General features: G+C 37.3%; 3 protein-coding genes across 3 annotated transcripts in view; 1 reads left to right on the forward strand and 2 right to left on the reverse strand.

Annotated features, from left to right (window-relative positions):
- LOC114472230 (galanin receptor type 1-like) overlaps positions 1–5,126 on the reverse strand; it is an 8,150-nt gene extending 3,024 nt beyond the window's left edge. Inside the window, exon 1 of the mRNA XM_028461420.1 lies at positions 4,430–5,126. Within this exon, the coding sequence (XP_028317221.1) occupies positions 4,430–5,098 (669 nt within the window). The 5' untranslated portion in view covers positions 5,099–5,126. The remainder of the gene's footprint in view (positions 1–4,429) is intronic.
- Positions 5,127–42,069: 36,943 nt separating this feature from the next.
- On the reverse strand, positions 42,070–47,732 carry zbtb22a (zinc finger and BTB domain containing 22a). The gene is made up of 4 exons (XM_028461555.1): positions 47,344–47,732; positions 45,855–46,073; positions 44,197–44,965; positions 42,070–43,566 (listed from the first exon to the last, which is right to left on the reverse strand). The coding sequence occupies exons 2-4, from the start codon at positions 46,059–46,061 to the stop codon at positions 42,527–42,529; spliced, it is 2,016 nt and encodes a 671-aa protein (XP_028317356.1). The 5' UTR covers positions 46,062–46,073; positions 47,344–47,732; the 3' UTR covers positions 42,070–42,526.
- Positions 47,733–48,506: 774 nt separating this feature from the next.
- On the forward strand, positions 48,507–60,706 carry scn1bb (sodium channel, voltage-gated, type I, beta b). Its single transcript, XM_028461556.1, has 7 exons — positions 48,507–49,211; positions 49,314–49,545; positions 52,441–52,607; positions 53,792–54,032; positions 55,880–56,021; positions 58,856–58,930; positions 60,171–60,706. Exons 2-6 carry the CDS (start codon positions 49,491–49,493, stop codon positions 58,923–58,925), a joined length of 675 nt encoding a protein of 224 aa, XP_028317357.1. The 5' UTR covers positions 48,507–49,211; positions 49,314–49,490; the 3' UTR covers positions 58,926–58,930; positions 60,171–60,706.
- Positions 60,707–62,328: the final 1,622 nt, after the last annotated feature.

Here is a 62,328-nt window from a genome sequence, read left to right on the forward strand (position 1 = left end):
CCTCAAACACACGTAATACCGTAATATTTTGGAGATTTCAGCCAGTTAGGGTTGATGTGTTTGATCAAGTCAGGATTACTCTCTATATTTCCGCTCTCATAGAGAGTCTAAGGTAAAATATAATTTTTAATCTAATGTTTTAGTGCGTAGCTACATTTGAATTTATTCGTTTAGCACACATTCAAGAAAAAACAACATTAAAGGTGCAAGGAGGGAACAAAGGGCTCATAAGAGCTGCACCATTACAATAAATGCAATGTAATTATGGTGGCATAGAGTACAGTGAGAGAGGGCATGAAGTAATTAGATATAACATAAGAGGACTTATAAATGGATAAGATATTTATTTAAAGTGTGTGTAGGAGGATATTAGGTTACAGTACGTCTCTTCCACTTCCTTTGATGTTAGGTTGTTATTTCTAAGATGAACAGAAACTTGACGGAAAATGGATTTTAATATTGCACTTACAGGAAAGGAGAAAATAGAGCATTTGGACGATCATATTACAACAGATTCATAGATTCAATTAATCAAATTTTAATCGTGATTATGATTTTGGTTGCCACGATGAAATTAACCTGATCGTCAGCAATATTTACATTTAAAACATGGGCTCTTCACTCTGTAATAGTGTTTTTATTAATGTAGCCTTTGGTACATTTTAAATTCTCGGGTTAATTTTTTAATTAATTGATTTATTTTAACTCCATTTCAAAGCTTAATTTTTCACTGTAAACTGTACACACATTGTTTAAAAGTAGTGAAATAAATAACTGGGATTATCATTTTGGTCATAATCGTGCAGCCCTACTACAGATCCACGCATGCCATCAGCCGAATGGGGAGATTTACGTTACCATGGCAACGGACAGATGCCTTTACAGTAACCTCATAAAATCATTGGAAGTTACATGAAGGCTGCACTTGAGTAATGACTGTGTCACAGTTTGTCATACGCCGACCTCCACAAAGTTTAAAGTGTTTTTTAATTATTGCATCTGCAGCTAATACTGTACATCTCCTCTCGTTCCCATAATTCAGCTTACAGTGTTTCAGCTGAGCTTTCTTTGGAGTTTGGGTTGATTATCCTTTATTTATGGTTAGATAAGATGTGATGCTGCCTTCCTGCTCAGTCAATCCACTGTTCCCAGTACGTCTCCACTCTCACTTCCACTTAACGTGTTCTCCGCCACCTTTTATTGTTCCTGTTATGGCCGTCAAATGAATACTGTACATCATAAAATGTATTTGGTGCCACTGTGTTGTGATTAAATCCTACGATGTGCCCAATTATGGACTCAGCGGAGACTCTAGTGGCAAACTGGCACAAGCTCCTCCCACTGCTGACAGAAGATACAACATGTTGACACTAGAGAATCAGTCTGCTTACATTCACATCAACATTAAAGTCACGTTACACAGTGGCTAAAAAAAACAGAACGATCAGAATGAGAGAGAGAGAGAAAAATAAATGCTCAATCTTGTTAGATCATCTGAAGCTAAGCAGGTCTGGGCCTGGTTAGTAGTTGGATGGAGATCACTGAGAATTCCAGGTGCCACAGTGGGGGACAGTCGCTCCATTGGTATCTGTCATTGTGTCCTTGAGCAAGGCACTTCACCCACATTGCCTAGTATGAATGTAGTGTGTGAGTGAGTGTTGGTGGTGGTCAGAGGGGCCGATGGAGCACTATGGAAGCCTCACTTCCATCAGTCTGCCCCAGCTGTGGCTACAATAGTAGTTGACCACCACTAAGTGTGGAGTGAAAGAATAATCCCTTAATTCTGTAAAGTGACTGTGAGGGTCCAAAAAAGCAGTATATACTGTATATTGTATGTATTATTATTATTATTATTAAAATATATCTTGATGAAAGGCGATGGTTTGCTCATAAAGTCAAATATACAGAAGTTGACGAGAACTAATATGACAATAAATCGTGGCCGTCTAAAAAATACCTTGGGTTGGGTTAACGTAACGATTCATTCTTTCAGCTCATAAACATAGTAAGTAAGTCAATTTTATTTCTATCACAGATAAAATCACAAAAAGCTGTACAGGCAAAAATGACACTAAAACAACAGCAGCAACATCACAAAAGGAGAATAAAACAAGATCATTAAAAACAACAGTTGTAACATCTTAAAAGGTTCATAAAAATTAAAAGCAATTTAACCAAAAGCCTTTCTGAAAAGCGCATTTTTTTTTAAAAGAGTCCACACAGACGAGCTGGTGTAGGCTTGGTGATACCGCCTGGAACGCCAGGACACCCCAGGTTTTAAAATGAGCTTTTGGGGTCATGAGGAGACCCTGGCCTGAGGGCCAAAGGGGGCGCCCTGAAGTGTAGGGGCACAACAAGTCAGTGATGTATTGAGGGGCCTGACCATGCATCGCACGGAAAGTCAGGACGAGAATTTTAAACTCAATACGAGAATTGAATCCATTATTGAGCCTTTTACTTATTTACAATCTGGCACTAACAGCAGGAACTTCTCCTGAGAAAATGAAATGAGAAAAAAATAGTAACTAGTTACAAAAATGGAGACAATGGTGATTTTTCAAACTATACCCAGTGTCTTTATTGCCACAATTTTCAAAAATCTTAGAAAAAATATTTTCAACAAGACTGGACAAATTCATACAAAAAGAAAATATTCTGAACAATAGTCAGTATGGTTTTAGGAAAAATAATTCCACAACAATGGCTATAATGGAACTAACTGAAAAAATAGCAAAAGAAATACAGTAAACAATAAAAAAAGTATTTTCATAGACTTACAAAAGGTATTTTGATATAATTAACCACTCAATACTACTTTGGAACCTGGAAAAATATGGAATTAGAGGTATCGCTCAAAATTAGATCAAAAGTTATTTAAAGAATAGAAAGCAATATGATACAAAAGCAGACCAATGTAAATCGGGGAGTACCCCAAGGCTCCATATTTGGACCATTAGTGTTCATATTATACATGAATGACTTTACAAAAGCATCGGAAATATATTTTATTTGCAGATGACACATGGGGGCGTCAGGAGGCCCCATTTTTCAAATGACAACTCTTCCGTAAGTTCTCGTTAGATCAGAATGCAGTTTGGTATGAATGAATGAGACGCACTGAGCCCTTTTTTTTTATTTTAAATGGGGCAGGGGGCCCGGGAGCCCACCCCCCATTTTCGTTCATTTCCAAATTTATGGAAACATAGTCGTCTGATATATCGTTTCAAAGGTAATTCAACGTAGATTATGATTATGCATTGCACAATTTGATTAGGGTCTCAACCCCCTTTTTTAGGCAAATATTATTAAAGTTGTTTTCTCATTTATTTGTGAGTCAAATATTGCGACAGTTTGTGGTACGGAATCATTGACACATACCATTATATGAATGGGCCATTACTGCGTATGTGCCACGGGATCTCCAGGGGGCCCCATTTTTCAAATGACTGCTCCTCCGTTAATGCTCGTTGAATTCGCGCGATAATTTCACATGGATATTCTATGAGTAGATGTCAAGAGCCTCTCGGAGAACTTTTTGAAAGAGGGGGGGACAGGGGCCCACCCCCTTTTCCGCTAATTTCTAAATTTACTGGAACACAGTTGTGTGATATCTCGTTTCAAAGGCAATTCAATGTAGATTACGATTTTACGTTGTACAATTTTGTTTGTTTTACTCAGTGGAGCCGAATCATTTCACTGAATTCTAGGGAACGTGGTACGTGCTATTTGGCCCGTAAACATTCCGCGGGCCCAGCTGTAGTTCATCAGAACTTGTTTCTTCTAGAAATAGTTTTTGATCATGTTTGTTTTACTGTGTTACAAATACAGAGTAGTCAGGTATAGTGACAAGTTGTGTCCGCTCAGATATATTTTGTAGAGCATTTTATTTTAAATAAATCTATATTTGAGAAAGCGATAGTATAAAATACAGTTAACATGTGTGTTATTTTATATTTATAGATATAGATATATTTTTAATTACTTGTTTTTATCAATTACTAGACATTTCATGTGACCCCCACATAAATTCCAGACAACCCCACATGGAGTCACGATCCCAAGGTTGAAAAACACTGATTTAGTGCCTCCAGAATAGATTTACTGTATGTCTATGGTTTTTTTCATTTCCAGTCTACTCCCACCTAGTGTGGGATCAATAGGTTTTTTTCATGTTCTAATCAATATCATTCCCATCACCATTTTAACTAAAAACAAACATTATGAAACCCATATTTTTCATGCTCACATATTTGTTAATTTTCCGCTCTCTCTCAAGTACCGTCTGGAGTGCCATCGCGTATCCCTAGGAGTACACGTACCACCTTTTGAGAAACCCTGCACTTTATTGTATATCGTCCCAGCTCTACATCTCAGTCATGTTTAATGTTAGGAGGTCACTTGTTCTAACATCAGAGGTCAGTGCTCGTACCTTGGTGTAACAGACGGAGATGAGCGTGAGCGGCAGGACGTATCCGATGATGAAGGTGAAGAGCACGTAGACCTTCCTCCGATGATCGGGCCAAACTTCCCAACAGAACGTGTTGTTGTCCTCGCGCTCCACGATGCTCTGGTAGTGCGCAACCGGTGCCGCGGCCACCAGAGACAGGACCCAGATCACCAACACCCCCACCACCGCGTGCCTGCCCACCCGGATCCACGAGGAGCTCCGGGCGTGCACGATGGCCACGTAGCGGTCCACGGACATGGCGGACAGGGTGAAGATGCTGACCAGCATGGACACGGTGAAGAAGTAGTGGATGAACTTGCAGATGAAGGCGCCCAGCACCCAGGTGGGAAACATGTAGACCGTGGACTGGAAAGGGACGCAGAAGAGCAGGTAAGACAGGTCGGCCACGCTCAGGTTGAGGATGAAGATGTTGGTGGTGCTGCGGGGCTGTCCCGCTTTGCTGCGACTGCGAGACAGCACCGTGATCACCAGAGAGTTCCCGAGCACTCCGAGGATGAAGATGATGAGGAAGATGAGCAGAGACACAAAGTTATCCACCCCCATGCCCAGGATCTGCCTGTGCGCGCTCGGACCCTGGCTCTGGCTCTGACTCTGGCTCTGGCTCTGCACCTGTAGCTCCATGATGTTCATCCCAGTATCACATGTTGGAGTGTGGGGATCGTCTGTCCAACCACCGCAGGTTAGAGGACGGGGTGCAACGTCACGTTACTGTGCGTAAAACTTACGCACCAATGCGCACCGAGCTACTGCCTGAGAATAAAGGTGTGCGATGCGCACTTTCCTGCTTCTCATTAACACGTGCCATGAGCTCAAAGTCAGAGTACATGTGTGACGTGATTAAGACACGAAATTACCATTTCCTGAGATATGGACAGCCATTAAATTATGATTAATAAAAAAAAAAAAACCTGATGATTTCTTCACCATAACATGTTTACTAATCATATTCCAGGTGACGCATCTAAAGCACAACTTCTTGGTAAAAAAAAAAAAAAATGCACATATATATATTCTTTTTTTTGTTGTATTGCTGTTATAATGAACGGAAATTGAGTAGTAAATTGGTGTTTGCATCAGCATTATCTATATCTTTAATATACCTTTCAAAAAACGACACTCTTTGAGCGTAGGTATACCAAAACAGTATATGAGAAAAACACAAAATATGCATTTTAAAAATAATAATCACAATTAAAGCCACGAGCGGCGTCGTAGGGTCCTAAGGAGTGGCCGAGGTCGGTAACCTTTATTACTTATTAAGTTACTGCATTAGTTACTTATTGAGTTACTTAGTTACAGTATTAGTTACTTATTGATTTACTTTCTTAGTTACTGCATTGGTTACTTACATATTTAGTTAGTTACTGTATTATTTACTTGAGTTACTATCTTAGTTACTGCATGTTACTCTCAGTGAAGTGGCAAAATGGAACATTTGATATGAAGATATTACAGACTTCAATAGGTCAATAATTGATAGAAACACTGATTTTGAGGCATTATTACTTTTAGATCTATGTGCATTTTTGAAAAAAAAAAAAAAAAAAAAGAGTACCAAAACTCTTCATAAAAGTGTCTGAAAATGTCATATAAATACTTTTTTCACATCAGATCTTTTCAACAACTTCAGACCTAAGCATGGATATAAAGTTTTCAATATATTTCTGGATTTTCTTAATGTTTTTTCCATAATTTATACAATAGGTACAGGAAACGGTTGTCAATTCTTTACATAATCAATCACATTGAGTAGCCATTGTGTCTGTACATATCATCCCATCCATCCCCACACAATGCAGCCAAGGCTTAAGGCCACTCAGAAGTAAGTAAAAAACACTTAAAGAAACTAATAATAAAGAAAGAAAAACAGGAGAAAAGTTTTTCCAATTAAATCACATTAAATAAATGATATAGCATCGCAACACACACACGCCCTCCCTCCCTCCCCATGGCCCAGGTGTCTCTTGACCCTCATATTTTCCAAAATCCTCAAATACATTAGTAAACAAAAAATCCACATCTATCTCCTCCATCACAACGATATCCACAGAGATAGTATGGAAAATAAATAAATATATATGTGTGTGTAACCATATGATAACAATATTGATATAATAAGTGCAGAACCTAGAGAAGATGATTTTTACAACATGTTAGTCATTTTCACTCGTAACTTTGATCAGCAATTGATGTTTGATGTTTTGGCAGTGCAAACAAGCTGTAAAAAGCTCCAACAAGGCAATATCCCTGTAACCATTCCCTCACCAACAGTGTATATGGTGGATTCCAATGACAAACTATCATTCTTTAGTTCAGCTGTCAGACCAGCCAATAACATACGCTTGTTTTTTCCAGATAATTTCAAAGCTGATGATTCATTGAGTAAAAGCAGACCCTGTGAGTGAGGAATGGCCACCCTTATTATATTTGTTACAGTACTTGATACACTGTTCCAAAACCTGTTAACCTCCAGGCACTGCCAAACCATATGATAAAAAGTACCAATAGTATTGTCTAAACAATAGTCACAATATGGATTGTCTCTGACTTATATTTGTTGTAACCTTTGAGGAGTTAGATATGATCTGTGAATACATTTATAATGTATCATTTGGTGATGAAGATTTCTGGAGGACACCATACAGTGTGCCAGTCTAAGTCCAAAGAGATGTGAAAATCCTTCTTCCACATTCTGTTAGGTAATAAATGTTTGTATGAAGCTTTGATTATACATTTGTACAAGTCAGAGACCTATTGTTTTTGCCTTTGGTATCGATTATTATATGAAGAGGGTGACTATCTAGCACAGTTCCCCAAGGAACACCTTGAGCACGCATTGCTGTACGTAGCTGTAAATAAAAATTAAATGTGCCAGGTAGGTTATAAGTAGGGATGTAACGATTAATCGTAGGGCAGTTAAAAATCGATTCATAGGTATCACGGTTGATATCGGTTTTCTGAAAATTGAATCGCAGTACTTTTTAACCAGCAGAGGGCGCTATTCATAAGTGTAGGCGGTGGGCGGAGTCTGCTAATAGTTTCTTTCTGGCCGCCTTCTACTCTTAAATGTGTTAATAAATGATTCATTACCCCTTTAGCACCAAAAGAATATCTGTAATATTACTTGAATATCTGTAAAAGTCACGTTTTTCTATTAGCTCTGTCTGCTAGCATAGCTTCTCTTCTTCACTGCAAGATATCTGCATGCCAACCGACCACTGTATTACCAGCGCCCTCTGCTGGTCCAAACAAATATGACGTAAATCATTGCAATCACGGTTTTTTTTTTTTTTTTAAAGTCCAATTGTTAAGGCACAAAAACATTTTCAGTTGCACTTTTAAAAAGAAAAATAACTATTATGCAGTTTTGCATTGTTTATTATAGAACCAGAATTTAAATTAATCGGCTTCATTTTCATTTGTATTATTCCTTTATTTATTTAATTCAAGATTTATTTTTAGTTAAATTGCATTGTTTTGAATAGTTTATCAAGGAATTCTTTTGACAATGAAAAATAAAAGGAAAATAGTACCGGATTTTCTAGTTTTTTTCCCAAAAAAAAATTGTCTACAGTCCCATTTTGTAAAATAAATCGTGAGAGAATCGTATCGTGAACCCAGTATCGTGAATCGAATCGCATCGGGAGTTGAGTGAATCGTTACATCCCTAGTTATAAGATATATCCAAGTCCTGGAATTCACAAAGGTCTCCTCTCCCTATAACATCTTTGAGGACACAGACTCATTTATTGCTCCATTTTGGAAAAAAAGATTGGCTTTTTTCAAATAAAAGATAATATTTATTAAAGATAGGAGATAAAAAGGACATAAAAGGTGTTTTGAATTTTGGCCAACCATATGACTTTATGCCACATCATGAAAAGATGAGATTATTGGTCCACATTCTCATTTTACTGTCCTCTGGGGTATACCAATATATCATATTATTCAGACTGTGTGGGTATACTGAGTTCTCTTTCATTGGGCGCCATGAATCCGGGCACTCTGAATTCAACCACATAATAAGTGGACGTAAAGCAAAACACCATGAGTACCATTCCAAATTAGGTTGGTTGACATCTCCTGGTGATTCATTTCTTTGTAGAGTAGAGGCTTTGATTCTTGGTTTCTTTTTATTCCGTAAAAATGTTCGAATAATAGAATGCATCTCATTCCAAAAACCACCCGGCGTTGCTATAGGAACCATAGAACTGATGAAATTGTTGTGGGGCAATAAGTTCATCTTGATGACTGAGGTAGGAAGCATATCCCATCTTGCTATCAATATTATTTGAAACTTTGTTATAGTTTTCAGACGTTATTACAGTGAAAGAAGAACGAATGGACACTCCTAAATATTTAAATTTGTTTACAACTGGAATATTATAAAGAGATGTCTGGTCACCCTATACTTCTTGTCCACCTAGTAGCATTAGAGCTGATTTTGTCCAGTTTATTTTTTAACCAAAAATTCTGCTTAAAATTGCAACATAGGAAGTAGTTGAGAAGGAACCTCTGTTAATAGAGAAATTCAACATCTTTATCAACAGAGAACCGAGCTGAGGCCAAAAAGCCTCATTTAATTCTGTAGGTAAACCACCTAAGCCTGAAGATCTCCCTCTGTTCATTCATTTCATAGCGTTCTTCAGTTCGTCTAAAGTAAGACTGACATCTGTCCTACTGGGGCAGCTTAGGTAGTTTTAATGTCTCAAAGAATTCAGAACAGATTTCTTCATTATGGGACACCTCTGATTTGTACAAGTTTTGGTAAAATTGTTGGAATGTACTGTTGATCTTCATGAGATCCGATGTTATATCCCCCTCTTTTGTCCTGATCGCTGATATGTTCACTAGATTATCATTTTCCCGTAGTTAATGAGCGAGCAAACGGCTGGGTCGGGCACTGTTCATGTAAAGATTTTACCTTGTGCGGTGTATGACAAATTCTGCTTTCATTCTTAATAAGCTATTAAGTTCATCCAATGATTTCCCTCGCTTACATATGTTTTCATCAGAAGTATTGTTCAAGTGCTGAAATTCTGCTATGGGAGGCAACCTTTAACTGCCTCCCAATGCACACAGGGATCATCGACTGATGGGCTGTTTATTGTGATTCAGTTCAGCCTTAAGCTCTTGTCTGAAAGTGTCATTCTGGAGCAGAGATGTGTTGAAATGCCAACGAACAGCCCTTGATTGACTTGCTCTGAGCGAAAAAGTGCAAAGAATGGCCCTGTGATCAGAAAGTGAGATTGGAGTCAGAGTTTTTGATGCAAAGGTATAATCAATTCTTGAAAATGTTTGATGCTGGGCAGAGAAAAAGGAAAATTCTTTGGAAGAGAGATTCATCATTCGTCAAATGTCGATTAATCCATTATCAGTAGACAGATTCTGTAATGCAACAGGTGCCAATGGTTGATCTCTAATTTCTGTCACTCCTGTTCTGTCAATGTTATGAAACTGCAATAAAGTCTCTCCCAACCAGAAGCTAATACTCTGAGATCTATTAATATAGAGGCCAATGAATCGTGAAAATTTATTTGGAGCATATACAGAATTAGGGCAATTTTAATACCACTATAAACTATTTTACAGAAAGTGATTGGACCATCCGTGGATCCCCCTGTGCCCAAAATATAGTGTCATTTACATTTTTGCAGATATGAAAACCTCTTTCACTTTTTGGTCTAATAAGAGGAGGCAATCACATGATAGTATTTATTCTTAAATCTATGTAAATCAGCATTCAGAAAGTGTGATTCCTGTATGAAGGAAAAGTGGATATTCTTCCTATAAAGTAGATTCAGAGTACTTCATTATTATCTATATCTTAATGTTGTTATGCCCTTTCTGTCATAAAAACACTTTTTTTTTTCAATGAGAAAAACACAAAACATGCATTTTTTTCAAAATAAGTTGCAAAGTGAAACAATTGATATAAAGATATTACAGACTTGAGTCGGTCAATAATTGATAGAAAGATTGATTTTGCTGGAAGAATAAAGCATGCATACTGTTATTTGGAAACGTGGTCGATGCCTTTGAGGCTTAAAGGCGACCTTTCTTTACTCTGATGAAAAAACAAGGATGGAGTAAAGGGTCGCCATGGAAACCTGTGGCTGCTTCAGGACACAAGCAGAGATCCTTCTTCTAACTGTAATAGCCTCCTCAGACAAAAGGAGCTAATAGCTGCCATTAGCCATTCCACCAAGTGTCGTGGCTCTCAATTAATGACACACATCTGCATCTTTAGCCATGAACTCATCATCATCGTCATCATCACCTCTGAACTACGAACATCTGTAAAAACCAAAACACTCAATCACCTGAGGACACACACAGTGTGAGATAGCATCAGCACCAGCTCTAAGGTTACATAGCATGTGCATCATCTGTTCCCTCATCCTGATGCTCATCTTTTCCCATTTGACCGTCAGTAATTCCGACTGATAACAATCTGTGCCACGCTCACCTGATACCGACACAGCCGATCAATACCCAAAGTAGGCAGCGGATCAATGAGAAATACTAACATACAAGCTCGATTCTGAGAGACTTTCACTCACAGGTTTATATGTTTATTCACAGAAAAGTGAGCTTTTTCCATCTTTTTTCCCCTGCAAATATATATTTATTCTTAGTTTAAGTTTCCTGACAAAAGTTTGATGCATTTTTATTCATATTGTATTTAGTTTAGGTTGAATAAATTCAATATTTTAATGTAAAGTCCGATGTGTAAAAAAGAGTACTGATATATCCTACTCATGTTACTTGATTGTAAGTAAGTAATTTATTTATAAAGCTTTTTTGCAGATAAAATCACAAAGTGCTGTACAGAACAGAGGAGAAATTAACACAACAGGAGCAGCATCATAAAAGGATAGTAATTAAAATCAATTTCACTAAAAGCTGAAGAGCGAAGTCTTCAAATTGTTTCTTAAAAGTGTCCACACAGTTGAGCTCCTGGAGGGACTGGTTCAGGTTATTCCAGAGTCTGGGGGCCACAGCCTGGAACGCCAGGTCTCCTCAGGTTTTAAAATGAGTTTTTAGGATCTTTAGGAGACCCTGGTCTGAAGACCGAAGGATGCACCCTAAAGTGTAGGGGCACAACAAGTCCGTGATATATTGAGGGGCCTGACCATGTAACGCTGGGAAAGTCAGAACTAAAATCTTACACACTATGCAACATTTGACTAGAAGCCAGTGCAGAGTAGAAAGAATGGGGGTAATGTGGGATGTTCTGGCAGCACCAGTCCAAAGTGTGGCAGCAGATTGAATCTGTACTCAAGTACAAGTAAGTAATACATAAAATACTTAACGACAAGTCAAAAGTAGCTCAATTAAATAGTACTTAAAGTAAAGGCTACTAGTTACTTTCACCTACCACGTTTATTCTTGGTAATAAATCTTGCCACGGTTCTCTTGCATACAGTAAACATCTTATGTTTAAACTTCAAAAAGAAGAGACCAAATCTTAGTTTATTTTCCACAAAAGCATCTATGTAAAATAAAAGGTTTTTTAGAAAAATACCAATGAATTCAATTCAAAATAATAATAAAATAAACTCTAAGTATAGAGACATTTATGAACTCTAAAGCATGCCAAATGTGCCATGTGGATAACGACATAATAGGTAAAAACCACAACCTGAACCCAAGAAAGTGGCTTTGATCAGAAATGAAATAACTAAGAAGATACGGATGATGTTTAATGTGCCTTCATAAAGTTTATGAAGGAAAAAAAAGAAATAATCAGCAAAAAAAAAAATAATAATTTACTCAATAACGGTTGTGGGCATAGAAATGTAGTGAGCACTTCTCCTTTGCAGAGATAATCCAAGATGCTAATTAGGCAGCATGATTACTGCACAGGTGTGCCTCAGGGTGGCCACAATAAAAGGCCACTCTAAAAATGATCAGTTTAATCATGCAGCACAATGCCACAGATGCGTACAACTGGCATGCTGACTGCAGGAATGTCCACCAGAGCTGTTGCCCGTGAATCGAGTGTTCATTTCTCTACCATAAACCCTCTCCAAAGGCATTTTCAGAGAATTTGGCAGTACATCCAACCGGCCTCACAACCACAGACCACGTGTACCCACACCAGGCCAGGACCTCCACAACCAGCATGTTCACCTCCATGATGGTCTGAGACCAGCCACCCTGACAGCTGCTGCAACAATCGCTTTGCATAACCAAAGAATTTCTGCACAAATTGTCTCAGGGAAGCTCATCTGCATGCTCGTCGTCCTCATCGGGTCTCGACCTGACTGCAGTTTGTTGTCGTAATTTACTCAAGTGGGCAAATGCTCACATTGGATGGCGTTTGGCACATTGGAGAGGTGTTCACTGTTTTCACCGTTCAGGGCAGATGGCAGATGGTGAGTGGTTTGCTGATGTCGACGTTGTGAATCGAGTGGCCCATGGTGGCGGTGGGGTTATGCATTTTATTGTCATTTTCTGCTGTGCTGCTGATTCATTAGAGGAGTTATGGCCTTATGGGTGTAAAAGTTTGTAAAGTTCTGAAAGTTTAGTGTCCTTTGTGGCTAAATTAGCGGTGACAAAGTGAGAGACAATGGGCTCCATGTCAGGCGATTGTCTGTGCTTCTTTAACGCTGATTCAACATTCTTTTATTAAACCTTTAGGTTCATTGGTTGTTTATGTTCATGTTATATTATTGGCCCACTCAGTTAGCCAAAGGCGCTTTCAAAAAAATGTATTCCGTGACATTTTTGTCCCTTTCTTAGTTCCGGAATAACACCTGGCGTTTGTTGAGGGACCTGATAATATACAAATTAAGCTCTGCGTAAAAGGTAAATACGGAGGAAAATCAAAGAAAAAAAGTAGGAACTAATACAATATGTCCAACCATAGGATTTAAAGGAATAAAATAGTTTTTTCATTTTCGTAATGAAGAAGGATTGATGCCGTTTCTGCACAGTTCCTGGCACCAACAGCAGAGGGAACTATTGGATTTTGCCTCTGGTTTGTCCCTGGACATCAGGAGTCAGAGGTGATGTTTGTGGTTGATAAAGAACAACAGTCAGTCTGCCTAATGCTTTACATGAGCTGGAACTCATCTCCAGCATGAAGCTTAGAAACACCACCAAGATGTAACGCTGGTGTCATGAATGTGTGGAGGGAAGGATCATCTCTCTTCAGTCCTACAGGGAGAAATCAGACCCTTCATCATTCTAGAGACTGAGTGACCTTGTATTTACTGGCCTTTTTTGCCTACCAACAGATTTCAAACTGCTTCTCTCACAGCAGAAAGCATCGATCACGTCTTCTGTGTGAAACACGCATGCACTCGTGTCTTCTCCGCATGAGAACAATGGAGGACATTTTTCTGTCTGATTATTGAAAGCTCAAAAATATCCCTGTGATATTGCACTGCGTGCTTTTAACAAAGGCCAGTGAGTGCATCATGAGCCATTCTCACTAACACCAGGAGACCTCTGAGAGCACACCTGTGTGAGTCTTATGAACATGATGCCTCTGCAACGACTCCAACAAATTTCCCAGCACAACTGCTCAACCCTCTGAAATCCCTTCACATCTATTTGTGCTTTAATGGAGTTTTATAATTGTATTCAGTATATCTACCAGTGTTATGAATGTGTGAACTAGAGCTGGGGGGTTATGAATGATCCAGGTTAAAGAGTTCTTTGACCTGAATCAGGAGTCATGAATCCCTCGTCTCCTTTAACCCTGATACTATGAGTCTTCTGACTGAGAGGACATAAAGTAAGAAAACTCACCATAAACACGGACAGAATGCTAGAAACATCAGTAACCACCGTAAACACTCAAACAAACAAACCAATCTAACTGGAAACAACCAGATTCAAACGATCTGGGTCACAGACCAACCAGAAATACTCAGAACTCAAACGTTCCAGGCTAGAAACCCAGTCAGGACTCAAAATATATGATTATACTCCCTAAAAATACTAACAATCCAGGTTAAGAACCCAAATCACAATTAACCAGCAACAGTGAGATCTGAAATGATCTGATTATTCTCTGCATAAACAGTCAGAACTTAAGGACCCAAGTCACAAATATTCAGGTTTTACAAACTGGAAAGAGTCAAGACTCAAACGATCCGGTATTAGTTCACAAAAACAGTCGGGACTAGAAAGATTCTAGGTTAAGTATCAAAGTCCTAAATAACCAGCAACAGTCAGGACTCAAATTATCTGATTATACTCCCAAATCAGGACTCAAACGATCCAGGATAAAGTTAACCCAAGTCACAGCTCACAGTTGGGACACAAATGATCGGGTTTTACGAACCGAAAAGAGTTTAAACTCAAACAATCTGGTTATAGTTCTCAAAAAGAGTCAGGACTCAAACGATCCAGGTGAAAGACCCAAGAACAACTCACTGTTAAACAATGAGGAAGACTCGAAGGATTCTAGGTTAAAGATCCGAGTCACAATTCACCAGCAACAGTCAGCACCAAAACATGTGGCTATACTCCCAAAAAAAACAGCTGGGACTCAAACATTCTGGGTCAAGGGCTCAAACTCACGATTCACAGAAAACAGTCAGCCCTCAAACAGTCTGCTTTAATGATTCAGGTCATGATTCAATGTCAGGACTCAAAAACTATGAGGGAAATGACTCAAAAGAACTAGATCACTTTAGAGAGTGACTCAGATTAACGCAGATCCATAAGGTGAATTGTATTTACAAGTGCTTTTATGAAACTAGTTTAATTGAAATATAATGAAACTTGCAGTTTATTTTTAAAAGGTCAAAAGTTTGCTGGGTTTTTTTCTGTCGATGGTGAATAAATTAGAGCAACCCTCGGGTTGGAGCTTTAGAGAGCCATGTTGTTCCGATGCTAAACAAACGATGGCATTATGCTGCAGCCTTTGCCAAATGTTGATGCCATCATTGGTGTTCAAACAGCCAACATTTACATGGAGTTGTTCAGCAGCCAGAAGCATCGCTGTGTGGAGAACATCCACACATCCAGCAGATAATCCTGTTAGTTCAAACAATGAGGACTTTAAGACACGCGCTTCATCAGAAGATCAGCGTTTCATGCCTTCATCCAAAAGTAAACCTGATCCATAAGTTCAAAACATCATCTGCAAAAAGAAATACAAAGTATATCAGAAGAAAATGAAGTTGGAGTCTTTTTTGCATGAGTTTGACATCAGTGAGGTCATCTTTAGACAGCGACTAGGCTCCATTCAAAAAGGTCACACTGGGTGAAAACCTCACAGATCGGAGCGAACAAAGGCATTTCACTCCTAGTGCCACGGTTTACACCAGCACCATTGTTTCTCTGCCATTCATGGTTTGAGAAAATGGGTTTCATGAGAGAGGAGTTTGACGCAACTCAGCTTTTAACACTGTGATCAAACTGCTGTAATTGATACTTTTCAGTGCACTCGAGCTGTGATGCGAGGATGGACGGGCAGATTTTGAAGTGTTTTGGACATGAATGTGACCACAATTGCGGTCGATTACACTTGATTCAATAAATACCGTTTGTTTTGACTGAAAAAGTCAACTAGGAAGAAAGCTTCTTTAACCTTTTCTCAGTCGCTGCACCTACAATTAAAACCGAAAGAACCGACGCGTCGGCCGATGGGAACGCAGAGACAAGGAGGAATCAAGGATCACGAGACAATCCACTGGCAAACACTTTCAGTTCATGCACACCTTAAAGAGCGAGGGTAATCAGGGAGATGGGACGCACCTGAGTGGAAACAAGAGGAAGTACCAATTCTCTCTGTACTTACAATTAAGACACAGGTGGTTGAAAACAAAAACGATGAGAACCCACGCACGGGCGCGAGGACTGGGACAAATACAAGTGAAAAATAAATCAGGGACTAGAATAAAACCGAACGATATCCGAACTGAAAGACAGCACACCGGGACGTGAACCCATAAACAACAGATGTACAATAAGTTATAGATAGAAATGAACATTCGAGTGCTAATTAGGAACTCAACTGAACCATGAGAAAATAAACATATTTTACACACGGTTCTATTCCTGGTAGGATGGAGCTTTTCCAATGATCAGGTTGTGTCCTGGCTCAGATTTGTTCATTTGCATTATGTCCTAGTTATTAGATGTCCTCTTCTACTTAGGAAACCATCAAACTCAGTCATCTTACACTGACTGTTTGGTACCAGGTCACAAAGAAGGAATTACATATACTCTACTTCCTGGAGTTTTATTTAGAAAAAATAAATTAAAGCTGTATTACTTTAATTTATTACACACTACATATTCTCTCATTATTTCTACTGTTAAAAACATTGTGAGAAGTTTCCTCTCACAAGTTGTCAAAACTATTAGATAAAATCATATTAAAGGCAAACAGATAATCAGTAAATTAAAAAAAGTACTTGATGCTGTTCTCAGTGACTTTATAATACTCCTCAATCCCTTAAAACACAAACTTGAAGCTGGGGGGCCAATTCTGGCCCTTTAGAGAATCCACTTTGGCCCGCAGGACAAAGTAAATATAAATGACAGAAAAAAACATGAATCAATGTGTAAATTAGCAACTAGTTTGATTGTAGATATCGTAGTCCCTCAAAATACAGAAATTCAATGAAACTTTACAATATTTGCCAGCGTTCACAGTTTTCCATGCTAATAATCACATGATGTCTGTCATTTTTAAAAGCTTAATTGTTGAAAGAACTCTCAATTTTTCCAAAATCCTTCAATTTTGTCCAATATTCCACAATTTTTTTGCAAATTAGGGCATTTTTTGCTGAAATTGCTTGTTTTCCCACCTACAATCCGTGACCCACTTGAGATCAAACAGGTCCGTATTTGGCCCCTGAACTAAAATGAGTTTGCCACCGATGCATTGGAAGGTTTTTTTTGTTGCTAAAATTACTTTCTTACATCGAGCAGATTTGAAAACCTTTCAGATAAAATGCTGCTGTCCCTCCACATTTACAAATGTTGCGGAAGTCATAATAATGTTCATAAATAATGTAAGTTGTGTTTTCAGTGCTCGTGATGAGACAGAGAGAAGCTTTCTGTCTCAGCCTGTGGGCGTCTCGCTCTAGATCAACATTCCTGCTGAGGTTCGAGGACGTCTCTCGTGTTTGTGTCCCCACTGCTTTTTCTTCCATGGTTGCTTTTGTTTTCCAGGAAACAAATCTTGGAGTCTTCTGGAGACGAGAGCACGAGCACTGTGATCCACCTACATTTGACATTCCTCCTTCAGGCCCGTGGGCACGGCGGCACTGAAGCTGCTCTGTGTGCGAGGCAGAGTGGACAAACACGTCTCACCCCAACTCACTGGGTTAGATCAGGAAGCTGGGCGGCCATGTTAGCTCCACTAGTATGTTATCAAAGCCCCTTCACCCACATGTGGATCTTATCAGGAAAGGGAGAGCTTGACGGAGAAGGCTGGGCATATTCTTTTAATTGAAGTAGATAAATGTTAAAAAGAAGGAGTTTTCCTGTGTTGGATGTTTTGATCTGTTACGACACATTTCCATTTTAACGGAAGTAACAGAAGAGATCGTTTTTGTTTCTCCTATAGGAGAATACATATAGTATCTATATATTAGAGTAGAGATTTCTGAATCTGAATGTTTTCCATGCACCATCAGAATATTCACAATTTGGGAACAAATGTAATTTTGTTCATTTAAAAATTTTTTTTTTTTTGCAAGTTAAAACTTTAAAGAAAATCTTCAATTAAAAAAGGCTGGATTCATATTTGATTTGAATTCGAACCTCCAGATATTCATAAATCATAATATTTACCTTTTATCAGGGCATTCATCTTCTAAATAAGTCATTCTATTTCACTTTTAGTAGGCGCCTCACTCGCCCTTGCTGCAGCCGCTACGGGGGAGGGAGGGGGACAAAGGTCCAAAGAGGGCGTTGAAACATGATCCGTTCACTTCATTGTGTTCAGTCCAGCCCGTCGCAAATGACGTGAGACGACCTTGAGTAGATCTGATTCAGAAACAAAATTCCCAGGTAGCAGTGGGAGAAGAGGAGGAGGAGAAGGGATGGAGTGTCATTTCTACACAAACATCCTGGTGAATAGATGAACCAGCCTTGAATGTCTGGCTTGTGAGGGGAGCCAATGACGATAAACGATTTGTTTGCGGTCAGGCTAAACACAATTCCGTTAGCCTTGAGTTCTGGTCTCCAGCAGTAAATCCATTAAGGTGGCCTTAACTCAAAAGCCGAGCATTTAACTTCTACAAGTTGGATTCGATTCCGCGTAAACGTTCCGACACGCCTCCCTAGTGAGGCGTTCAGGGCACGTCCCTCCGGAAGGAGGCCCCAGGGAAGACCCAGGACACGCTGGACAGACTATGTCTCTCGGCTGGCCTGGGAACATCTCGGGGTCCCCCCGGAAGAGCTGGAGGAAGTGGCCGGGGAGAGGGAAGTCTGGGCCTCCCTACTGAGGATGCTGCCCCCGCGACCCGGAAACGGCTAAGCGGGAGAAGATGGATGGATGGATGGATGGTAAACGTTCCTTTTGAGTTCGTTCATCGCATGAGTCTGAGTGTTAAGAGCCCTGCCCCATCCATCAGAAATGACTGGCAGCCTTCCCAAACAGCTGCCAACATAATCCGGACTTTGCGATAGGTCAGAAAACTGCCAGCTCCAATCAGCAGCATACCTACTATCATAATTCCAATCATGTAAACGTTCGTCACGTCCTCAACGGAAAGAATGGACAGAGACATGACCCGTCCATCGTGTATCCCGCCGCAAACGTTCCGTCCGGACAAGCGTGCTCACCTCTGCCCGTCCTTTTTGTTTGGTCGATTGCATTGAGAAACCAGCTAATCAATTCCATAATTCCGATTTTCGGATAGAGATGTCGAGAAAAACTCCTACTAGATTCTGACAAAAAACAGCACAAGACAAAAGGAGCAGCAGCATCGAGTGCAAAAACAAAACATTTTTAATTCTGTTTGGGAGAATTGTCTTATGTTGTTGTGGTGTATGCTTATAAGACTGCAAGTCAAAGTATTTAAGTTTACAACTGTAATGGAAGTAGATAAATAACTGTCTTGAATATTAATTCATGCTTTATTATCTTACCATAAGCCTCGCCTACAAGAAAGAACAGTGTATGTATAATTCATCTGATATTGTTAATTAGAACACATTACGTTGATAATGTTTGTTGAAAAGTACATGAGAAGAGGACCGTGAGCAATATTGAGGAAAAAAAAATGCAATTAGATTATATTCTAAAATAGTTCAGTCCTACTAAATACTACAGTTATTGTTTTTTTTAAAATAGAATAAGAACCAGATGATACATGGACGGGGGGGCGCACACACACACACACACACACACACACACACACACACACACACACACACACACACACACACACACACACACACACACACACACACACACACACACACACACACACACACACACACACACACACACACACACACACACACACACACACACACACACACACACACACACACTAAAGTATTTTGTCGTGGCGTTCCCAAGGCTCTGTTCTTGGCCCCTTTTTTTATTTTATTTGTTACAAATAACTACCATGGATGTTTGCTTCATTTTAAACTGATGATTAATCAATATTCATCTTTTTCAAAGGTGTTTCATTAATTCATTATGACGAATTTGTCCTCTTTCTGAAACTGAAAGGATGGATGTGACTCAGGATTAGATGCACTCGCCTGATGCTATAATAACTTCACTTTCTCTTTGTGGTTTTTAAAAACATCTGCTGTTGCATTTGTTGAAGACAACACACACCAGAGCTCTGAGTATATTGAAAACTCCATTTCATTGAAATTTAATGGCGTGTGAAAATTTAAGGAGGTGCTTTGAGGAATTCCCTTCATCTCTCCGACTTCTGTTATGCTTGTCTTACACGTGTATCATTCCACTCAGAACATATCTATATTTGCTTGTCCTTGCTATGGTTTTCTATGTTCTCTCAGCCCAGTGTGGCTTATTGCAACACTACAAAGACTCCTGATGTGTTGGAGCTGCAGCGTCTCACAAACAAAGCAGGATCTGTTGCCTGGTGCGTTGTATTATAGAAAACACCCATGCACCATCAGAATATTCATAATTTAGGAACAAATGTCATTTTGTTCATTTTTATTTTATTTTTTTGCGAGTTGAAACACAAAGAAAAACTTCAATCAAAAAAGGCTGAATTAATAAAGCATCAAAATAAAGCCATTGAAGGAATAGATTAACCCTTGGAGACATTTTGGGCGTTTTTATTTGTTTAGCTCTCAATATTCCAGTCATTTTAAAGACTAGATGGATTACATTTTGTCATTGTTGTTTTTTCCTTTTTATTTGCTGATTCAAATTCAAATTCATGCATATTGGAAGTGTGTAGAAAAGGAGATATGCATCATACGGCACTAAGTAAGCTCGTGACCAAATTTGTCCCATTGTAACCACATATTTTTCATATACTGTAATCATGACATATCATAATGCTTTTTCAATTAATATCTAATAGATAAAGGCCTCTACCTTTAAAATAAAGGGAAAATGTGTTTTAGGTGTAATGACCCCCTACCAACCAGAGACCTATGCATAAAGTTTTAGAAAAATTTCAGTGAAGGCCTGGATTTCTTATCTTGCAAAATATACAAGGTGTAAAACTTGATTTCTTTCTTTAAATATGTCCTTATGCCAAAAAAATTATAATTCTATATTGAAAATATTTCATTTTGGCCCTCATTTTTAGAAATACTGCATATTTAGTGTTTTTCCTGCTGAAAACATTAGAAGTTCTTGTGATAAAAAGTATTAAAAATATTATAAATGAAAATTAAAATAAGTTTTACATCTCTGGATAAGTCTGAAGTAGTTGATTCAGAGCATATTTTATAGCACACAAGGTGTCTAAGTGTATGTAAGTTAAAAGGCGTGTACAAAAAAAAAAAACAGGATTAGTGTCAGAGAGAAAACACTGTTTGATGCTGTTTAACAATAGAGGTTTTCAACTGGGTGGGTTGGGACCCAAACCTTGGTCACAGATCTTTTTTAGAAGGTCTCAGGCATTTGATATCATTATTATAGTCACCTTAATTTAATCAGGTTTGTTTACACATACACACACACACACACACACACACACACGAGGCCGATGCGATGCTACAACAGTCGTGCTTTGCTTGAGTTCAGCCTCAGAGGCAGCCCTTGTTGTTCCCGTGAAGCAGATGCTGATGCTGAGGGGAACAATGCATAGGGCGGCAGTGACTGACACAGCCACCAAAGCTCTGAAGAATGTCTGGATCAGAGCCAGACGCACGGACCTCACCACCCCAAACCCCCTAGCATGATCCCATAGGGCCTCAGGAGGGGGCCGAGAGGGGACGACACCTTCAAGGACGGCCTCTGTGCAATGGGCTGCCCTGCAAAGCACCCTGAGGAGCTCAGTGGTGTCACTGTTTGCTTTGGACTGTGATCAGAAGCCCAGCAGCAGCAGCAGCAGGAATGGCCTCAACAAGCTCCTCAGGGACGGGAAAGAAGAAGAAGAACCCTGGGCTGATGGATCAGATTAGCACGTTGTTTGGAGGGGAGAAGAAGAAGAGAAGCAAGGTGAGCATCAGAGCCAGGAGTCTACTAGAGAACATTAAAGATGTTCTTTTACTAACAATTTGTCAGGGTTTATCTTTCAAGAGTTCAGCAAATGTATGTATAGTTACACACAAACCTGTTACACAGAAGTCAACGTTCTCCGTGTCGATGGAAAAAGGAGGAAAACAAACAAAAACCAATTTAGTAAAAAAGCAAAACAGAAAAGTATGAAGAAAATACACAAATAAACAAGCTCTGTTTATTTGACTGAACACACACGGGACTCACAAACTGACAGGACAGAGAGTGTAAAAACACATATAGAATCATTGACTAGACAATAAAAAACACACGGAATAAAACAAACAATTTACCAAAACACTGATTTAGTTGTGACGAAATAAACAAAAAACAACTCAAGTCAAACCAAAATCAACTGAAGCAAAGAAAGAACATCAATGGAAGATAAATCACCTCATAAGAGTGACAAACGACATCTTAAGATACACAACTCAGTCTAAAATACCCACAAAACACACACTAATAATCAACTTACAGATAAAAACTCAAATACAGAATCAGATTTAAAATAAACAAAAAACAATTTAATGTTTAAACTGAGTAAACCGGTAACACTTAACGTTGATGTTTTATACATAAGGCTAACATAATGCTGTCAATTTCTGTCATTAGCATGAACTAAATTATGACACCTTTGGAGCCATGGTGGCGTTTTTTGGCTTAAGTGGAGGGATCTAGTGGAGTTAGGTTACGGTTACGGTAACAAACAAATGTATATATTTTTCCCCCTTTGAATGCTGAACTACATGGTGGTGAACATTAATGTGGAAATGAGCATCTGTCAATGTACTGACTTATTATTGTCTGTGTCTGCTGCTTTAAATGTATGTGTGGGCTGGTGGTGGACTGCAATAGATTTGGGATAAATAGTCTAATAGTCTAAATCTAAAGACAGGTGTCATTGTCATGTCATAATAATGACAGCGAAATGTTAGCTTTATGTATAAAACCTCAAGTAAAGTGTTACAGAATAATTCCCTGAACAGTAGAGGAACAGGACACGCCCTGAAGTCACACAATTGGTTTGTTCAGAGACGCCAAAAAACAAACATATCTTCATTGTACAAATAGGAACAAACATTAAATAACATTATTATTTAATGTTACACTATCTGAAAGAGCACAGGTCACCAAGACAAATTCCAAGTGTGTATTCATACACTCTTGGTCAATAAAGTTGATTCTGATTCTGATTCTAGTTTCTGAGAATGTAGTAAAATTATTTTCTCAACGTTAAACAATAGTTGAAAGTTAAGCAAATGTGTGAAATAGATTGTGTAGCACAGTGTGGAAATTGTAGCTTTAAAACCATGACATTTCTTCTTTTCATCTCCACAAAGTCTCCAATAACACCAGAAAAAGTCACCAAAAGCTAGAGCTTTTTGGTTTATTTAAGCAGTCAAGATGTTGAAAACGCAAAGTTGGCAAAACTACCATGCCGTGGTGCGTTCACTGTCCAGCACAAGAAAGGAATTGTCATGCAGCCCACCACTGAATCTGTTTTTTTTCCTCACTTCCATTACATTGAGAACAAGTTCAGTTTACAGACGTAAACGTAAAAAAAGAAATCGTACAGGAACGTTGCATTTTCCTTCTCGATGCTTTGATCGTTTTCTTGCTCTACCGATGTAAAATAGAGAGAAGTCACCGCTTTGCAAAAGTTAATTGAAGAGTTATTTATTACTTTATTGTAATTGAAGTTAATTGTTAATGCCCCCTAGTGGCTCACAGAAGTACAGCGACTGAGAGTCTAATATTTTGGTGGAAAACAATCCAATAATATGTGTTATTTACTTTTTAACAACCCCATAATTATGGCAATCAAGCTATGCATGGAAACCAGGTTAAAGATACATGAAGGACATTTAGATATTTTAATTTTTCATCTTTTTTGTATTTCATTAAAAAATAGTGTCGGGGATGGCGTTTAGAGAGGACTTTACCAATTTAATGCTTCTGTGAGTGGAATAAATGAGTTTCATCATGAAAAGCAACCGAGGTGACGGTTCACTTCTCAAAGACGACAAAAGACAAACAAATAAACAAGCAAGTTGTTAATGTTTTTTAGACATCAATGCTTTTGTGAAAGTTCGCTAAACAACGAACACTAACGCAGTATATTTCAAAAGATTCATTGTGCAAATTGTAGAGTTGGTATTTAAAACATTTTTAAGACCAAAAAGAGATGTTTTTTTCTGTCGTGTTGGGGCGCGGGAAATAATTTTAGGCGGAAAATTATGGAAAATAGGGGTCAGTCCAAAGTCAGCTCGCTGCTTAATGGTTGTTTGGAGCTTTTTAGACGACAACAATGAGACTCGTGTTGTGATCAAATGAAACTGCATTAGGACTCATTTCAGCTACTTTTGAATGAGTGATTGAAGTTTTTTTTTTTTTTTTTTTTTAGAGGTTGTTTTTATGGGACACGTTGACAAGTTTACAAAAAAAGATCAAAATCTTTTCTAAGAGACATTTACGTCTTGAATCTTGTAGACATGTTTTCAAAGCACCATAATGGAAAACACAACCAAGAAAAAGGCAATAAACTACAGAAGTTAAGTTAATGGTCACATGTCATGCACATCTCCATTTGTTCTAAGAACTTCAAAAACATAGTATTTGAGGTTTATTTTCCCAAACTCGCCTGTTTTCCAGAGTTTTAGTCTCTGAAAAGTCACTTTCTCAGCAACTTTACACAAACAGGCTGATTTGCGTCCTACTTATGCATATTCATGAGTGGGCGTGTCTATAGAGGGGACACTGACTTCCTCCTCCCCGCACGGTGACGTAGGGCCAGAGGACGGCCCACCCTCCTCCCACCCACTCCGTAGCTCATGCTGCTTTATAAACACGAGACGGGGCGGGGCAGGGGCATTCACTGGTACATACATAGACTGTAGAAAATACATACATAGCACTGAGCGAAGGACACTGAAATGCTCACTTTTGTGGGCGTGTCTGTTTACATGTCAATCAAGGCAGAGAGCTTCCTGGAGGCGTGGCTTCTCCAGCTCAGTGCCGCGTCAAATTCATCATCAAAGTGGGAACACGTCATCAAATTATAGCGAGGTGTTTGGGTTCACCCTGTAGTAAGAAAGGAGCAAATCATCCTCTAACTAATGATTGAGGGAATCAATGAAAAAACACTTTGAGCCTGTGTATGAAGCCCTAATAGCACAACAGGAGAAAAGGGTCAGAGGTAGCTAACAGGAACAAAAACAGATAACGCAATACACTGAGGACCTGTTCTACAAAGCTGGATAAATAAATCTCTCTGTTAGCCGGCTTTACTTAACCAAAAGCAGCTGTACTACGAAGCAGGTTATCAACACGTAACTTAAGCCAGGTTAATTTCAACCTTGCTGCATAAAGGGGGTGGAGTTTGCAACGTCTGACCAATCATAAACACGGAGAAACCCTACAGAGGAACTTACGTCATAATCGGGAAACAATCCTTAAGAAGTACAAAGAATTAAAATCCATAATTCAGACCAAAATCAAGGATGTTGCGGCAGAAAAAGCAGGAATGCATTTCGAGAACTGATAACTGTTAATGTGTGATTTTGTGAGTTTATACAATATTTTTTAATCTGAGAATAAACGGGTACTGATGTGTTTCTATTCACGTATCCGCCTCGTTTTGTGAGAAGTCTGTGGCTCTGATGATAGTACAGGCCCTGAAAACACAGCTCGTATGTGCGTGTGCACAGCATCAATGTGAAACATCACCGTTAGAAATGAAAACAACAATCAGTAATGACATTATTCATTAATTTAATGTTTAGTTTTGGTTTTATGAATGTGTTTGGTTGTTTACTGCCTGTTGGTTTGTTGATTTTTTTTTTGTTTACATTTGTTTTGGTTATTTATTTTGCATTGGTTGGTGTTTTTGTTGGATTTTTTTTTTTTTTTTAATTAATTTATCTATTTTTTGTTCATTAATCTTTTTTTTTAATGTATTTGTTTGTTATTGTTAGTTACTTTTTTGGTTCATTTGTTTGTTGATTAAACATTTAATTAACTTTTTCTGGTTATTTATTTTTCATTTATTGATGTTTTTTTTATGTTGATTCGTGTTTTCATTTATTTGGTTATTTATTGTCAGTTAATTAGTTTGTTCATTCATTAATAACTTGTTTGTTGCAGTTTTTGGTGTTTGTATAATAGCTTTTTTTATTTATACATGTACAAAGCAGCCTATGTTGTCATTTTCCTTTTCTTTGTTTGTTTATTGTGTATTCATTTATGTAAGATAATCTTATATATATATATATATATATATATATAAATACATATAATGTGTAAATATATTCTAGTACGTGAGTCAAAACTCCAGTAGTGTATTGTTATTAATAGATTGAATGAACAGTGACCTCCACAGTGACCTTTGTTCCGTTCCCTCCTCCAGGGGTCGTTTCGGGGTCACCTGGCCTCCTCCCCCCAACAGTCCTCAGCTCGGCGTAAGACCACAGAGAACGCTGTGGTGCAGTTCTTCAGGAGCCTTGTGAGTTCTTCGTTCCATCGTCACTGTTTGCTCTCAGTCATCATCACACGCTCGTCACATCCACTGGATCATTTCATGACGTCACGTGTGAAGCAGTGAACTAACATCCTGGATGTTTGTCTCAGTGTTTCCTCCTCTTCACTGTTGTCCTCCTTCACTGATTGGAGGGAGTTTCTCCTTTAACAGCAGTTTGATGCTGTTTGTTGTTGTTGTTTGGTGTTTCTCAGGTGTCCTCGCCTCCTCCTAAATCCAGGGTGAGTCTGACTTTTTCCTGCAACATCATTTAGACCAAGGGTTCTCAACTTGTCTCACCCTAGCGCCCACATTTTGCCACGATCATTAAATCGCGACCCACTTTTTTTTTTTTTAGAATTCAACCAAACAATTTAGGTTTTCTAAAATAGCTGTTGAAAAAACACATATATACATTTTTTTTTTACACATAAATCTATATTTTCCTGTGCAACATGCATACCTTTCAAAAGAAAAGTGTCTTGTCCAACATTAAAAACATTATTATTATTATTATATTATTATTATTATATTTATTTATTTTTGACCAGCTGTTTGCAATCCACCCAGTACAAGTCCATGACCCACTTTTGGGTCCCGACTCACCAGTTGAGGATCACTGATTTAAAATGTCCATCAGTGCACTTTTTTCATTTTTGTGACGTATCCATGAAGGATCTTTTGAAACAATTTCACATCCACTGCACGTAAAAACTGAATTTTTTTTTTTTAATTCTTTACCTCCTTGTAAATCTTTGGCAGATATGGGCAAGTAGTGGCCCAGGGGCCACTCACGGCCCTTGGCCTAATTATGTGGGGCCCTTAAAGAAAACTCACAAAATTACAGAAAAATACATAAAAGTGACTCCAAAAACGCACAAGACAACTACAAAAATGCAGAAAAATAATACAAAACGACTTCATAAAATACGGTAAAATGACACTAAAAACACAAAACAACAAACAGAAAAAGAATGGAAAAAGAAAAATACACAAAATGACTCCAAAAACAAACAAGATGGTTACAAAATATACAAAAACAGCAAAAATACACAAAATGACTCCAAAGACACATGAGATAACAAAGTACAGGAAAAAAAAATACAAACAACATGAAATATGACTCCTAAAACTCAAAATAAAAAAAAACACAAAAATGAATTATGCAACACACAAAACAACTAAAACACACAAACCCTTTGTTCTTTCCCATATTAATGCTCAGATTGGTGATTATTCTAAATAATGACCTACAGATCAGACAATCTCATTTTTGTTGCCCCTGCTGTGATCAAAGTAGTCAGGCCCATGGAAGGAGTTGATCAAAAATGTTTTAGAGAAGAATCAACATTTAAAGGTGCAGTCCGTGACTCTCAGATCCCTCGCTCCCTCTCCCTCCCCGCTGCTCTCTTGCCCTGCCTCCAAACATCAGGGGGCGGGCCTCAATGAGCCTGTTTTTTTCACACAAACTACTAGTTTGATGTAAAGCTGTCCTTACATAGTGACAGCTTTAGCAAAGATGACAAAAAGTCACTTTTATAAGAGTTGCAGACTGCACCTTTAAGTAAAAAACCTTAATATTGAGTTTCACATATCTCTAAGTGAATCCTTTGTAACTTAGTCGATCAGAAATCAGACAATTTAATAACTGGATGTAGAAAGTTACTAAAATATTAAGCAAGTGAGTTTTTCTATTGATTGTAATTGCAAACTTTTTGGAAAATGTGACGTGATTTCATTGGAAGGATCTTACGTGTCACCATGTGTTTCTCTTTCATGTGCAGTGGAGGGACGTCTTGGGTTTGGTACGTCAGTCTTTCTTTGTCTGTGTGCGTTTGTACACAAGGTCCAAGGATCCCATTGTTGTGTGTCTTTGTAATCCCTCCTTTGTTTGCTCCTCCTTAACCTGCACACTGCTCCTGTATATGTGTGTGTGTGTCTCATTCCCCTCTTATATCAGAAGCTGTGAACCTGGCCATGTTGAAATAGGTCCTCCATATGCGGAGTTTGTGTATGTTCATGTACTGCTTTGATTCTAACATATTACTGTTAGTTTAATGTCACAGATGTCAGTTCTGTAGTATAAGTTTTCAGTCAAATTGTACCAAACGTTTAAGACTTTAGGTTGGTTTTTCTTTTTTTGCACAATTGTTCTTCACAATGTAAATGACAAAGTCCTAATTTGCACTTCTATGAATACATAAAATACAAAATATGTAGGAAACTGACAATAGCCAATAAGTGACAGTTATCTGCAGTCCCAAAACGAACTTCACTTTAAATTTCCTAAATTTTGTGATCAATTTCTAGTTAAATAAAGGACATGTGATGTAATAATTTAAGGAACAATAAAGGTTTTGTTAGAATTTTGAGGGGTTTTTTTCAAAGGTTTAACATTGACTATGAACTAATTATGAACCCCTGTAAATATTGTTGAGGTTCATTTACACCAGTGTTCCTCAAATTCATTTGAAAAATTACAATTCTTAATAAAATGTACATGTAGTGCTTTGATTCTAACATATCACTGTTGGTTCATGTGATGGTACTGCAGCAAAAACAAAGCAGAAAGCCTGATTTTATCACGAATTTACAACATTAAACAACGTGTCGACGCAAAAGTTTCAGAATCAGAATCAGAATCAGAAATGTTTTATTGGCCATGTACCGTTTTAAGGACAGTACAAGGAATTTGACTTGGTGGTTGGTGCACAAAACAAACAACAAAAAGAAATAAAAACAAAACAACAAAGCAACAAAGAACAACCCAGCAACAATAATAATAATAATAATGATAAATATAAAGGATGAGGGATAAATAAAGGATAGATAGAGAATAAAGGATAAAGGATAAATAGGATGGAGTCAATTATGTTACTAATCATTTTGCAGAATCTCGAGACGGTCTTTATATTTAATATCTATTTTTTTCTTTTGCCCCCCCCGGCAAGAATCTCAAACTCCGCCTTTGCACCTCACCTCACCACCTCACCCTGCTCCTCCTCTTTTGCTTCAATCCAGAGTGATTCACTGCTTCTGGATGACTTTGAAACCGCTCGACTATTTCTGAACCACAGCCGGTAAACATCTTCTCTCAGGTCCTTTTGGCCTGCATCGCCTTCCTCCTCCTCCTCCTCCTCCTCCTCTCTGTGACACCCCTGACCCCCCCATGTGCCGTCCTGTATGTCCCTGTAGTCATCCTGGACCACCTCCTCGTCATCCTTTATTCTCCTGCTTTTCAATCATGAAGAAAGTATCCACAGAACTGCAGGTTTCCAGGCTTTGTGTCACAAAGAACGACTGAAAACCCAAAATCCTGCATCAGTTTATGAAATAATGAAAGGATTTAGGTCATGAGAAGAACTACTTTAATATGAAACTGCTTATGTGTTATTTCAGGCTCCATCTGGTTTGTTTTTTAAAGTAGATTTCTCAAAAATGAAGCTTGAAAACATTCCACAGGGTTTAAATTTTGCTTTTAAAATTTGAGTGCTACATTTCCTGAACAAGAAAACGCAAATTCATATTATTTATTTTTTCTCCTCCAATTTAAAAAACATTTCATATTTTTCTCATTTACTGGACATTTCCTGAATTTGTCAAACTTTTCCTCAATTATAAAAAATTGTTTCCATATTTCCGCTTTCTTTTCCATTCTTTTAAATCTTAAAATACTAACACATACGTTTGCCATTTTTTTAAAAATGTTTTCCTCATTTTAAAAAAAATATATAAAAACATGTTTTTCAAATAAAACTTTTTCCTTCATTCTTAATTTCAAAATGAATATAAATATTTCAAAAGTTTTAATTGATTTCACATTAAAAAAATAATCTAAAAATAATAATTTCGTCTCTTTTCAAATGTGTTAATTTTTCCTGAAATTTCAGATTTTGCTTTTCACAAATTTGACATTTTTTCCCCCAAAAATTCCAATTTTTCTTTTCACAAATTTTGAATTTTTTTCCCAAAATTCTGATTTTTTTCCAGCTCTAGAATTGTTCCAGTTTCCCTGGGTTCAGACTGATAATCCACCCTAACTCCACACTGTAAATCCTGGCTTTATTCGTCCCTTTTTCTTACGAAGCGTTTTTCTCCAGGCCTCGTCGCCACGTCCTGAAGGCGCGAAGTCGCCGGTCCGAAGACGCAGAGACCAAAGCACACTGTCCAAGATCTTCACCCTGGTGAGTTTTCATGTTCTCACTGAACGTATGGTCTCTGTCCAATGGTGGGCTTCATGTGAACCTGTTCTCCTGTCTTTGCTCCAATGAACCAGTGATGATCTCCTCATGGACCAGTGAGTCAGCGACTGTGACATCACTCCTCACTTATTGAATGTTTGTAATAAACTAAACGTCATAAGTGACACATCTTCATCCTCACAATTCATGTCACCGTTAAAAAAACATCTCCATCACTTTTGAGCTGATCAACCGTCATTGATTATCCTCAGATCCCTTTAACACAGAGGTGTCAAACTCATTTTAGTTCAGGGGCCAAATACGGAGCAGTTTGATCTCAACTCAGATTTTATGTGGGAAAAAAACAATAGTTTACACTTCTATGTATACATAAAATTGAAAATATGTAAGAAACTGACAATATCCAAGCAATAAGTGACAGATATCAGTCCCAAAACGATATTCACTTTAAATTTCCTCAATTTTGTGACCAATTTCTATTTAATTAAGGGAAATATTAAGTCGTAATTGAAGAAAAAAATTAAGGTCTTGTTAGAATTTTGAGTTTTTTCAAAGGCTTAACATTAAAAACATATACATAAAATTTTAAATGTGTAAGAAACTGACAATATCCAAGCAATAAGTGACAGATTTCAGTCCCAAAACAATCTTCACTTTAAATTTCCTTGGTTTTGTGACCAATTTCTCTTTATTTAAGGGAAATATTATGTATTAATTTAAGGAAAAATGAAGATTTTGTTAGAATTTTGAGTTTTTTTCAAAGGTTTAACATTTAAAAATGACAGCAATCATGCAATAAGCACCAGGAAAACTGTGATTCCCTGCAAATATCATTGAGTTTCATTTACACAATGACTCATGTTTTCTCTGTTATTTTCCTTTTTCCTGCGGGATGAATTGAATGCTCCAAAGGGTAGGATTTGGTCCCCGGACCATGAGTTTGACACATGTGCTTTATCAGGAGACCACCTCAGGTCGCTCTAATCAGGACCACGGACAGAGCTCCAGCACATCCTGACGTTCTTCTTCCTCTCCTTCTTCTTTTCTCCAGGGGGAAACTAAACCTCGTGCCCCCCCCAAACGCTGGAGCACCATCTTCTGAGCTTTCCACCAACGACCAAACACCAACGGGACGAGAGGAGGACGAGGAGGAGAGCGAAGGAGAAACACAACATGTTCACGGGAAGGACTCACAACCTGAAGAGATGCTAACAAACTAACAACTCATTTAACGACACAACAAAACCAAACTGCAAAAAAAAAAAAACATGTGTATGTGTTGGTGCTGAAGTCGTCTGTCTGAAGTTTGCTTCTCTGTCGTCTGCCTGTATGTCACACTACTAACAAATATCTACAGTAGATCTAAGAAGTTAACCAAACACGTGCCTCAGTGTGTAACAATGTTGGTTTATTGCAGGCATGTCAAACTCAGGGGCCAAATAAAGAGCAGTTAGGTCATTTAATCATTATTGTGCTCTAGTTTGTACTTCCACGTATAAATACATGATAAAATATGTACGGTACTGATAATATCAAAGCAATAAGTGACAGATTTCAGTCCCTGCAGGATCTTCACTTTTAATTTATTTGATTTTCTTGACCCATTTTTATGGAATTATTTGAAGAAAATTGCAGGATTTGGGAAAAACTGAGTGTTCGTTTAACAATGTGAGATTCAAAATGACGGCCATTAAAAAATGATGAGCCCAGCTAATATTGTGGAGTTTCATTGAATTTGTGTCTTATTTTGGAGATATCTACAACTGGTTTAATTGGTCATTTACACTATGATTCATGTATTCTCTGACTTTTTGGCTTTCTGCTGCGGGCCGAATTGGATGCTCTAAAGGGCCGGATTTGGCCCCCCGACCTCGAGTTTGACATATGTAGTTTATTGTGATTGATTGCGTTCATTCTTGTGAGGATTTTGCCCTTTTTGATGCACTGTTTGTAAGAAAACACTTCACACATCTTTAATCTAATATGTCTGCATCCTAATCTCTCAAATTAAGAGTAAATAATTCCAGGCTGGAAGGGGGCGGAGCTTACTGTAATTTGATGGTTATGTTGTAAGTAGATCAGAAGGTTCTAGTGGAAAATGATGATGTATTCAAAGACCTGCTTTTTTGTTGTTGTCTGTAGTAAACGATCCCAATGTCACTTGCACTTCTACATCATGCGTTTCTATGTTTACTCTATAACTATGTTTTTGGTGATGTGTTGGTGCTGCAGGGGAAGCCTAATGTCTGGCTCTTGGTTTTTTAAGTCCCGTCTAACTTGTAATAAACATTTGAGCCTCATTTTTGTGAAAAATTATATAAAATATAATAAATGTCAAAATCACTTCAAGTTGTGACTTTTTTACTTCACGCTTTGACTTTTCCAACTCATCACATCTTCCCATTTTCTATACCTGCTTGTCTTATTCTCAAACTCTGATCCTTGAGGGCTGCAGTCCTGCATATTGGACATTTTTCTGTTCTTTTATGGGTGTTTGTTGTTGTTTTGTGGTCCTTTAGTGCTTTTTTGTTGTCTTTGTTTCTTTTTAATTCGTGTATTTTGTATTTGTATTTTATTATGTCTTTGAAGTCATTTTGTGTAAATCTGTACTGCTGCACAGACTACAAACTCAATGAATATATGATTAGGATGATCACCGTTCCGGGCGTTCCCACTGAAGTATACTTCAGAGTTTCCCATGATGCATTTGGAACCTACAACGACAAAAACCTGAATCACACTGAGGCTAAATACAGTATCTCTGTTGATTCTCCACCTTTGAAAGTTCTGAAAACATTTTAAACGAGAAAGTGATCAAGTGGAATATCAACATGTCATTTCATACCAACATTTTGGAGACCCTCCATTGTGCCAATGAGTAAACTTCCTGTTAACTTCAAAACAAGAGCCCTATTTACAAAACTCTTTAAAAAAAAAACAAATGAAAGACATGAAGAGATGCTTTTGTTTTGAAAAGGGAATGTTTGACTTTTGGCTTGAAGATGGCCTCAGGACTATTTTACATTATGCTCGCAATGCATCATGGGACAGTTGAGTATGACTAGAGTGCTCACCGTGCATACTTAAAAAATGAGGGCAACTTCATGACAACGAGGGCCACAAAAATGTGATTGTATCTGTTCAGAGGGCCACATCATCAACATTCATAGAATAACGACCGATCTAAGCATTAATACGGGAAAGAACAATGGTTGTCGTCTTTGTATTCCTTTCGCCTGGGTTTTCTTTGTTTTTTGACATTTTGTGTGTTTTTGAATTCATTTTATAGATTTTCTCGTCAATATGGCAAATATTTTTTGTTGTTTTTGTGTGTTTCTCAAGTCATCATGTGTTTTTGTCATATTTTTTCTGATCATGTTGTCATTTTGTGTGTTTTCCTTCCATTTTGTGTGTCTAAAGTCCTTTTGTATATGTCGTTTTTGTAGTCATTTTGTGTGTCTTGGTTCGTTGTCATTTTCTGCGTTTTATGACACATTTTTTGTGTTGGAGTTTTTGTTACTTTTTGTACTTTTCTGGACACTTTGTGCATTTTTCTGACATTTTCTGTGTTTCTGGAGTTTTGTGTATTATGTTATTCTCTATAGAACTTCATGAATTACAATTTTGTTTCCGGGGCCACTCAAAATTAGACCATGTGGCCCCCGGGCCGCCAGTTACCTATGTCTGCCATATAGTATACATCTGGGTATTTCTCGCGTACTCAATCTTTACATACTATCTAATGTGAACGCACTAAATACTCATTTTGACATCAGGCCTACTGTAGTATGAGTAGTTCGTCAGTGTGTGATTTCCAACACAGTCATGCTGTATTGTTGATGTTTATTATTGTAAATTATGAATAACTATAACATCTAACTAATCCTACATCATGTGATCCATCCTTAAAGAAACTCCCACGCCTCAAAAGACCTCCAGAGGCTCCTTGTCCACCTTCATCAGGCAATAACCGCAAATCCATGGGTTTCACCATGAGCAATAAACAACACCAAGCAGCCCCCTGTGTCCACATCTCTAATTCACACTAATAAGGATGAGTAGATGAGTCATTCCCATTATCCAACACCATCAATGCAGAGTTTCTCATCATTAGAACAAACCACAGAGAGCTTTTCAAGGCCAACCACAGAAATGAGTGCTATAACTGGCTCAGAGGTGATAACGCTCACAATGGTGGAAAGTCAAGCCCTGATGCAATTCATCCTCACGCCACAGCTTTGTTTGTTTGTTTTTATTTACATCCCTATTAGCTATATATGGTTTACATCTCAGACTATATATGCATTACAGCAAACACATTAGATAGGACGTACAAACAACATTCACACAGTAAAGATATTAACCAAAGGATACGTAATACATAACATTAAAGGAGCATGATGTATGAATCAGACTCCATAGTGACACCACGGTGGTTAGTGTAACGACAACCATCAGCCAAGCCACCGCAAGAGCTGTTTATCACCGGAGCACAGCTGATTAGATACTGTGGATAGAGGATGGACACCCGACGCCACCGGACGAGTCGTGTTTGGTCAGATATTTAGAACTGGTGGTCAGGTTTGGTCACATAGTGTCGTTTGCCTCGCTGTGTTCTTCCTTTCCTGCTGTAGCTGCTGTAGCATGCAGCTGTAACTGTAACAGTGAGAGCAGAGGACAGTTCTAAAGGAATACACTGTTGAAACATTCCTTTTTCTGCAGAATTACATGGATTATCCTTATCTTTGATACATAGATTATGTAAATGGATCCGATGGGTCTCTTGCGTGCACTGCGCCCCTGTTTGTGTTTCACTTTCGCTTATTACCTGTGCGCTGATCTGATGTTGACACTAACTGTTGTTGGATAATAAAAGCGGTGCTTACCACTAAAACAAACGTAAATATGTCATTTCTTTGAAAAAAAAAAAAAAAGATGTTTTCACTGTTTGGTCGGATTCAGACAAGAAAATGTGGCCCGATCCAACCGTGACACGGTTATTTATTTACTCGCCGTTCATGTTACTGACCTGTGCACATGCCTCTGCGTACATCTGTTGTTCAGTCCACCGTGCTTGTTTATCCAAGCAGTCGAGATGAGAACGCGCACCAGCGTCATTTGACTTCACGTCTGCAGAAATGTGCAGGAAATTTGTACCCAGAACAAAATGTATAACAATCTGTTAAAGGCAAATGGTAGAAATGTGTGTGGGCTCTGTCTCTTTGAGCGCTTCATCAAACATTAGCATTAAAAGAAGCACAAAAATTAAAGGAAACTAATAATTGATTTAAAAAAAAAAAAAAAAAAGCTCTACCTGTATGCAAAATGTTCAGGTATGTAATTATGCCATACATTACATATTAAGATCCTACGGAAGCAGATTAGGGCCAATTTTGAGGAAGAAAATAATTATGGGCAAATTAAGAATATAGTTGAAATGTCGAGATTAAAGTTGAAATTTTGAGAGAAAAACTTTAAATGATAAGATCTAGATTAAATTTGAAAATAAACTCAAAATACAATATCATGGTAAAAGTCAATGATTTGCTATTAAAGTCAAATTTACAGTAGCTGACAAAGGCCAATTCATCATATACGACAGTTGACTATGATTGATTTGAGCGACAGACAGGTTACACTAAAACAACTCCATTATCAATACATTTATTTCAAAACCATTGATGAAAGCATTTCTCACTCCAGTATCACTATGACAACAGAAGCTACAGCTTGAAGTGCTGCGTCATGCAGGTGTGTAAGGTATTTATTTATCAACAAACAAATATTTATAATTATTATTTTTAAATCACACGTTTTTAACAAAATCTGATTGTTAAAAGTAAGTTAACTTAATACACATTAACCCAAATATTTTTAAACAGTTTAAAACCACAGCATTTTTAAGCAACGTAGATCATTTCTCATTTAAAGAAATACTTTTAACCATTTTATTTGCATTTCACATTAACCAAATCTAGTTTTAACCACACAGTTAGCATGGCACCTGAAAGAAACTTAATAAATCTTTAAATTAAACAAGTATCAAACTCAATATACACTCTTTGAATTGCCTGTTAAATAAAATATTTGCCAAATTTTACAAATAAATGAACAATAAATGCATTTAACTTTAGTTTAAGTCTATGTTTCCTGATTCATTTTGAAAGAATTGTGCAAGCAACAGAAGTTCATATGAACCACGTGGTTGTTTGGAGGCTCTTACCATGAGATGCTCATCCAAACATGTGAAGAATCTTTCAAAATAAAGTTCTGACCCAGTTGAGGTTAAAGTACTTTTTCCACTGTAGCTGCTAAACAAGCACTGCCATTGTTCCCAGTTCACCCAGAGTGACAGGTTTGTGTCATTAAAATAATCACGTGTGCGCACTCACAAGTGGGCGGAGCTTCCACCTGGCCCCTCCCCTCATTAGCAGGAGGGAGGAGCTAACAGGTGGTTCAGCAGACATTCCTTTGTTACATTGTGTTGCTCTTATAGTCTGATGCGGTGTTATTTTGGCTATTTCCGTTGCCAAAATTAGTTTTATTTTACTTTTATTTTTATTGTTTGAATAAGCCAGAAATATTTTTCAACCCTATTATATGTCACCATTTAGAAATGGTGACATGCACACCTGAGATGTTCTTAATTATCAGCTATATTAAAAATCAAAAGTCAAAAAGGAGAAATATGCCCACTTGCAATGTTGAAAAACCATCAAATCCTGTTGAAAATTACAATAAAGATCATGAACACAATTGAATAAAATGAATGAATGAATAAATAAAAATTCCCCATTCACACCTGAATCTACTGGTAGTTGTAACCTGCACTCTGACAGAAAAAACTACTTTTTATATTTAAAACTGAAAACATGAAGGAAATTCTGAAGAGCTGGTATTGTTACATTTTGTACACATTAATTGTATACTATGCACGATATATGAAAAAATGTGTTTCAGCCACGTGGAACGGATATAATAGCTAATAATTTGTTATTATAACAATTAAAATCATTAGAGATAAACCTGAACATCACTATAGGTTATTGGGTGGAGTCAAAAACTAAATTCTAGACAAATATATATTCATCACAGCACTCGTTTTCTGAAAACGAGGGAAAATTTCCTTTTTTCTTGAAGCCATATCGGATTTTCAAGATGGCAGCCACTCCTTATATACAGTATTTTAGTATGCATGATATTACTTATATGCAAAAACATAGGTTTAGAGACACCAAGTTTATGATTGTATTGAACTTAGAAGGGTCATTATGTGGCGTATTCAATCATTTTAAACACGAGAATGAGGGGCAGGAAAAATTTAACCCTGATACTTATTTGACCCATAAAACCAAGCCAAAAAATATCAATTTTAGCAAGAACTTTTGATTTTAAGCTCTGGATACACCCTGAATCAACACTCACTGATTTACATGACAAGCCTTCTTGATTCTGTGGTCTGTGCCATATGTTTATGGTCTGTGCCATATGTCTATGGTCTGTGCCATGTGTCTATGGTCTGTACTATATGTCTATGGTCTGTACTATATGTCTATGGTCTGCGCCATGTGTCTATGGTCTGTACTATATGTCTATGGTCTGCGCCATGTGTCTATGGTCTGCGCCATGTGTATATGGTCTGTACTATATGTCTATGGTCTGTACTATGTGTCTATGGTCTGTGCCATGTGTCTATGGTCTGTGCCATATGTCTATGGTCTGTACTATATGTCTATGGTCTGTGCTATATGTCTATGGTCTGTACTATGTGTCTATGGTCTGTACTATATGTCTATGGTCTGTACAGCCTGTTGAGTTTGTAGAGTCTTCCTACAGCAGCTTTCTAAAGCCTGCTGCTAAATTTGACTTGTGACTAAGTTAGAATAAAATACCCTGAGAAATAGAATTACTCCTGTCATCTTTCCTGGAAGCTGTTTAATGTAAAGATTTAGGCAGAAGGTAGAGAGAGAAAAATATTTATATAAATATATATATAAATATAAAGCAGTCAGATGATTGACTTCAGGCTCTATGGCTCTTCTTCACATCTGATGGTAAACATAGAGAGACCTCTACTGGTAAGAACTGGTCTAAACCAACCAATCAGTGTCCAGATTGGTTGAGGGTTTCAATTATTCCCACAATAATAAGGAATTACAACCATATATTTATGCATTCCTGAGATTTTACAATTAAAATTTAACAAATAACCCTAAAGTTTTTTTTGTAGGTTCCAGCGCAATATTGCATCTGGTTGTATCTGATCCAAGGGTCACATTATCAATATTCACACCATCATTTAGAATAATGACTGATCCAAACAGTAATACAAGAATATACTGAGGGTTTGTATGTTTTTGCAGTAATTTTGTAGATTTTTCTGTTATTTTTGTATATTTTGGTAGTCATTGCGTATTTTCGTTGTCATTATCATTTTTTGTTGTCCTTGCGTGTTTATCTGTTAGTTTGTAAGTTTTTTTTAAGTCATTTACTGTATCATTATATGGGAAGTATGTTTTTGGAGTTGTTTTTGTGTGTTTTGGCCATTGTTTTTGTATATTATTTTAATATTTTATTTATGTTAGTCATTTTGTGTATTTTGCTGTTACGTAAATATTGATCTAATAATTTGTTAGCTTTTTTTGTGTATTTTTATTAGTATTTTTCAGTAATTTTGCGTGTTTCGGGAGTAAATTTGTGTATTTTTCTGATATTTTGTGTATTTTTTAAACCTAATCTTGTGACATGTTTTCTCTTTGCAAAAGCAGCGTGATTGAGATCCTGTGATCTGACCGCATTACTTTAACACTAACGCTCTAAAACACACATTTCTCTATTAGCAAATGTATTTTTCTACATTCCAGAAGTCTTTATACAGCAAAAAAAACACATTCATTCTTCAACAAACCAAACACTAACACACAGACGAGACGCACAAACGTTCATTCAGCCTTTTTTTTAAATTTATTTTCACATGTAAGGCAAACAACGTATGTGCAAAATGCAAACTAACAGTAGGAGTACATTCACATCACTGTTTAGTGGAGGTGGAACAAAAACTGAAATCATGTCTGACAAATGACCAGGATTATAACAACAGAGCTGCATTTAATCTGGGATTCAGCAAAGGAAACGTTACTGGGTTATATCAGAAGTCACATACAGTATGACCCAGTTTGATCCTTAAAGGACTGAACCAGGAACATGTTTTCATTATTAATGAGAAAAGTACATTAACACTTACTGTGGCTGAGTTTAAACACTTCCACATGTGACCAACTGTGCATAAATCCCTAATATTCCCTAAAGCAGTGGTTCTCAAACTTTTCAGCCTGCAACCCCCAAAATAAAGGTTCCAGAGACTGGGGACCCCCACTGTAGCTGAAGGTGGTTGAACACAGACATGAGACAGGGCCATCTATAAAGTCCGCAAAATGATGGTCAATTGTTCTATAAATCTGTGATAACCACATTTATTTATCTGAATAATATCCACTCCAATATGTCTATTATTATTTGTGGCATAGTATATAGTCATCTTAAAGATGTAAATACTTGTTTTAATCAGAAATAAAATGGGTTAAAAGTGACCAAAAATGGTGGAAAAGGTGGTGAAATTGGATTTCAAAAACCACAGAAAGTGATTAGAAAGTATAAATTAGAGTGACCAAACACAGACAGAAAAAGTGGTAAAAACAAAAAAAAAAAAGGGTTCAAAGTGTAAATATTGGAACAATTAGTTTAAACTGGCAAATAATGGACATGACAAATCGCAAATGTGGATAAATAGGTTTTTTTTTTTAAAAAAAGCATAAAATATGGTGAAAAGAGGTTAAAAAAATAAGAATAATGGGTTAGCATATGTGACATTTGGTGAAAAGTGGTGGAAAGGGTTTTTAAGTGCTGATGATGTCTTGAAAGGAGAACAAATGCACAGAAAAGGCATTGAAGTTTGATGGAGAAGTGGCAGAAATGGTAGTAATGTAGCAAAAATACATTAAAAGGCAAGAAAAAGTGATGAAAACAGGTTCAAATATGGCAAGTTTTGTGTAGTTGCAAAAAAACAGGCAAAAATTGGCTCAAATTGGTCAAAAGATATTCTTGAAAATATTTCTCAAAAAAATATATGTCTCACAAACCCAAGGTTGAGAACCCCTGCCCTAAAGTGTAAAGCATTTAGTTCCAGTTAACTGAAACCTAAATATACACAATCAAATCAGCTCATGAGCAGATTTGGTCGACTTGTTGGTTTGATATTTATATGATCCACGTGTGTGTGGTGTGTGCGTGTTCACAGACAGTCTCAGTATAAACTGGTTATTTACCACAGTGCAGTCCTATCATCTGCAGAACTTTCCCAACTATGTCTAAAGTACAGAGCACATTTTAGGACATCCTCAGGTCTCAGAGTTAGGTATCAGGAAAACTTCTGTCATTTGTCAGACCAAACGCCTTCAAAATAAAAGTCAGACTAAACTGCCTCATGCCATAAAACACGACATGACATATTTTGAAGACACTGAAAATACATGTCATCAATATTTGCTGCTTCGGATACGAGAATAAGTTGAAAGCTGTTATAACAATGATTAATTGAACTATGATATATCTTAACTTTGAAAAAATAAAAGGAAAGAATGGCTTTTCAACTTCATCATGCGTACTTCCGGTTCCTTCAAAATAAAACGCCATGTAATAAGAGTAATAATAATTTATATAGTGCTTTTTTCAAGGAGACTCAACATGCCTTACAGAAACCATTATTCATTCACACCAATCATACCGGTGGGGGCAAGCTACAATGTAGCCACAGCTGCCCTGGAGCAGATTGACAGAAGCAAGGCTGCCACTCTGCACCAATGGCCCCTCTGACCACCACCAGCTTTCATACACAATTCACAGCCATGTGGGTGAAGTGCCTTGCCCAAGGACACAATGACAATGACTTGGATAGAGCAGGATTCAAACCCCCAACCCCTTGGATATGGGTCGACGCACTCTACTAGGGCTGGGCAATATGGACCAAAACACATTTCCATATTTCTTCTCAAAATGGCAATATACAATATACTGTAAATCTTGATATTTTTTTAACTCAAAGTCTGACCAGAAAAACAATTGTGGGTTAAATTTTCTGATGGAAAAAGGCACATTTATGAACAAACACTTAAATATCTCCCACTTTAGTCTTTTACTCCTCTAATGGACAGCACGTGTGAGTGAGTTCTGTAGTGTGGCTTGTTTAGGGGAAGGTCTGGGATAGGATGTGCTAGGATTCATCTAACTGAACTTTTAATGATGTTCTGAGAAGAAGTGAAAGCATTTTAATATAAAATAAGCTATAAAATAAAAATATATCAATATAGGCGATATTGTAATTTTCTATATTGCCAAAATTAAAAACTCGATATATCTTGAATCTCAATATACTGCCCAGGCCTACACTCTACCACTGAGCAACGGTCGCCCAAAATGTCTCGTTTTATGCACTGAGGCCGTTTTAATTGACAGAGTTTTTGCTGAGTCATGAGTCAGTTTGGTCTGATAAATGACAGGTTTTCCTGATACCTGATATCTCACTCTGAGACCTGACCGTACTAAAGACAAACAGCATCTGTGTGTAATAAAGTGAGTGTGTTTGTATTAGAAATAAATAGATGAAATAAAGCAGCTCTAACTGCTTCAGTCTGTGCTTAGGTCCCGTTAAAGCTCTCGCTGACCTCCTCTTTAAAAACGTGGCTGCTGGACTCCAAACGCTGCCTCGTGTTTCCCAACTCCTCCACCATTCCAGAAGTCACGCCCCCCAGCAGCCCCCCCAGTCCCTCCTGTATCTCCCGCTGGAAGTCCACCTCCTCCACCTTCACCTGTCCGTCAGGGGGTAGGAAACTCTCCCCGTGCTCAAACTCGTAGCAGTAGCTGTCGTCCATGTGAGTCGCCGTGGCGACAGTGTCATTGGCGGCCGAGCCGGATGACGCGAGTCTTTCGCAGCGGGCCTGGTGTCTCAGGAAGCTGTCCCTCCAGATCACCTTCTTCCCACACACGGCGCACTCGTATGGCCGCAGCCCGCCATGAGTCTTCAGGTGTTTGGTCAGGTGATGCTTCATCTTGAAGGACTTGGTGCAGACGGGACAGCCGAACGGACGTAGGTTCAGGTGCTGCATCTTCACGTGTCGGTCGCGCATGCTCTTCAGTGTGTACGCCTTCCCGCAGTGACAGAAGTGGACTTTACCAGAGTAGGCGGAGCCAGCGACGCTCACAGAGGATGAGGAGGAGGACGGGGTGGGGGGTGAAGGAGGCGTGGGGAACGTGGCGGAGGAGGGGGACAGGTGCTGGCTGGAGGTGGGGGTCTGGGAGGAGGACCAGTTCACCTCTGAGGCGCTCATGGTGAAGTCAGGTGAGCCGGCGAGCAAAGGCCTCTGGGAAACCTGCCCCGTGCCTTCTTCGATCTCATCGTACGTCGCCTCAGAGAAACACTCCAGCTCCTCCTTGTGGGTTTCTTTGCTCTGATCGTCCTTACCACAGCTCCCAGTGGATCCCTCAGCGCTCCTCTGGTATGGGCGAGGCCACGGAGATGCCTGCCATGGCGGGAGGGGCGGAGCTTCACAGTCCTGATCTCTGGGAACATCTGAGGACGGATTAGCTTCCACCAAACCTCTCGCCAGCTTCTCTTTCACTGAATCCACGCTCTGCCTCTGCACAGATTCCAGGATTTCATTCGAGGAAGGTTGGAAGTCTGTGAGGAAAACAAGAGAAATGTAAGAAAGCAACGTTTAAAAACTCTTGTACAAAACAAAACACTTCTTGCACGTGATGTGTCTTTGCTCTCTGTCTTCTTCAAACCCAAAGTGTTCCCAAATAACAGAATTTGACTTGTGTTGCTTGTGAACCAAGAGTTTTTGCTGCGTTTCTCCTGCCATGGTTCAAAACTGCAAGCAACAACTTTCCCTGTGTTAGCCTGCAGGCTAGCTTTGGCTTTAGCTTTGAGAGGGGCAGGGCTTAGGAGTTTGCATACACGTGCATTAAACAACTCAGAGTTGGTATTAATAATCATTTTTTCTCGTGTGTGCTAAGTTTTATCCTTTGTAGATCCTAAATCATGAAAGTTTGTTTTATTTAGCAAATAAAAAGTATGTATATTTGGAAAAGAAAAGGAAATTATTTTTTTTTTTTTTTTTTTTTTTTAAACAATCATTTTTTTCTCGATTGTTATTTTTGTAATCGTTGAATGTAATAATCTAAATCGTAATAGAATTTCGATTAATTGCACAACCTTCTTATATGTTACTATAACTCAAAATATTTTTATATGAATGTTGTTTTTTAATTTGCTTGAATCCACTTTGATGTTTTCCATGTTTCTTACCACAGTAGCTGATCTGTGGGTAGTCTTTCTTCTTCTCTGCTTCATCTCCCACTCCCTCATCAGCCTCCGTCTCTCTCCTCTCGTCCTTCTTCCTCTCGTCCGTCTCATCACACTCTCCACTCTCTCTGCTCCTGTCCAGCAGACGATGATCGCTGCTTTGTCGCTGCTGGAGTCGGACTTTGTGCCTGAAAGCGTCTGCATTAGGGAACGCCCCGTGGTGGCGGCCATTGTGTCCGTGTCCATCGTGAGTGGTGTGGGGGCCTTTAGCGGGGCCCCCTGCCCAGGACTCCTCACAGCTGGTGAGCTCAGTCTGTATAAAGGCAGGGAGCTCGTCCACCTGGGAGTCTGCTAAGTGCTGGGCTGATGAGGGCTTGGGAGTGGGACGCCCCCATCGGGGAAGCTGTTGTGGGCGCCTCCATGTGGCTAAAGGAGGCAAAGCATCAGGCTTCTTCTCCTTCTTTTTCCCCTCCTTTTCAGAATAAAAGCACTCAGTGCTGCTTGGTGACTGCTGGCGAGAGGCAGACCCAGAGTGAGCTGCAGAAGCCTCCCCAGAGAAACCTTCTACACAGGATCTGGGTCTTTTTAGGATCTCGGTGCATTTGTCCACGATGTGCCACATTTGAAGGAAACTGGCCACAGTCACATAGTTGACGATGTCATCATGCACGATGCTCAGCTGGCCCGTGTACGCAGAACTCAGGACACTCTCAAAGGCCACAGGGTCCATGACTGAAGGAAGAGACACCGTGGTAACGTTCTTCAGAAGCACCTGCACGCAAACAAAATAGTGAAATATACATATTAAATGAGTTTATTCAAAAATAATATTAACTCAACAGTTTCATTAAATTGGTGAATTTGAGATATCTACAACTGGATTATTTGGTAATTTACACAATACTTCATGTTTTCTCTGTCATTTGTACTTTCTTCTGTGGGCCGAATTGGAGGCTCCAAAGGGCCAGATTTGACCCCTGGGCCTTGAGTTTGACACATGTGCTCTATGAAAACTGTGTTTTGATGTTTTGGTTGCTCTTGTTAATATGTTTTGATTGATGTGCATTGTACCGTACGTATTCTTTAGTAACTTTGCACACATTGGTATTGTTGTTGATGAACCTCCCTTTACCATTTGATCTGACTATCCCACATTTTATTTTATTTAATTATTACTATGTGGTTTTTTGTTTTTTTTTTAATTACATAATTTTAATTTAGTCTACTTATTTTAATTTTAAATATGTGTATGCTGTGTTTTTAAATTTTATTCTGTGTATTGTATTTATTTACTTTGATTTTGGAAATTTTGTTTACTGATATTTATTCGTGTATAGGTACATATCTTTGGGTATGTGTGTGTCTATACACACATGCGTACATTCTAATTTTGTGTGACCTTTTTGTTGTTTTGTTCTTTTTTTAATCTTATTGGTATCCAAGATCTGTTGCTTTGCTATTTGTTTAACACTACTGTTGCTATTATTCCTACTATTACTATAACTGCTACTGTTAATAATTTTTTTGGTTTATCCTTGATCCTGTTTGGTTGTTTTTGAAATCTTTGTTAATTCAGAGCCAAAAATGTGTAATATAAAGAGTTTTGAAAAAATAGAAAAGAAAACAGTCAAAAATATAAGGAAAGATATGGAAAGCTGTACCTGATCGTGAAAGTATGGCGAGGATGCAGCGAGCACGCAGCGGTGCGCCCTGAACACTCGACCCTGTACGTGGATGGAGAGGTCACACAGTCGACCCTCTTCACGCTGACGATTCAAATTGTCCAGAACTGCGACGCGAGCTCCAGGGAAGCAAACCTGGACCGTTAAACCCGCCGAGGCCGCGGGGACGCCGCAGGACGGATCCATGTTTGAACAAAGCTGTGGACAAGAACACATGCCATCAGTCAAACAGCATTTCTCCTGGGCTTTACGCTGTAAAGCTACATTTTTTCTACCCAGACATGCAAACACCAAAGGCATGAAAACCGTGACAATATGTTTTTGATTTTAACACGTAAATTAAGCAATCTTAAACAGAGTGCTAAAAATTGTATTGACATGGATTATTCTTACTGCTCATTTTTATTTATTTATAATATGTCATAAAGATGTATGAATGAGAGCAGTGATAAAAAGTCACCCAATTTCCCCTCAGGGATCAATGGTTTACTGAATCTGAGCAGCTTTACTAAGTTTTGATCAACTTTGTTTAAAATAATCTTATTTAAACTATCCTGGTATTATTCCAGATGATTAGACATATAAAGACAAGATGTACCCGTTATTTTTGGTAGATTATAATGGATCTAATATGAACAATTTTAAGAATAGCATTTCAAAACTACCATAAGATTAATCTATCGTCCAGTTCAAAGAAATACAACAATCAAGAAAAAAAAAAGAAAAGAATTGGAAACGTGCATTTACTCATTTTTGTGAGTAGATTTATTTATTTCAAAAATTAAAAAAAAAAAAAAAAAACAATATAAAGCAACCATGGCTCACATAAAAATAAAAAAGTCAACATTTGAACAAACAAATATCCAAGATTTGCCTGTTTTCATTTTTTTCCTGCTCTTTTTAAATTTACTTTTAACAGTTTTAACATTATATTAAAGAGCTAACTAATGTTTCCTAATGCATTTGGTTTTACCCTTTTCAAATACGATGTGTTGCAATTTTTTTTTTTTTTTCTTAAATATGTACAAATAAAAAAAGCTTGGTTTAAATTATTAAAGAAAGAAAAATATTTGAAGTTAATATTTCATAGCCGCTATCACAGAAAATTTCAATTCACAAAAATGATTGTGTAGTTTAAATAATGTTTTAATTCTACACATGTATTCTAATGATAACATTTAATTATACAGTCAGAAAATAACATGTTCAACCTAGTTACGGTTGCTAGGCTACAGTTGCTAGGTTTCCAACGGAAAGCATACGCTGAAAATCACAGCTGCTAATAAATCAGCAATAAACCCAGTTTAACCAAAAGGAACATGCCAATATAAATCTAAACATGACAAATGTCTGTATTTATTAATGTCATCGAAACTTCTAGTTAGAGTGAGTAGCAAGGTTAGCTCGTTAGCATATAAACCATTTGCTTTGCGGGACGTTGTGTTTGCTGAATATGAAGCGTTTTTACCTTCACAGTGAACGTCGTCGTCTACATGCAGCGCATCGTTGTCCGACGTTTTGTCAGTATTTGTGATTTAAATAGAGCTAAACCTGGTAAATTGTTATTTTTAGACGCAGAAGATGCTATCTTAGCTTAGCTTGTGTCAGACTCAGGACAGGCACAACTGCTTCCTGGTACACGCGCGCACACAATACAAACACGTATATGGGTGGGTGGGTGTTAAAAGTGGCTCTTTATTCTCAAAACAGGCCATCAAACAACATGAAATGATCTGCAGTGATGGCAAGGGAGGATTAAAAACATGAAAATCACTGACATGATTGTGATTTATACCACTCACAATGAAACTGTAACTTAACATTAGAGATTAACCATCGTGACGTCTACCTCACCGTCTTCTTCGTCTTTTTCCTGTAATGTTCTTTTTCTTCTGTGGTTTATTGGCGGGTGGCGCTCATCTGATAAGGTGCATTTTCCGCCACCTACTGTATCGGAGTATGAACCAGAGTTTTATCCTTTTCCTAACTCATAATATTTATCCCTATTCCTAATAACAATATCTTAAAATAAAATAATAATAAAAATAATTAAAAAAAAAAAAAAAAAAAACTATATTCTTCCAAAAAGTTCTGAATCTTCACATGTCAGAATAGGAGCATGTTGAAGACCGAGTCTTATCATACATATCCCTTTTTGTTCAATAAAAGAATGTCCAAGTAGATGGTCGCTGATCAATTCTGCAAGATTTTTTTTTTTTTTTTTACATTATAACAAGCACAACGTTACCAAATCAATTGTTCGTTACAAAAAACAATTTTATTTGTTACAGATGTCAATAGTTGAACGTATGTTTGATTTACAGATGTCTGTAGTTTTCAGTCAATAATAATTTTATAAATATGTTTCATTTGAACAATAGTATGACAAGTTTTTAAATTGTCATCCACAACCTAATCCCAGTGACAACAAAACCTCTCTGTTTGAGTGAAGTGCGAGCAAATTATTACAAACCCAGGCCACCAGTCCCACTTGGCCAAAAATTGAGGGTGGATAATTGAAAACATAATTGTAATTGAAAAATGTAACTGACCTCAACCCTGCTTGTATGGAAGCGTATTTGTACCATTATTCAATTACGGCCCCTGCTCCCTTAAAGGGACAGTCCACCCTGTAAATCCATTCCATCAATTCGCTGGGAACCCATTTACTGTGTACAGAAAGCTGCTGTGGCGTCTGATAGTCATTTTCCTGCAGCTTTGAGGGTTTTAATCCGGTGTGTTTGAATCTATCTGCTCGGGTCTGTGAGGTGGAGCCGTGTGTGTGTGCGTGTGTGTGTGAACAGGCTGAGCTTTTACCGCAGTGCATCTGCAGCATCCTCAGTGAGGGGCCGCTGTGTGTGGCGTAGGACGAAAAAAAAAAAAAAAAAAAAAAAAAACACGCACCTCCTCCTCCTCCTCCTCCTCCTCCGTGCGTTATTTTATTCTCTGCCATGGCCGCGACACGGACGCGTCTTTTCCACGGATTCATTCGATAGGAAAATCCACTGTTTTCCATCCCAGGGGTAGGAAAGGAAAGGAGTGCGCTCCTCACCCCCACCAAAGAGGACCCAGGGTCGGCCTGCAGATCCAGGACCACCATCCTCACATTAGATGATCGGCCTGTAGCGTGTGAGAGGCAGCAGCAGCCATCACAGATCATGCAATATATGATTTACAACATATGCACTGGTATGTGAGGTGGAACTTTGTAGCTGATTAATGTAGGGATTGTGGTTTTTCTAGCATTTTTAGGAAAGCAGAACATGTGGCATCTCACGTTAAAGAGCTCAGGGAAAGCCATGATCTAATCTCAGCGTGTGGATCTAACAGATCACTGTGAGTCCAAGGGAATCTGGATAGTTTCTCGTTAGATAACGGTGGACAAGGAGGATAAATTATAGGCTGTGAGTAATAATCTCTGTTTGTGTGTGATCCAAGGATCTGAGGCAGTGTAGGACATGCACAGGTAGGTAGAGAAGCTACAAGGCATGTGACTTCACTGAGCACACACACCTTCAGATATTTCACATAAGCATTAGACCTTCAGAAAGCATCAGGAGAAGAAAGTTCCATCTCAAAGACTGACAGCTGTGGCCTCTCCCAACATCTGGAAACATGGAAACATCAATTCACCTGATGCTTTTCTCCCTGATCTGCACCACCATGTTTGGTAAGTTAATCAAAGAATTCCTTTATTAATCCCTGCTTTTGTTACAGCCAAAAAAGATCACAAATAAAAGAATAAAAACGTTAAAGACAAAAGAAAGAATACGCAAATAAGTGTATAATTAAGTAAAAGTTACCAGTTAATTTATTAAACAAAAAGGTAACACTTTAATTGTGTTTTTTTTTTATTTTTATTTTTTTTTACATAAGGCTGACATTACGCTGTCATTATCATTAATAAGTGTCGTTCGCTAAATTATCACATCTTTGAGTACATTTTGACACCTTTGGAGCTATGTTGGCATTTTTGTGGTTAGGTGGAGGGATCTACAGACCTCACACCATAACACAGAATGACAAACTTCATCAACGTATGATCTGGTTACAGTACAGTGAGGATGGGGGAGGGGCTTAATGCAACTAATAAACAGTACATCTATGGCTAGTTTTGTCTTTAACCGTGAATTGATCTGAATAAAATGTATTACCATTGTTGGTATTTTGCTTTGTATTCTTGTATATCAATAGTTACTGATTATTAGTCAGTTTTTTCCTACTTATTGTGTATTTCTAGAAGTCCAAACAGACAGAAGCATAATGATGAAACTTGTAGAAGGATTAAATATGTCTTTATTCTTCCCACTGCCTTTTGAGCAGACATTATTACACTTACAAATGTACGTGGATCAATTATTTTGAACATCTGATTGTTTTTTGTTTTTTTTTGTTCCTTTTGTTTTCTTCACAACAGTAAAGCAGCACATCAGTCAGTTGTGTTTACGGGCTACTTTCATGCTGTGGCGTTTGTATTTGTTTGCACTTCCGTTTTGTGTTGTGTTGATCTCGTGCAGGGCAATACCGTGCATCGAGATTCAAGATATATCAAGTTTTCTATTTTGGTCATATAGAACTACAATATTGCCTTTATCAAAATTTTTATTTTAATGCTCATTTTGTATTAAAATACTTGTTTTGAGGAGTCGCTGCTTTCTCTACTTCTCAGAACAGCATTAAAAGCACAGTTAGATGGATCACTGAGTGCGTCCGAACCCGGACCTGCCACACTACAGAACTCACTCACACATGCTGTCCCTCAGAGGGGAAAAAGCCAAAAGTTGCACATATTGTGCAGCTGTTTGATAATAAATGTGCCTAAATGGCATTTTGCATCAACAAATTTAACCCAGAATTGTCTTTCTGGTCTGACTTTAGGATTTATTTTGCCATTTTGAGAAAAAATATTGCGATTTGAGTTTGGGTCCATATCGCCCAGCCCTATGTTGTTTTTTATTTTGTGTTGTGAGCTTTTAGGGCCACTGTAACTACATACCCAAATACATTTGTTTTCAGCAGAAAAAAAAATAAAAACAGTTGTTGGGGTTTAGTTCGTCTTTACACAAGGTAAAGTGTAAGAGATAGTAGCAGTTAATGGTTTAAAGATCTCTACATGTAGTTTGGCAAACTTGGGGCCCCAAAAAGCCTCCATTACCAATGCTTCTGATATGGAGTATTACGGATGTGAATGATGTGTATTTTTCATGTATTTACTACTGTTAGTGAGGATACAGGAGGCATCCTTACTATTGTTTTCCATTTTTTCTTCCGTCTGCATTAACTCCTCCCACAACATTTGTCTGATTTAGACAAATAGGCTATCAGAAAATTCCCAAAATTCCCAAGATTTTTGTTTGTAGTTTTATAATTTGTAACTTTCAAACTTTTGTACTGATTAAATGTTTTCTTTCCCATTAATTTCTATTGAAAATGTCAGCTTTTTTTCTAATTTAACCCCTTCATCCCCGGCCATTCTTCAACTCATTTTGACCATTCAACCTTTAACATGTTCAGCTACTACCTTCAACCCATTTCAACCTTCTTTTTCAATCTTTTCAACCTTATTGCTTGGGTAATGCTTAGCTAATGCTAGGTTAATGTTATTGCTCGGCTAATGCTATTGTTAGGCGAGAGCTAATAGTGACTACGTCACTTCCGTCACTCGCAATCCTTACGACAGAGCTGCTGGGACGCGATATTTGATTGTAAACCAACCATATGACATTTTTTAAATATTGTAATAGTACACATTTAAATATGTGACTGTTTTGTGGTGTTTTTAAATTGTTAAAACAACAATGTGTAACTTTTGGCCACTAGGGGTGCTATACCTGTGGCCACAAGCGCCGCAGCACTGTCGCAAAAATCAGCAGTCAGTCAGTGGGACCAGCCTTCCTTGTCTTTTGATTGTGTATACAGACACTAGATGACCTGTTGGTTGAAGAGAGATCATTGACTCACTATTAAAGAAAAGTAAAGTTTGTTTTATTTCAGTAGGAATCTGTTGCTTGCGCGAAATGCCAGCAGCCCCTTCCTGTATATTGGCCTGAGGAATCATTTAAAATAACTCATAAGTGTCAACTCTTTAGGTCAAAATGTCTGCGGTGTGGCTTCAAATGAAAAAAAAAAAACACAATACACAACATTGACAATCAAAAACCAAACAGAAAATAAGATAAAAACCAAAATAAATCATAATTCAGTCAAAACAAATTAGGATCTGGTCCGTGAGAGGATTGGGCACTGACAGTGCTAATGCTAGATTATTGATAAGACAAATTTTAGACTAATGCTAGCTAATGTTAGCTAAAGCTAGATAGCTAATGCTAAGTTATGCTAATGCTAGCAAATGCAGTGTGCACCTGCATCCTCACTTGCATTTTCTTCATTTTTCTTCAGAAAACGTGGTAATGCTGCTAGCTAAAACACAGTTTCCTTCAACACATTGTTTAAAATCTCATTTTCTTTGTAATATTGGAGCAAACGCATCCTAGGAGCTCATTTCCTGTTGCAGCCTCATCACGTTGACCGTGTGTGTGTGTCACATTGTGTGTTGTGTAAACAGTGTACCAGTGTCATGCAGCCTGTGCAGAGGTGGACTCTGACACCGAGGCCGTGGCCGGCGCTGGTTTCAAGCTGGGCTGCATTTCCTGTAAGAAGAGGAGTGAGGTGAAAGGATACGCCACGGTCGAGTGGTTCTTCAGGGCCAACGGAGAAGCCGACTTTGTTCCTGTGAGTCTGTGTGTGTGTGTGTGTGTGTGCACGCGCGCATCAACATCCTCTGGTCCATGGAAAGCTGAGTCATCATTTTAAAGCTTTCCCGAGCTCTAAAACACATCCTCTAAGTATAAAGAAGAAACCATCGTAACATGATCGAGTCCAGCACTAAGGCCATTATGACGTTCATAAATATAAAATCAATCACTACAGTGCAGAGATCATTAAAGTTTCATCAGTGAGATGTTTAATTCAGAAGCTGAATCTTAAGAGATTAATAATAGTTCAAGATTTGGGTTTATTTTTCTGTCACAACAGTTTCCTTTCAGTTATTAATCAACCAATCTATTGCAGTACCGGCTTTATCCACAATGGCAGTATTGAGCACAAAGATTTTAACATTCTATATTCGAGAAACGTTTTATAGCTTTTACTTCAAATGGGCAGAAAAGAGTTTATTCATCTTAAATAATGAATCATTCCTATATTGTACAGTTATTAGATAGGATAATAAAGGAAAACAAGGATAGGAGATGAAATACGATTAAATTAAGAAAAGTAGAATCAGATAATACAAGATGAGAAAGGTACATTTATTCAGAATCAAATAAACTTAAAAGTTAAACAGGAAAAGACTATATTTTATTAAGAGATTTTTTTTCTATTTTGTTCTAACTTTTTTCTTAAACTTCCAATACAAACAAAAATATTAAAGTTAATATATTAAAAATCTATATTTTAAATAAAGGATGTGATAAGGAACTTAAATATTGGGGTTAAATGCTGACTTATTTAAGGGCTGCATGGGCAGGTACCATCAACCTGACTTATCACATCATCAGATCCATGAAACATAGTATCAACATTCATGTCACAATTACAATAATCATCAATTTGATCATCAATAAAAGGAAAACATAGGAAAGGATGCATATTTGTGTTTTTTTGTTGTCACTTGTTATAATAATTTGTAATTTTGTACATATTTCTCAAATTTTCGGTGTTTATGGTGTCATTTCTTTGTGTGTGTTCATGTTTTTTAGTTTAATTATTTTATATAGTTTTTTTAAAAAAAAATTCGTAGTCTTTTGTGGTACTAGAGTCATATGGTGTAGATTTTTTGTGTGTATTTTTCTGTTGCTTTGGCCTTTGTGTTACATGTTTGTTATCTAACACCTCGACCCTCTTGTTGAACCCAGATCTACACCTACACCAAGGAGACGGGCCAAACGATCGAACACGACCTCTTCATGGACCGCGTGGACTGGAACGGGAGCAAGAGGAGCGGCGACATTCAGGACGCGTCCATCTACCTGCTCAACGTCACCTTCAACGACTCGGGCACCTACCAATGCTTCTTCAACCGCATCCTCACCTACGAGAACCACGAGTACAGCACCACGATCAGCAAGGTGGTCCACCTCACTGTGGTGGCTAAAGGTAGGAAAACTGACGGAAAATAGAGATTTTTAAATTTATTTTTAAAAGAAAATCAAGCAGAAACTGCAATGTGACTCTTAGCCAGGGGTGTCAAGATAATTTTAGTTCAGGGGCTAAATACGGAGCATTTTGATCTCAAATGGGCCACAGATTTTAAGCAGGAAATTTCAACATTATTGTGCCACAGTTTGCACTTCTACATATACATAAAATACTAAATATGCAAGAAACCAACAATATTTTAGCAATAAGTGATAATCAGTCCCAATAGGATCTTCACTTTTAATTTCTTAGATTTGTGACCAGATTCTATTCAAGTTGTGTAATACTGGTAATTTCAGGAAAATTAAAAATTAGTTTTTGTAAGAATTCTGAGCTTTTTTCAACAGTTTAACATAAAAAAAAAATTACTGCCATCATGTGACAGAAGCACCGGCAAATATTGTTGAGCTCCATTTAAACAATGATTCATGCTTTGTCATTTTTACGTTCTCCTGCGGGCCAAATTGGATGCTCCAATGGCCGGATTTGGCCTCCGAGCCTTGAGTTTGACACGTTCTTTAAACATAGCCTCACAAGCATGTTCCTCTGTATTTAACTTCAGATAATGTAAAATCCTTTTTAAAATGAACTTTAGGATTAATTAATTTTGAGTTTCAGGATGAAAAGCTTATTTTCAAAGCTACTGATGCTTTAATCGGTGATATGTCCAACTGCAGCCTATTCTTGTGCAAATGTTTGGTAGAATTGAAAGATTTTCATGAATTTGGGTCTGCTCTAAACCATTACTGCCCCCTCAGTTCAGAAACTGAATGGCACAACTACAAAATAAAATCAGATCAAAGAGTACCAGTAGCTTTGATCAAGATTTGGCACCAGGCTCCGGGTGGACACGCCCCTGAATTTGATCTGTTCTGGCCACAGTCTTTGTTTTGCCTCTGAGCTTTACTGTGACATTAAAAGGGGCTTTTGTTACAGGAAGCATTAAAAGTGCATCCAGACCACACTGGTTTTACTGCTTGTTTAATCATAGAGTGAGCAATGAAAGAAGTGAAATACAGTATTTGATGTCCAACATATGAACGTAAAAAGAGTCTCTGTAGTACACATACATTGTTCCTAAGAAGAATAAGAATTTTTTTAAAAATCTGTCAGGGGGGTCACATGACTAATTTTGTGCACAAAAAATGGTTCAAAAAGAGACTCCAAATATACAAAGGGATGACAAAAAAAACAACATAATGACTACAAATACATACAAAACTTCAATAAGATGTAGAAAATGACAACAAAAATGCACCAAATTAACTCCAGAAACACAAAACAGTAAAAATATACAGAGACTCAAAACACAAACATTTACAAAACAACAAAAATGCACAAAAATAACTACAGAAACTCAAAACTGCAAAAATACACAAAATCACAACAAAAACACGCACAATTACTCAAACACACAATACTACAAAATTTACACACAAAAAACACACGTAAATAAGAGAATATATTCAAAATGACAACAAATCTACACAAAAAACTTCAGAAACACAAAACGGCAAAAATTCACAGGAAAAATGTACAAAATAAAACCAAAAATACACAAAATGACTCAAACATACAAGAACACACACACAAAAAGCAAAAATACACAGAATGACTCCCAAAAGATAGAAAACAATAACAAAAACCCTTTATTGATTCCGGTGTTAATGCTCAGATTGATAACGTGGCCCTCAGATGAGACACAATCACCTTTTTGTGGCCCCTGCATGTTTGTGTGTGCCCTCTCACCTCATTCCCAGTCCTTCTTATGTCATCTTTGTTTCCCTCCTCCTCCCTGTGTGCAGCCACCAGAGGAACGGCCTCCATCGTGTCAGAAGTGATGATGTACGTGTCCATCATCGGGCTGCAGGTGTGGCTCCTCATAGAGATGATTTACTGCTACAGAAAGATCTCTGCGGCTGGAGAGGAGGCCTTACGGGAAGCAGCGTGAGTGCTTTTTAACCTTCACGCTCTGCAGCTGCTGCATGTGTGGACAACGTCCTGTATCTGCAGCTGTGACGTGCTCAATGTCTGACTCTAAAATGAAAGTTTTGCCTCTTCAAACACTGAAGATACAGGTTCACAGATTTAATGCTGCATTCAGGTTTACGTGTAAATCGTGCTGATATTTTTCATAGATTCATCAGGTGATTCAGGACATTAAAGTGGTTCTTGAATGCAGCATGAGTCCCTGTGCTGCCCTTTGATATGGGGAGAGATTTGTCTCAAAAACGTTCACAAATGTATTTTTCAAATTCACTCATAGATTCACAATTTTCACATCTGTTTTTGTACATTTTCACATTTGTTTTTCAGATCCACAAATGTCACAAAACATGTGTTTTAGAATTTGTGTATTTATCATGAATTATGTGTAAATCTTCAATTGTGTAAAGTGCAATTTTCACATGTATTTTTCAAATCCACAAATACGGCCACAATTTTCACGTGCTTTTCTTGTATTTTTTTTAGATCCACAAATTCACTTCACACACTTGAAGATTTACACATGATAATTCATGATAAATACTCACAAATTCTAAAACATGTTTTGTGATATTTGTAGATCTGGAAAAACACATGTGAAAATCTTTTTTATTTTTATTTTGCAACATACAAGACAATAGACAGGAAGAAACAACAATGTCATAACCTGACAGCATACACCCAGAGAACTGTATTTACAATTTCTTACAGTACAGGTGTGTGTGTGTGTGTGTGTGTGTGTGTGAGAGAGAGAGAAACAGGATGGGAAAAAAAATGTATATTAACAACAAAATAAGATTTAATAATAATGGTAATAATATTAATAGTGGAAAAAATAATAATAATATATATATGTATATATTATTAATAATAATAAAAATCTAACACGTGAAAATCTGAAAAACACATGAAAATAAAAAAAAAACATGTGAAAATCTAAAAAAAAAAAAAAAGGGAAAAATAAAATAAAATACATGTGAAAATCTGAAAAAACACTTAAAAAACAGAAGAAAAAAAAATAAAACAATATATGTAAAAACTGTGAATGTATTAGTGAATAATTTAAAACAAATCTCTCCCCATACTATGATTGGGCTGATTTATTAATCTCACCTGCTGCTGGATACACACACAATAGTGCATCATCTCAGACCCGGTCCACATGTACTTTTAATGAATGTAAAGTAAATGACTGAATAAATATGCCTTTTGTTTAGTTTGAGTAGTTGCTAATAGAAAAGTTTTAAAAATATACTGGATGTGAACAAACAAAGCAGCTGCTGATGAAGGCATTATTGGAAGCAGCTTGCATGTGTTTACTCAGCCTCCATTGGTTGATTATATTGAATGTATGATATTGTGTGGGCGGGGCCTCAGATCACCTTTATTCTAGCAGCAGTCTCACCATGCATGTGAAGCCACAGTTTACTCCTGGTCACATCAGCTTTAAAAGATTTTAAACCTGTGGACATTTCAAAATAAAAGCTAAAAAATGTAACAAGTCATATTTTGAAAAGCCGTTTCAGGAGTTTTGTGCTTTGCTGTGTGAACTGGGGATGTTTAATAGTTAAAATGTCCCTGGAATTTATGTCTGTCAGTGTTTTTGTTCACTTTCTTCTTTATTGTGGTCATTTAGTGTCCCAGTGAAAAAAAAAAAATGTTATCACTGTCTTTTTGTTTTTCGTAGTAGTTTTACTTTCATTATGGTCAGTTTGTTGCTTTTTTTTTAACTGTTTTGGGACTTTGTGTTTATTGTTTTGTCATTTTTGTGCTCATATCTTTGTCATTGTTGTTGATTTCTTTCTAATTTAAGTGTTAAATCGACTTTTAGTCATTTTATGTCTCCTTTGGTTGTTTTTTGTCTCTTTGGGTGAATATTTGTGTTTTGTCTCTTTAAAAACATTGAAATATAAAAAATAGGGTTGTTTAAAGTCTTTTTGTGTTTACTTTTTCTCTTTTTTTTATGGCTCTGTAGTATTTTAGTGGGTCTTTTGTTGTATTTTGTATCTCTTTGTGGTCAGATATGGTCTTATCTTGCTATTTTGTGGTTGTATTTTAGTCATGATGATGGATTTCTGTTTAACTTGTATTTCAAATTTCCCTGGAGTCCATTTTGTGCCTTTTTTCTGTAACTTTGTGTTCATTTTGTGGTTGTTTTGGTCTCAGTCGTCATTGTATTTTGTGCTTTTTTGTTGTTCATCTTTGTTCTGAAACCCTCAAATATAAAAGGTGGTCTTCTTTCTTCTCTTTGCTCTCATTATAGGTCTCTCGTAAATGTTTAGCAATCTTCATTTATTTTCCAAACCCTTTTAATTATTTGGGTTCTCCATTTTTCTCTGTATTTTAAAGCCTTAGACTTGTTTGAATATTTTCACAGTGGTTTATTTAGTCTGGGTTTCCTTTGAAATAATATTTAAAATCCTTTTAATGACACTCAAGAAGCTGAAAACAACATTTTAACATAAGAGCTGCTGGTGTGACTGTCTCACATTCATGATAAAGTGTTTAAAAGTGTAATTATTGTAATTTAAAACCATATTTCTCTTCACTGTACAGTATGTCATTCCTTATATTGTGTCTGTGTGCATTTACTGTTTTCACCCTTTGTCCATTTTTCATCCTTTAGTAAAAACCAAAACCTTCCTCCTGTAAGTGTACAGTCAGTCATACGCACATTTTCCTGCATTCTTCCTTTGAGACGATCCTTCATCCACACGTCTGTGATGAAAGACAAAGACCATAGTGTTGAAAAAGCTTGGACACTAAATGTGCTTCACTTTTTTGTTTGTTTGCAGAAATGCTGAGTATTTAGCGATCGCCTCGGAAAGTAAAGATAACTGTGCAGGGGTGCAGGTCGGAGAATAGCATCGGTACGTTGGGACTCCATCACAAACACATTGCACCACTACTCAACACGTAGACATTCATCCGTAAGCTTTAGGACAGATGTGCAACTGGCGGCCCGTGCAAAGTGACAAAAATTCAGAAACAGCTTAAATACATAAAATGAGTCACAGAAAGACGACAAAAATAACACAAAGATTATACAAAATACACAAATTCCTCAATAACATACAAAATTGCATAAAAATGCATGAAACGACTAGAAAATATCAAATATATATAGAAATCGACAAAAAACTAAAAATGACTACAAAAATATACAAAACGACAATGTAGTTACACAAAATGGATACAGAAAAACACAAAATGACAACAAAAATACACAAAATCACTAAAAAATAAAATAAAAATATAAAAATGGCATGGAAAATACACAAAATGCAGCTAAAAAACTTACTAAACTTCAGAAAAACATACAAAACTTCAGAAAACCACAAAATGACAACAAAAATACACAAAATAACTAAAATAAATAAGAGAAAAATATAAAAATGACATGGAAAATACACAAAATGCAGCCAAAAAACTTACTAAACTTCAGAAAAACATACAAAACTTCAGAAAAACATAAACTGACAACAGAAATACACAAAATAACTAAAAAAATAAGAGAAAAATATACAAAATGACAACAAAAATACACAAAATAACTAAAAAAAATATATACAAAATGACAACGAAAATAAACAAAATGACTCCAAAGAACATACTAAATAAATAAAAACACAATAGGATAACTGAAATACTCAAAACGACTGCAAAAATATTAGGAAAATATAAACAAAGACATGTAAAAAATAGAGAAAAATTAACTAAATGACTCCAAAAACACTCAAAATACAGACAAACCCTTTGTTCTTTCCGGTGTTAATGCTCATACTAGTCATTAGTCTAAATGTTAACATAGATTTTGATAAATGCAGCCCTTGGATTGGATACAAACACATTTTTGTTGGCTTCACTGTGATAAAAATTGCACATCTCTGCTTTAGGATATTAATTCAACAAATAAACTGCCTATAACAAAAAGAGGATAACTGAGTACACATAGTATGACTAAATTGCTACAGAAAATATAGATATACATTATATTAGTAACTATCCCCATTCTCCTTGTTTTTAATGTGTTTAAATGCAGTAACCTGTAAAACTAAATAATAAATGTAAAAATATGGTTGTTGTTAACTGATTATTTTTCTGTCCAAGGCTTCCTTCCTGGACGGAAAACCTTGGTCCACCCTCTGACCTGCATGACCGTGACCTGGACTGGAAGCCCCTCCTCTTCTCAGACCTTTATTCACCTTCTCCTCGACCGCACATAAATATGAAGTACAAGGACAGCATAGTACCAGCATTGTATATAGTATTCTACAGCGCAAAAAGCATGCTCTGCACATTAATGAGAAACCGTTATGCATTAATGAGCCACATTGTTGAAAACATGTATACTGTACCAGCAGTATTCCTCCTCTTCCTACATGTAGTCATGTTGAAACGTTAGTCGTTGTCCGAGGGTGGGGCGGACTCTGCGAGGCTGATTATTGGTGAAAGCTTTTTACTATTTCATCACCACCGGATGTAAAAAAAAAAAATTAAATAAACACAAACAAGACGTCTGTGAAGATATTTAAAAACTAGAATGTGATGGACTATTATAGACTGGATTTTCAGTATAATTGCTAGTTGTACTTATATACGGTTATAATCCATTGGAATGGACTAATAAAGATGGAAGAAACCCACCTCGGGAAGGTTTTTATGTGTATCATCATCATGTGCAAACTGCAGTAGAGCTCACACACGTTTTAGGTTAAGACAGTTTATTATTTATGAAAATAAAACAAAACATAATAAAAACAGTAATAATTGTATTTTATTCCTGTTGGCACTGATTTAAACTGAGCTGATTAATTTCTTCCACGAAACTGTTGATGAATGAACCACTAAAAGCCTCCTGATAATCTCCAGTTTAAGTGTTTTAACTGGTTAATTACTTTTTACCAACCAAACTGGCAACGTCGCTCATGCATTAGCAAAAGTAGCTCTTTAGCAGCCTCTGGCTAACCAACAATTTTAAGTGCTTTTCTTGTACTTTTTAAACTAAACTTACCATTCATAGCCTATAGACTAGTAATTGATTTGTAATTAGCAATTTATCAACTCTATCCTATCAATAAAAATGTTTTCCCAGTGTGTCTATTTATTTATTTATTTTTATTTATTTATTTATTTATTTATTTATTTATTCAGTTTATTTCCGACATGGTTACATTCACTTTTTTTTTTTTTTTTTTTTTCTTTTTTTTTTTTTCTTTTTTTGTACATGCCGAAAAAGGAGACGAGAGAAGCAGTTTGCTTATCCGGGTCCCGTCCCCTGTTTTACCATCGCAAATTTACATGGGTTTACATGTCTCTCTGGTCAAACATTCTTGATTTCTTCTGAACGTCCATCTGTAGTCAGTGTTGTCCTCTCTATCTTTGTTTGTGTTCGCCTTGTTCCCTGCCAGACGTTGTTAGCATTCCTCCAGTTCAAGAATAGTTCCTCTTTCGAAGGTGTTTGGAAGGTTTTTCCCTTTTTATCCACAATGTCACCTTGTTTTGTCTCTACATCAAGGGTAATCCAGCTGTTGTTAGTTCCATTGGCAGTGTTGTATCCTCCACTGTCTGATGATGGGATCAGATCCAACTTGTATAAACACATCACTACATCCCAGTTCACAAGCAAGGCAGTATTTTAATGTAATATATCTTAGTTCATAAGCGTGTTTCTAACTGCTGTTGTTAGTTTTATTGGCAGTGTTGTATTTTCCACTGTTAGATTTAACTTGTATAAACACATTATTATATCAGTAATTTCATTGTATAAAAAAAAAAAAAAAACGTGTTTCTAACTGCACATATGACAATAAACACTTTGAATTTAAATTTAATGTAATCCTTACTCACCCCACCACCTAGCAATTGAAATGAATAAATGACAGACCTTTTTTACTCTTGGTTTCACATTTAAATCGGTCTCCGTAAAAGTTTTAAGTAAGAGTTTTATTTCCAGTGTTTATATAGATCTGGGTCCTTATCCATGATTACCATCAGTAGTGTTGTTGTTTAGGTGGATCCTTCGTATTTTCCCAAGTTGTCCATCGTTTTGACGAGAACTGGTTTTCCGTCCTCTTCTTCCAGGATGTAAATCCTGCAGTTTTTTGACCAAGTCTTCATAATCTTTCCTTCTTTTTTTATTTGGCGTGCTTTCCATGCAATGCTTGCATTTTGTTTCGTCAGGTTTTCATTGATGTACACCTTCGTTCCCTTGAGTTTATTTCTTTGCTTGAGTAGTTCTCCTTTGAATTTTATATTCGTGAAGGCT

Source organism: Gouania willdenowi, chromosome 11 (genome assembly GCF_900634775.1).
Source record: "Gouania willdenowi chromosome 11, fGouWil2.1, whole genome shotgun sequence".
NCBI lineage: Eukaryota > Metazoa > Chordata > Actinopteri > Blenniiformes > Gobiesocidae > Gouania > Gouania willdenowi.

Coding starts and splice junctions, on each gene's coding strand:
- zbtb22a (XM_028461555.1), bottom strand. CDS start 46,061: ATGGATCCGTCCTGCGGCGTCCCCGCGGCCTCGGCGGGTTTAACGGTC. Junction 44,966..45,854: donor CGCCATACTTTCACGATCAG/GTACAGCTTTCC, acceptor GTTTGCGTGCAG/GTGCTTCTGAAGAACGTTAC. Junction 43,567..44,196: donor CCCACAGATCAGCTACTGTG/GTAAGAAACATG, acceptor TTTTCCTCACAG/ACTTCCAACCTTCCTCGAAT.
- scn1bb (XM_028461556.1), top strand. CDS start 49,491: ATGGAAACATCAATTCACCTGATGCTTTTCTCCCTGATCTGCACCACC. Junction 52,608..53,791: donor GAGAAGCCGACTTTGTTCCT/GTGAGTCTGTGT, acceptor TGTTGAACCCAG/ATCTACACCTACACCAAGGA. Junction 54,033..55,879: donor CCTCACTGTGGTGGCTAAAG/GTAGGAAAACTG, acceptor CCCTGTGTGCAG/CCACCAGAGGAACGGCCTCC.